Raw genomic sequence first — 72,089 nt, forward strand, 5'->3', positions numbered from 1 at the left:
CCCCCTCTAATAAGCCGCTAGGCAAAGTGAGTGTTACACCAAGAAAGATGGAATGAGATCCAGTATGCACCGCAGGCTGAGAGATATAGTATAAATCTGTAACAACCATCTGTGAGGGAAAAAAAATGTTCAGTATCACAGTTGCCTTCACAGCTCAGATTGCATAGCGAATAGTGCACTGCTTGATAGTATTAGTGATCACCCACCAAGGTTCAACTCCCACCACTGTCTGTAAGGAACATATATGTTCTCCCCGGGACAGCGTGGGTTTCCTCTGAGTGATCCAGTTTCCTCCCACAGTTCAAAGATGTACAATTCAGGTTAATGTGTTGTGGGCCTGCTACATTGGTGCCAGAAGTGTGGCAACACTTATGAGACTGCCCCCTACATCATCCGGCCTCCGTAGGTCATTGATGGCAAGACAGGTTTCACTGTATGTTTTGATGTTACGCTGTACCTGTGACAAATAAAGCTATTTTTTCTCTCAATGCAGATCTCTCAGCATGCATTCCAAGGTTGCCCTGTTAATCTAAACTTCAGCATTCCTTACTCTTTGAGACCAAAAATATTCCAAATATTCAAGATTGTTTAATGTCATTTCCTGTACACAAGTTTAAAGAAGAACAAAATAATTATTACTCTAGATCTCATGCAGCACAAAAAAACACTAAAGGTAAAGAACCCAATAATAATAAGAAAAACACAATAAACATAGATAGTTCATATACATAGACTGATTGTGCGTCCATAAAGTGATGCTAGACTGTACATAGAAATTTACAGCACATTTCAGGCCCTTCAGCCCACAATGTTGTGCCCAGAATTTCCCTACCGCATAGCCCTCTATTTTCTCAGCTCCATGTCTCTTAAAAAACCCTATTGTATCCGCCTCTACCACCTTCGCTAGCAGTGCATTCCATGCACCCACCACTCTCTGTGTGAAAAAGATACCTCTGACAAACTATGCCCTCTCACGTTAGCCATTTCAGCCCTGGAAAAAAGCCTCTGGCTATCCACATGATCAATGCCTCTTATCATCTTATGCACCTCTATCAGGTCCCCCCTCATCCTCCGTCGATCCAAGGAGAAAAGGCCAAGTTCACTCAATCTATTCTCATAAGGTACACTCTCTAGTCCAGGCAGCATCTTTGTATATCTCCTCTGCACTCTCTCTATGCTATCCACATTCTTCCTGTAGTGAGCTGACCTGAACTGAACACAGTACTCCAAGTGGCGTCTAACTAAGGTCTTATGCAGCTGTAACATTACTCCATGACAGGATTGATGAAGGTCAGCAGACCATATGCCTTCTTAACAACACTGTCAACCTGTGCATCAGCTTTGAGAGTCCTTTGCACCCTTGCTGATCTTCCACACTGCCCAGAGTCTTACCATTAATATTATATTCTGTCTTCAAATTTGACCTACTGAAATGAACCACTTCACACTTTGAACTCCATCTGACATTTCTCAGCCCAGTTCTGCATCCTATTGATGTCACACTGTAACCTCTGACAATCATCCAGACAGTCCACAACACCCCCAACTTTTGAGTCATCAGCAAACTTACTACCCTCTCTTCGACTTCCTCATCCACAACCACCCTTTGCCTTCACACATCAAAGTTGCTGGGGAATGCAGCAGGCCAGGCAGCATCTCTAGGAAGAGGTACAGTCGACGTTTCAGGCCGAGACCCTTCGTCAGTTTCAGGTCAAGACCCTTTGCCTTCTGTGGGCAAGCCTGTTCTGGATCCACAAAGCAAGGTCTCCTTAAATCAAGATGCCTCCTTACCTTGATCCTCGCATGGGGAGCTTATCAAATGCCTTACCGAAATCCATATACACTAGATCCACAGATAAGACAACTGACAGAAAATCATAAAGCAGTGGTGGAGCTAGTGGGTGGAGGTATTGATCAGCCTTACTGCTTGAGGAAAGTAACTGTTATTGAGTCTGGTTGTTCTGGTGTGGGTGCTTTGTAGCCTTCTCCCTGATGGGAATGGGACAGAGACACAATGAGCAGGGTGGGTGGGGTCCTTCATAATGTTACTGCTCTTTTCTGGGACCTTTCAATATATTATGTCCTTAATAGAGGGTAGTCTGGTGCTGGTGATGTGTTGAGCAGGATTGACTAAATGTTGTAGAGACCTTCTGGTCGCTGCAGTGCAGTTTCCATACCAAGCAATGTTGCAGATTCTCAGGGTGCTCTCTACTGCACATCTGGAGAATGATGTGAGTATGGATGTGCAAAGTCCTGCTCTCTTCAGCCTCCTCAGAAAGTAGGGGTGTTGGTGAGCTTTCTTGACTGTGTAGGATGCACTCTGGGACCATGAGAAATTGCGTGTGATGTGCACTCCCAGGATTTAGAAACTGCTTCCAGTTTCCACTGCTGTGCAGCCAATTCAAACAGGAGGTCTGAGTGGTGAAAGTTCTCCTGAAGTCGATAACCATCTCATTGACATTAAGGAAGAGATTATTTGCCTGTTACCAGACCTCACACTCTTCCACCTCCTCTCTTTACGCTGTCTCATCGTTGATGGTGATGAACCCCACTACAGTTGAGTCTTTGGCGAGCTTGATGACATGATTGCTCGGGTGCTTGGCCCTGCAGTGTTGCATGAGCATTTGTAGAGGAATGGGCTCAGCACACAGTTCTGGGGCACTCGTGTTGAGAATGATGGAGAGGGAAGAGGGATTGTGCATGTTCCAAGGTCTGTGAGACAATAGTGTTGAGTGCCAAACTGAAATCCAGAAACAGCATTCTGACATAGCGTCCTTGTTTTGTAGGTGTGTCAGGACCAGGTGAATGACAAATGCTATGTCATCTGCCACAGAGCGGTTCTGTTGATAAGCATGTTGGTGAATGGATAGAAGTAGGATAGAATGGAGACAGAGCATGAAGGTTATATGCTTAATCAGATGAAGGTCTAGAAATTCTTTAGATTTTGTGTTGCATGCAAAGGATTTAGTTATAAAACACAATTGCTAAATCAGATGTCTGGCTTGTACAGTGACACAAAAAATTATGTGTCCCAAGACAAGTGAAAACTAATCCTGTACTACATCCAGGGGAGCAGCCCAAACTTTGGTTTGTTGCTGTGATGCTCAGCCTGTGAATTCACGAACAGGTCGGTCTTTCTTTAGGGTTCTTATTTCCCCCTTGAATCCTACTTTACTGCTTCCTTGTAAATAACTTTCATGTCCTCCAACCGTCCTAAATCAGTTTCATCACTGGGATATTCCAAATGTTTGCATCTCCGGCCACCGATGCCTCTGGCCAGAGCCTTAATTTATGATTAAGCCCTGTCCCCACATACTCTGATGGAGATCCCACACTGGAAGCAGTGATCCCTTCAATCTTACCCATCGTCCTTCAATGACCCCTGAAGGTTTGAACCCCTCTTTCCAATACCTGGCTGATACTCAGCATTTCACAGTATATTTCTTTAATGGCAGAGCATTCAGTGAGCAATAGAATGTTACTGTGCAGTATCAACAAACAGAACATATCTTGTCCCCTTCTGAATACCAATTTAATGTACCTTTTTAAAATTCAGAGAGCAAATTTTAGAGCCATACTTTTTTTTCTCCCTTTTAACTTTATACTCCTGATGGATAGCTTTGTGCTTTTGCAGCTCATCGGAAAGATAAACGCCCAGTGATATATGAATTTTCAATTTGATGTACAGCACATGCTCAAATGTTTGTTATCGACTGCTAGTGAGTAAGACTCCATGCTGGGCACACAGATTTGAAAATTCATACCTAATATGCTTTCTAGCCATTTAATTTTCTTATAATACAAAATGGGATTGCAAATTGAGCTAAACCAATCTTCCCTGTCAGCTGGAGATATTTTATTAATACGACTTTTTTTGAAGGTTCATTATATGCTTTCACTTTGTGGAGACATCACTCTTTAACACACACAACTTTTTCTTCTAATTTATTTGTTGCAATATTAAACAATGTCATCATATTTCCTTATAAATTAGATTTCTAGCTCCAGTACCACTCTATTTTAAAAGTGAGACAGTATACTGAGAAACTGGTCATACGAGTCATAAAAATAATGTGTGTCTCTGTAAAGTAAAAGTGGCCTGACATTTGGCTCAGACCCCTGGCAGCTGCATAGACTGGCAATTACTCATCTTTGCCAGGAACATGGAGCAGGAAAGAACAGGTTGAAAAGAAGAACAAGAGGGTAGAAAATGAAGACAAGGAGAAAGGAAAAATAAGAAGATAAAGGGAGGATGAAAAAATATGGTGTCCATTTCTGATCTGACAGCAGGTAATAGCAGATTAGTTTGCATTTCAAATAAATACCACTCCAGTTCCCCTATACATGCTTTCTGTTCCTTCTGTCCTTGACCACAATTATGGAATACAAATCTAATCAAATCAACATCCCAGACTATATTTATACTTTTAACCATGCCAGCAATCAGTATAACATCAACAAAATACCCTTCTACCTTCCTTTGGTGCCTGCCCTCCATGTGACTTTGCTTATCTTGGTGTTTCTACACAAGTTAATGGTCCAGTATGGACTAGACGTACTGAATGTCCTGTTTCTGTGCTGTCGGGTTCTATGACTCTATGACTCTCGAACTCCACGTGATCTTTAGAAGTTTCCAGGCTTTCATTGGGGAAAACTGCTGCAACCGGCAGCTGTGGCCCTAGAAAGTCTGTCCTCAGTACATACCACTCCCTGTAACCAGCAGCTGAATTGCACACAACCAGCTGTGATATCATTGCAAGAATGACCATGGTGAGCCTTAACAAGGACAGCGGATGTTATTCTGCAGCATTACTGACATTCCCCCAAGGCAGAACTGCAGCAATGCAGGGGTTTCCAATCTGAGGTCCACAGAACCCTTGGTTAATGGCAAGGCATTATGCATAATAAGTGGTTGGAAGCTCCTGAATCACAGCTGAAATGCCTTTAACTATTAAGATCCCTTTGATATTTGTATTCACTATATGAGAGCAGCTGTCTGAATTTGCATTAGGGTTAGAATGTGATTACAGAGGCAGTGGGAAAATCATCCATCTTGTGCTTCTTAATCTTGTCACTTGAGATTCAGTGTCATGCAACCCTGCCACTTTGATCTGGCCCAGAGTAAGGGTTAGGATTAGGGTTTCAGACCGGGCTTCTGCCATAATGCTTAGGAATGAGGTAGGAGATACAGAAGCCTGAAGGCACACACTCTGCAATTCAAGAACAGCTTCTTCCCCTCTGCCATCCAGTTCTGAAATGGACATTGAAACCTTGAACACTACCTCACTTTTTTAATACATATTATTTCTGTTTTTTATACAATTTTAAATCTGTTCAATATATATATACTGTAGTTGATTTAATAACTTATTATTTTTTCTTCAATATTATGTATTACATTGAACTGGGGCTTCTAAGTTAACAAATTCCACAACACATGCTGGTGATAATAAACCTGATTCTGACTCTGCTGCATTGCGATGAATATTGGCATACAGCTATATTTAAAAGAATATCCTTAACATATTCCATTCTTCACCATGATAAGGTAATACATTATCAATATAAAATGAAAATTAAACAAGTTCAGCTGCATGATGGCCCACAAGCATTGGAATGGAAATGGCCAACATTTCCATGTGGGGAAGGGTGAAAACCCAGCTCTATAAAAAGTCATGTGCATGGACTGAGTTGCTCTGTAATGCCTCATTTAACACATTCTTTTCTGGCAGAGTTATCTTTGCACTGAGGGTTTCATTAAGCAACTTATCAACCCCCTTTTTTAAGCTGCCTTATCATAATGATGGAGATGCTGTGAAGACGTTAATAACTGGCTTAGTATTGTCCAACCTCAAAAATCAGGAGCATGAGCAAACAAGAGGAGCTGTGTGTGCTGGAAGCACCAAGATAGAATGGACATACTGACCTCTAAACACATGCTCCAGGGGACTGTGTTTCATTGTATCTATGTATTTTACTTGCATGGTCATGTTATATAACAATTTATTTTATAAGGAAGTGACTACCTTAAAGATACTGGAGCCCATCCATTGATTCCCTTCAGAACTTTAAAATGCAATGACTCAATGAAATAATTTAGTATAGATCCAAATGACAACATAAGGATAGGATTTGAGCGTAGCTTGCTATCTAGTCTGATAAAATTTTCTGCAGAAGTATGCTACTGAAGCTAATATAACAACCAGAAAGCAATAGGTCATGATGCTTTGTCAAAAATGAGTCATTAGGCAACATGTGTCATGATAGAACTTTTTGATTAGATATGATGAAAATTGTGCAATATTATGGGTAATTTTGCACTATTAGCGAAATATGCAGGTGCTGGCTTTGATTTCCATGCATTTCCTGAATAATTTTTTTTTCACTTAACATTTCAAACTCAACACATATAAGCTTTTGGACAAATACTCCAGTGAGAAAAAGAAATGTGCAGAGCACACTGGAGCAGCTGGGGAATAATTCTGACCGGATAGGCTGCCCCGAAAGCCAACATTGAGCAAATTTGTAGAGAGATTGCAGACTGTTGCAAAAAAACACGAGGTTGTCATAGCAGGCGATTTTAACTTTGCACATATCCGACTTCCATACTGTAAAAGGTCTGGATGGGAAAGAGTTTGTTAAATGTGTTCAGGAAAGTTTCATTAATCAGTACATAGAAGTCCCAACCAGAGAGTGTGCAATACTAGATCTCTTAATAGGGAATGAGACAGGGCAGTGACAGAAGTTTGTGCAGAGGAACACTTTGCATCTAGAGATCATAATGTCATTAGTTTCAAGGTAGTTATGGAAAAGGATAGGTCTGGTCCTTGGGTTGAGATTCTAAATTGGAGAAGGGTATCAGAAAGGATCTGGCAAGTGTGAATCGGAACAGGTGGTTTTCTGGCAAAGGTGTACTTAGTAAGTAGGAGGCATTCAAAAGCAAAATTTTGAGAGTACAAAGCTTGTATGCTCCTGTTGGAATAAAAGTCAAGGATAACAGGTTAAGGGAATCTCGGCTTTTGAGTGATATTGAGGCCCTGGTTAAGAAAAAGAAGGAGGTGCATAGCAGGCATAGGCAGGCAAGAGCAAATGAGGAACTTAAGGAGCGTAAGGAATGCAAAGGAACACTTAAGAAGAAAATTATAGGCCAATGAGGCTGACATCAATAGTGGGAAAGTTACTGGAAATTATTCTAAGGGACCAGATATATAAATATTTGGATAAACAGGAACTGATTAGGGACAGTCAAAGATGGCTTTGTGCATGTAAGTCATGTCTAACCAATCTTATAGGTTTTTCAAGGAAGTTACCAGGAAGGTTGATGAAGGCAAGGCTGTGGATGTTGTCTACATGGACTTTGACAAGGTCCCACATGGGAGGTTGGTCAGGAAGGTTTAGTTGCTTGGCATTCAAGATGAGGTAGTAAATGGATTAGACATTGACTTTGTGGGAGAAGCTAGAGAGAGGTAGTAAGTGGTGACTGGAGGCCTGTGACTACTGGAGTGCCACAGGTATTGGTGCTGGTCCATTGTTTGTCATTTACAGTTGAAGTCAGAAGTTTGCATACACTTTGTTAGTATTTGGCAGCATTGCCTTTAAATTGTTTAACTTGGGTCAAAAGTTTTGGGTAGCCTTCCACAAGCTTCTCACAGTAAGTTGCTGGAATTTTGTTCCATTCCTCCAGACAGAACTGGTGTAACTGAGTCAGGTTTGTAGGCCTCCTTGCTCGCACACGCTTTTTCAGTTCTGCCCACAAATTTTTGATCGGATTGAGGTCAGGGCTTTGTGATGGCCACTCCAATACCTTGACTTTGTTGTCCTTAAGCAATTTTACCACAATTTCGGAGGTATGCTTGGGTTCATTGTCCATTTGGAAGACCCATTTGCGACCGAACTTTAACTTCCTGGCTGACGTCTTGAGATGTTGCTTCAATATATCCACATAGTTTTCCTTCCTCATGATGCCATCTATTTTGTGAAGTGCACCAGTCCCTCCTGCAGCAAAGCACCCCCATAACATGATGCTGCCACCCCCATGCTTCACGGTTAGGATGGTGTTCTTCGGCTTGCAAGCCTCACCCTTTTTTCTCCAAATATAACAATGGTCATTATGGCCAAACAGTTCAATTTGTGTTTCATCAGACCAGGGGACATTTCTCCAGAAAGTAAGATCTTTGTCCCCATGTGCACTTGCAAACTGTAGTCTGGCTTTTTTATGGCGGTTTTGGAGCAGTGGCTTCTTCCTTGCTGAGCAGCCTTTCAGATTATGTCGATATAGGACTTGTTTTACTGTGGATATAGATACTTGTCTACCTGTTTCCTCCAGTATCTTCACAAGGTCCTTTGCTGTTGTTCTAGGATTGATCTGCACTTTTCACACCAAAGTACGTTCATCTCTAGGAGACAGAATGCGTCTCCTTCCTGAGCAGTATGACGACTGCGTGGTCCCATGGTGTTTATATTTGCGTACTATTGTTTGTACAGATGAACATGGTACCTTCAGGCATTTGGAAATTGCTCCCAAGGATAAACCAGACTTGACATCATTTTCTGACCTCAATTCGATAGAAAATTTGTGGGCAGAACTGAAAAAGCATGTGCGAGCAAGAAGGCCTACAACCTGACTCAGTTACACCAGTTCTGTCTGGAGGAATGGAACAAAATTCCAGCAACTTACTGTGAGAAGCTTGTGGAAGGCTACCCAAAATATTTGACCCAACTTAAACAATTTAAAGGCAATGTTACCAAATACTAACAAAGCATATGTAAACTTCTGACCCACCAGCAAAGTGATGAAAGAAATAAATGCTGAAATAAGTCATTCTCTCTACTATTATTCTGACATTTCATATTCATATTCTTAAAATAAAGTAGTGATCCTAACTGACCTAAGACAGGGAATGTTTTCCAGGATTAAATGTCAGGAATTGTGAAAACCTGAGTTTAAATGTATTTGGCTAACTTCTGACTTCAACTGTATGTCAACAATCTGGATGATAATGTCATTAACTGGATCAGCAAATTTGGGGATAATACCAAGATTCAGGATGTAGTGGACAGCAAGAAAGACAATCTTAGCTTGCAACAGGATTTGGACCTGCTAGTGAAATGAGCTAGAAAAATTGCAGATAGAATTGAATGCAGATAAATGTGAGGTGTTGTACTTTGGGAGGACCACCCATAGTAGTTCTTACATAGTGAGTGGTGGGGCATTGAGGACTGCAGTAGAACAGAGGGATCTGGAAAAACAAATCTGTAATTCCTTGAAACTGGTGCCATAGATACCTAGGGTTGTAAAGAAAGATTTTTGCATACTGCTCTTCATAAATCAATGTATTGAGTGCGGGAGTTGGGATATTATTTTGGAATTATTTAAGACATCAGTCAGGCCTAATTTGGAATATTGTGTGCAGTTTTGGTCACGTACCTACAGGAAAGTTGTCAGTCAGATTGGAAAAGTGCAGCAAAAATTTGCAAGGATGTTGTTGGGACTTGATACCTGAGAAAGGGTAAACAGGTTATCAATTTATTTCCTGGAACTCTGAAGATTGAGGAGAGATTTGATGGAGGTATACACAATTATGAGAGTAAAGATATTGTAAATGTAAGCAGCCTTTTTCCACTGAGGTCGGGTGAGACTAGAGCTGGAGGTCATGTGTTAAGTGAGAAATGTGAAATACTTAAGGGGAACATGAGGGAAAATTTCTTCACTCAGAGTGTGGTGAGAGTATGGAACAAGCTGCCAAAGCACATGGTGGGAGCAGGTTTTATTTCAACATTTAAGAGGAATTTAGATAGGTACATGGATGGGAGGGTTATGGAGGGCCATGGTTTGGGTGCAAGTCAACAGGACTAGGCAAGATAATGATATGACAGAAATGGGCCAAAAGCCTGTTCTTGTGTTGCCGTTTTCCACGACTCAAAAGGCTCCAGGCTGTAATGATTCTTTTTCTGATTGCACAGAGGTAACATGATACAAAAGCATAACTACATTGAGCAAATAATTTTAATACATTTATTTCTTCATCATGACAGTGGATATAGAGAAGTGTTATCGATATAATTTATTAAAGCTATTTCTATATAATGGAAATAAGAAAATAATTTTACTCAGATGATGTTTAACTAATAGAAATTAATGCAAAGTAGAACTCAGTACTACATTTGCAAAAATATTTTATACTTTTTCAAACAAGACTTGGAGTGAGTACAAAGTAACCTTACAGTATGTCACTTGAGAGCGGCCAAGACTGTTTAATTAAAGCTTGCATGGTTCCAATCATCACCAACTGTTCATGCTTAAAAAAAGATCTGCAAAACACAATCAGGAGAAAAATGTTAACTTTTTACTACCTGTTAAAAACCTAGTGAATCATGCAATGTTAGAAGAAAATTTTAAAGTTAGGAGGTTGTTCTTTGCTTTTCCACTAAGTGTAATATAGTTTAGGTAATTTGTGGTTTAATATGTAGCTTTCATAATCATTTACATTAGGCAGAATTTGAAATGGTGTTTGATAATTGATAAAAATGAAGAGCATGGTTCAGTTTTCTGTGCCAATGCAAGGTTGTGAGGGTCACAGGAAGAAGAGAAAGGAGGCAAAATAATAAGTGTGGCCAGGTTTAGAGAGAGAATTGGATTCATCTGGGAAAATTAGTTTGTATTCTAGTATATGAATAAAGAGGAGGAAAAATGATTGACTAGGATTTTAAAAACCTTCCAACTGTGATAAGCCATTCTGTCCCAGAGGACCTATGAAGACATTTGCATGTGATGTAATGAGTATCTAGGAAATTTATTTCAATGATCCATTCTAATACCACTTTCTAATATTCTAATACATTCTAATACATGGCCTTGGATCACTTGGATAATGCAAACACCTATGTCAGGATACTGTTCATTGACTATAGCTCAGCATTTAACACCATCGTTCCTGTAGTCCTGATTGAAAAGATCCGGAACCTAGGCTTCTGTACCTCCCTCTGCAACTGGATCCTCAACTTCCAAACCGGCAGACCCCGATCTGTGTGGATTGGAGACAACGTCTCTACCTCACTGACAATCAACACTGGCACACCTCAGGGATGTGTGCTTAGCCCACTGCTCTACTCCCTCTACATCCATGACTGAGTGGCAAGGCACAGCTCAAATGCCATTTTTAAAATTTGCTGATGATACAACCATCATTGGCAGAATTTCATATGGTGACGAAAGGGAGTACAGGAATGAGATAGACCAGTTAGTTGAGTGGTGTCATAGCAACAACCTTGCACTCAACATCAGCAAGACCAAGCAGCTGATTGTGGACTTCAGAAAGGAAAAGGGGGAACACAAACCAATCCTCATAGGGGGATTAGAATCCGAGAGGGTGAGCAATTTCAAGTTCCTGGGTGTCAATATCTCTGAAGATTTAACCTGGACCCAATATATTGATGCAGCTATAAAGAAGGCAAGACAGTAGCTATGTTTCATGAGGAACTTGAGGAGATTTGGTTTGTCAACCAAAACACTCGAAAGCTTCTACAAATGTACCGTGGAAATCAGTCTCACTGCATCAGCATCTGGTAAGAGGGGAGGAGGGGGGGGGGGCAACTGCACAAGATCGAAGTAAATTGCAGAAGCTTGTAAGATTAGTCAGCTCCATCATGGGTACCAGCCACCATAGTGTCCAAGGGATCTTCAAGAAAGGCAGCGTCCATCATTACCTATTGAGCGTCCTCACCACCTCGGACATGCTGTCTTCTCTTTGTTACCATCAGGAATGAAGGTACAGAAGCCTGAAGGCACTCACTCAACGATTCAGCAACAGCTTCTTCCCCTCTGCCAGCTGATTTCAAATTGGACATTGAACCCATGAACACTACCTCACTACTTTTTATTTGTTTTTTTTTTTGCAACATTTATTTCAACTTAACAATTTCATAGACATATACAGTATATACAGAGTAATTCTGCTTTTTTTCCTCTGTATGTATTTATCATGAATTTCATTGTACTGCTACCATAAAGTTAACAAACTTCATGCCATAAGCCAGTGATACTAAACCAGATTCTGATTCTGAAAAATCTTGCTGTGCTTGGTGCCAAGATTATTTAGTCCAACTTTAAATGATACAGAAATCATATAAGTTCAAATATATTCAAAATGATTCCCTTCCAATCTATATAGGGTGTTATTGAAGATATCCTGCACAGAACCATATATCTCCACCATCAATCTCAAAATAATGTTATACAGCAAAAGATACAATTCTATGCAAATTGTGTTCCACATCCATGATAACACAATGAGTAATATGCATTGTGTACCCAATAAAGACAATATTTCTCATATCGGATATCCTAATCTACCGTCTTGCTTCAAATGGGTGTTTGTCAAATCTGGGAATTTGGATCACTGAAGGTATTTAAAGGGGAGCAGAACAAATTTTGAAAGATCGGGGAAGTCAGGGCTATGGAATATTGACAGAGAAGTGACAGTGAGGCCTAGAGAAAATATACGGTCACAATCAGAATCAAGTTTAGTGTCACTGGCAATGGTCAGGCTGGCATCTCAGCACACGTAGCCTTCTACTTCCTAACTGCCTGGTTTCTGCTGTATTTCTCAATGATTCCATGACAGGGGACCAGACACTGTTCTCTGCAACAAAGACGGAAAATGCTGAAGGCTCTGTTGCCAGCCTAGTGCTAGGGTTGAGGACTGGAGAAAAACTTAAAGTGGCATTTGTTGTCGTCCTTCTATGTGCTAACAACACTGGAAGGGAGATGAGGGATTATGAAGAGCTCAGGGCACAATTGAAAAGGATGATAATCTCTGGATTATTATCTGAACCACCTGCAAACTGGCAAAAGTTTAAGAGGATTTGAGAAGTGACTGCATGGCTCAGTGTGCAGTGTGGTAAAAATGAATTATAATTCATAGGACATTGGCATCAATATTGCAGAAGGAGAGATGATGGACTTCACTTGATTCATGCTGGGATGATTATCCTTGTGAATTGTACAAAGAGGTTTGTAGACAGGGCTCTAAACAAATAGGAAGGAGTAGAGCTACTAGGACTTAGTGTTTCAATCCCTATGGTAAGTCGGCACTCTCGATGTTGGCAGTGGGTTTAGAGTGGTGACAAGGAGGGAGGGTAGGTACGTCATCGGGGTCATCAGGTGGGCACCCTCCTTCTTTGACATTTCGTTGATAAGCCCACAACATCTCCAGAGGGCTCAATGGTGCTACCTGGCATCCCAGATACACCCCCCTCAGTTCCATACCCTCCTGTCTTCATCTTGCAGCCCAGTTGTTGTCTTTCCTTTTAATCCAAATCCAGTTGCTGCTTTCTTCTGCTGAATGGATGTTAAACAAGTCAAGAGGAAAAGGAGGAGAAATAGCAAACAATAGTGAGGGGGAAATGAACAAAGTGTGATGACTTGAGCAGAAAATGTTAGCAAAAGTAACTTTAAATTGTTGGGATGAAAGTTTAGGACAGATATAAGAGGTAAATTTTTACATAGAGAATGGGAGGTGCGTGGAATGTGCTTACAGGGGTGATGGTGGAATAGAATTTTATGTGCTTAACAAAAGCTACAGACCTTTACTTCCATTATGAACAAACCAAAAGCAGTAGCCTTACACTGACGTTATGGCATCAGACACCATCTCACAAAGTGAACAGAACAACTCAATGATGGTTTGTGAATTATGCAGAATAGTTTCTATTATGAATATGTTTCATCTGTCACCTATTACATCACCCTAATACATTAAGGATATTTAAGGGAGTCTGAAATGCACATGGATGAAAGAAAGATGGAGAGCTACATGGGATGGAAGAGTTAGATTGATCTGGGATTAGGTTAAATGGTTGGCACAGCATTTTAAGTCAAAGGGCCTAGACTGTGCTGTACTGTTCTATTTATATGTCCTCTATTGTCATGGCTTCTAAAACACCAGCTCCCAAGTACTTGACCTGGTCGGATAAAGGCAGCTGTGTCATAGGAACCCTACAACCTTTAGCTTTGCCTACCAAGTGTACACTATCATGACTTGGAAATTTATTTATTTTCCTCAGTCTAACTAAAAGCACATAGGGCGTACTTTCACCACAAAGACTTTGGCAATTCAAAGCAGTAGCTCACCACAAATTTCTCAAGGGTGTTAGGAATGGATGATAAACGTCAGCAATCCCCCACGTCCTGAAAATAAGCCAAAGAATGAGCAAAGCAAAGCTGCAGAAGGACAGTATAAAAATGTTTATCCAACAGGTTGCAAGCAAAAGTAAGGAGAGATAGGGAAGAGTCTTAAAATCTATGTAACCCTCTCATCAGGCTCGCATACAACTTGGGTTATTAGCTACCTCTGCTAAGAACCATGTGATTTAGCAGTGAGAAGGTCTCCATTCATAAACAATATCTGTCTAGGGTCAGTACGATTTGGGATTCAACCAAACATTAACACTGTGATGTTCTCGTTAACGAAACCTTGATTTGAGTGCTGTGTAAATACTGCTTATACACGGTCAGTAAGAAATATCAGATCGTACCCCATAAAATTATAAAGAAAATGTATTTACTATTTTCAGCTTTACCAAACAGTTATTAAAAGAAAGAAAGAAGAAAATAAAAGAGCCTATTTTAAATGAACATAAAAAATAGGAGTAGAAGTAGGCCATCTGGCCCATTGAGCCTGCTGTGCCATTCAATAAGACCATGGCTGATCTGGCCATGGACGCATCTCCACCTACCTGCCTTTTCCCATAACCCTTAATTCCCCTGCTATGCAAATATCTATTCAACCTTGTCTTAAATAGTCTTAAATATATTTACTGAGGTAGCCTCCACTGCTTCACTAAGCAGAGAATTCCTCAGATTCACCATTCTTTGGGAAAAGCAGTTCCTCCTCATCTCTGTCCTAAATCTACTCCCCCGAATCTTGAAGCTATGCCCCCTGGTTATAGTCTTACCTACCAATGGAAACGACTTTCTTGCCTCTATTTTATATATCCATTTTATAATTTTATATGTTTCTATAAGAATGCTCATTCTTCCAAATTCCAGCGAATACAGTCCTAGGCGACTCAGTCTCTCCTCATAGTCTAACCCCCTCATCTCTGGAATCAAACTGGTGAACCTCCTCTGCACCGCCTCCGAAGCCAGTACATCCTTCCTCAAGTAAGGAGAAGAGAACTGCACGCAATACAGAAAGTATAACAAACGTCTACAGTTGTAGCAGTACCAAATCATAATAATAGGCCCGTCACTGCATTGTCAGAGAGGAGTCACAAATCTGAGAATCTTTCCTGCAGCCTGTTCTCTCTCCCTCTCTTTCTAACCTGACGTACTGTAACTCTTTCGACGTACTTGTCCCTATCTTCTCCAACTCTTAGCTCTAGCACTGGTTGTGACCTAGCCAAGACAAAGCTCTCCATATTCACTAAAACAAAGAAAGTGCCCCTTTTTGTACCCTTTAAGACTCCTTCAAAACACTTTAGTACTATTTCATCCCTTGGTGGTACCAGCTGCACCCCTTTATCACTTCCAACCTTCAGCCTAGACACATTATTTAGGAAAAGGAGACAACAGTTCTCCAAGGTGGAAAACGTAGTTCACCAGCATCTCATCTTAATGATAGAGACAAAACATTCATAAATAAGTGGGAAAACAGGCCATTACCACATTCCAACCGGCCACCATTTTGTCTCTGAATTTCCATTTTATTTTGACATGTCCCAAAGAGGAATCATAATTAACTCTTTCCTTACACATACTCAACAGCCCTGCCAATAAAGGTAAGCATTCCATATACAATTTTTACCATCTTATCCATATTCATAGACACTTCCAGTGAGGTACAGACATGAACCCCAAAATCTCTCTTTGCCTTAATACTATTAAGGGGCTTTCCATTAACTGTATTTACTTTCTCCTTTCATTTGACCTCCCAAAGTACAACCTCTTATACTAGCCCATATTAACTGACACTTTCCTGCCTATATCTGTAACTGATAGAGATTTAGCGATAAATCTTGCTCAGTTCTTTGATAGTCATAGAAACCATAGAAACCATAGAAACAACAGCACAGAAACAGGCCTTTTGGCCCTTCTTGGCTGTGCCGAAACCATTTTCTGCCTAGTCCCGCTGACCTGCACACGGACCATATCCCTCCATACACCTCCCATCCATGTATCTGTCCAATTTATTCTTAAATGTTAAAAAAGAACCCGCATTTACCACCTTGTCTGGCAGCTCATTCCATACTCCCACCACTCTCTGTGTGAAGAAGCCCCCCCTAATGTTCCCTTTGAACTTTCCCCCCTCACCCTAAACCCATGTCCTCTGGGTTTTTTTCTCCCTTTGCCTCAGTGGAAAAAGCCTGCTTGCATTCACTCTATCTATACCCATCATAATTTTATATACCTCTATCAAATCTCCCCTCATTCTTCTACGCTCCAGGGAATAAAGTCCCAACCTATTCAACCTTTCTCTGTAACTGAGTTTCTCAAGTCCCGGCAACATCCTTGTAAACCTTCTCTGCACTCTTTCAACCTTATTTATAACCTTCCTGTAATTTGGTGACCAAAACTGAACACAATACTCCAGATTCGGCCTCACCAATGCCTTATACAATCTCATCATAACATTCCAGCTCTTATACTCATTAACTTGATTAATAAAGGCCAATGTACCAAAAGCTCTCTTTACGACCCTATCTACCTGTGACACCACTTTTAGGGAATTTTGTATCTGTATTCCCAGATTCCTCTGTTCCACTGCACTCCTCAGTGCCTTACCATTAACCCTGTATGTTCTACCTTGGTTTGTCCTTCCAACGTGCAATACCTCACACTTGTCAGTATTAAACTCCATCTGCCATTTTTTAGCCCATTTTTCCAGCTGGTCCAAGTCCTTCTGCCGGCTCTGAAAACCTTCCTCACTGTCTACTACACCTACAATCTTTGTATCATCAGCAAACTTGCTGATCCAATTTACCACATTATCATCCAGATCATTGATATAGATGACAAATAACAATGGACCCATCACTGATCCCTGTGGCACACCAGTAGTCACAGGCCTCCACTCAGAGAAGCAATTCTCTACCACCACTCTCTGGCTTCTTCCATCGAGCCAATGTCTAATCCTTATTTACCACCTCTCCATGTATACCTAGCGACTGAATTTTCCTAACTAACCTCCCATGCGGGACCTTGTCAAAGGCCTTACTGAAGTCCATGTAGACAATACCCACCACCTTCCCTTCATCCACTTTCCTGGTAACCTCCTCGAAAAACTGCAATAGATTGGTCAAACATGACCTACCACGCACAAAGCCATGTTGACTCTCCCTAATAAGTCCCAGTCTATCCAAATGCTTGTAGATTCTGTCTCTTAGTACTCTCTCCAATAACTTACCTACTACTGACGTTAAACTTACTAGCCTATAATTTCCCAGATTACTTTTCGATCCTTTTTTAAACAACGGAACAACATGAGCCACTCTCCAATCCTCCGGCACTTCACCCGTAGACAGCGACATTTAAAATATTTCTGCCAGGGCCCCTGCAATTTCAACACTAGTCTCCTTCAAGGTCCGAGGGAACACCCTGTCAGGTCCCGGGGATTTATCCACTTTAATTTTCCTCAAGACAGCAAGGACCTCCTCCTTTTCGATCTGTACAGTTTCCATGATCTCACTACTTGTTTCCCTTAATTCCATAGACTTCATGCCAGTTTCCTTAGTAAACACAGACGCAAAAAACCTATTTAAGATCTCCCCCATTTCCTTTGGTTCCGCACATAGCCGACCACTCTGATCTTCAAGAGGACCAATTTTAGCCCTTACAATCCTTTTGCTCTTAATATACCTGTAAAAGCTCTTTGGATTATCCTTCACTTTGACTGCCAAGGCAACCTCATGTCTTATTTTAGCCTTCCTGATTTCTTTCTTAAGTATTTTCTTGCACTTCTTATACTCCTCAAGCACCTTATTTACTCCCTGCTTCCTATACACGTCATACAACTCCCTCTTCTCCTTTATCAGAGTTGCAATATCCCTTGAGAACCAAGGTTCTTTATTCCTCTTCACCTTGCCTTTAATCCTGACAGGAACATACAAATTCTGCATTCTCAAAATTTCTGCTTTGAAGGCTTCCCACCTACCAATCACATCCATGCCAGAGAACAACCTGTCCCAATCCACGCTTTTTAGATCCTTTCTCATTTCGTCAAATTTGGCCTTCTTCCAGTTAAGAACCTCAACCCTAGGACCAGATCTATCCTTGTCCATGATCAAGTTGAAACTAATGGTGTTATGATCACTGGAACCAAAGTGCTTCCCTACACAGGCTTCCGTCACTTGCCCTAACTCGTTTCCTAACAGGAGATCCAATATTGCATCCCCTCTAGTTGGTCCCTCTATATATTGATTTAGAAAACTTTCCTGAACACATTTTACAAACTCTAAACCATCTAGACCCCTAACAGTATGGGAGACCCAATCAATATATGGAAAATTAAAATCCCCTACCACCACAACTTTATGTTTCCTGCAGTTGCCTGCTATCTCTCTGCAGATTTGCTCTTCCAAGTCTCGTTGACTATTGGGTGGTCTGTAATACAATCCCACTATTGACAGTCCCAACTGACAGTCCACTCACCCATACTTACCTCCCTACAAGGTTGGGCTCTACAAGTTCCTGATACTCATATTGTTAATTTCCCAGTCTTGATTGGTTGAAGAATGTTGTTTTTATTTGAACTGTCCAATAAAGAGGAAGCTCCAAATCTGTGAAATACAGTGCCCAGAACATAGCCTGCATTTGCAGTTCAGAAGTTGCTACTGAGAATTGATTTTTGAGTGAACAAATCAAGGATAAACTTTTTTTTTCACTAAATATAAGGAAGATTGAGTATGTTTAAAAACATTGTTGGCAAGGCAATTAACCAACTTTGCACTGATGGTCTGGAACTGTGCTTGGTGATCAGAATGTGATCTAGGCTCACCACCGATTCTGGAAGCGCAGCAAGTTATGTGGGTGTCCTTACAAAGTGATCCAGTGCTTCAACCCCAGTGGAATCATCAGGGCCGCATGCTTTTCAGGAACCCTAACCTCCATTTAATAAGGAAGTCTCCATTTGAGTCTGAGAGGGTATTCGCAACCATCATCAAATCCAGGGAACAAAACTAGGGAAATCTGTTGATGAGAAGATTAATTTTTAACTTCAGCCTGCTAATTTTCCACTAATAACATTCCTTTAATTTCCCAATCAGCATACCTAGTTCTCTTTCTGAACCTCATTGTTTCTCACTAACTTTTTAAATTTCTATCCAATTTTGTATAAATTGGAACCAAACAATATAATGATAGTAAACAAATTTGTGCATTTGCTCCATCATTCCGTGAAGAAAATCAGGCAAATTCTAAACAGAATTTAACCCGCAAGAGCCAGTGGCTCTGTGATTTTAGCAGTTCAGATTTATCAGTAAAAGAAACGGAAATACGATACCTATGGAAACCAGAAGCAATGTGACTGTTGGAAATCACCTATTACTCTGCAAATGTCCAAAGGTTCTTAATTAAAATCCACAGAATTTGAAACAAAGGATGGTAGAAGAAAGAGATAACCAATCTAATATGTCTATTTGATCATACATGACTTGGGTCCCAATTAAGTGTTAATGACATTCTGAACAAAAGACTTACAGTTTATATAATTGAAAATGTTGTTGACTTAAACTTAACAATTGGAATGAAGTTTTGAGATCCAGAATGACAGATTTCACAGAGATGATGAACAGACAAATGTATCCCATCACAGATTCTACCATGTTCACTAACCTTTAATCTCATTCTTATTTTTGGTCCCTTTCTAAGTCTCAAGAACAGACCCACTCATCTAATTCCATGCATGTCTCAATGTTCCAGGTGCTACTGCTTCAGGAGGAATTTAGTCTGCCTCTTTATCTCAGACATTTCATTTGTTAAGCTTTAATCTAATGCCTGCAACACCAAAGCTGCAGTCTACAGGGCCTGCGTCCTCAGCACACTGCTTTACGGCAGTGAGACCGGGAGCCTCTACTACAGACAAGAGCAGCATCTCATCGCCTTCCACCTTCGCAGCCTGAGACACATCCGGAACATCACATGGACTGACCGAGTCACCAACAATGAGGTCCTGGCCCGCGCCCAGATACCCAGCCTCTTCACCCTGCTCCAACAACGCCGTCTCCGCTGGCTGGGCCACATACACCGCATGTCAGACGGGAGGATCCCGAAAGACCTGCTGTACGGGGAACTGACCTCCAGCAAGAGAGCACAAGGACAGCCTCATCTTCGTTTCAAAGACGTTTGCAAGAGAGACATGAAGTCACTGAAAATGAATGTCGAGAGGTGAGAGAACATCGCAAGTGATCGCTCTCACTGGAGGCTGGAACTACGCAGAGGTCTAAAAAGAGGAGAAGAGAAGCTGAGGCTTGCTACTGAAGAAAAGCACACTCATCGGAAAAACAGCACCAAGACAACACTGGAGGACAGTGCCTTCAAGTGCAGTCGCTGCAGCCGAGACTGTCACTCCCGTGTGGGAATCTACAGCCACAACAGACGCTGCTCTAACACAGTCTGAAGCAAGACTTTCCAGGTGTAGATCCATGGTCTCACGAGAATAATGGATGCCACCACCAATCTAATGCCACTTTATTCCCGCATTAGTTTACAATTCAGCTCTGTGCCTCATACCTATGCATTGCTCCCTATCTCACCAACTGCCTATGTCTCTCTCCCAAATCTACGCTCCTTAGGACAACACTCTCCAGCATCTATGTTCTGAATTATTCACAGAATGTCAAAAAGCTGCACCAGCTGTCACAAGCTTGCTCACTGTCTTGCAAATTGGTGATCCATGGAATATAACATCTCACAACCAGTGCTGTCAGGAGTGCCTGATATTGCCTTCTCTCAGTAGAAAAATTCAAGGAGGAAAATATATTGTGGCGGGGGGGGGGGGAATTAATCTTAAAATATATCTTTCCGTAAAATAAGTGAATAATTACAGAGCAGCACACACAAAAAGCTATACTCCTTCACTCCCCCCCCACCCACACTTTTTTGTTCCGGCTTCTTTCCCCTTCCTTTCCATTCTTGATGTCTTGGTGAAGGACCTTGGATCAAAGCTTCAACTCCATAGTTGCTGCCTGACTCGTTGAGTGCACGTTGCTCTGAATTTTTTTGTGCTAGTGAATAATTACATCATGCAACTTTTCTTACTACTTTCTCAGAATTGTGTTTGTCTTTAACAATGTTCCCATCAGGACAGTAAATGATCAATGTCAAAATCAGAATCAGAGTCAGGTTTCACATCATGAAATGTGATGTTTTGTAGCAGCAGGCATCAGTACATTGCAATACATTTTTTTTTAAAGTATTAATTAAATCCTCGATGCTGTGGAGGTTATTGCTCATGATGAGAGTTGGCTGAGTTTGCAATGGTTGTGAGAATAATTCTAAATGCAAAAGTGAATGCTGAGTATGTAGCTAGGACAAAGGAGTGAAAGAATATAATGATAATTTGAGATAAAGTAAAACATGAAGAGGGACATATAGTGCATTTTGAGTGGCATGAATTAGGCCGAATAACTTCCAGTAGCTAGCTCAGAGCAATTGGAGGAGACCCAAAAATTATTTCCTGCCTACACTTCTAGTTACATGAGAAATATCACAGTAATTTAGCCTTTTTTAGTTATTATAGTAGTATCAGTCATTTTCCTCGTAATAACCTTTACTGAATCAGCTGCTGCCCTTGATAATAGACAATATAGCAGTAAATTTATCTCCCATTTTTCATCAAAAGTTCATCACAACATACCAAGCCTGTGAAGAGGATTCCACAGTTTATACTATCACACGTTCATGTTGTCACATCTTTAAATTAGAACATATTCATGCATTCTGGATGGGGACAATGCTCCTGATACTATTACGCCGTTTTAATTTACACTGCAAGAAAGAGCAGATCTATATACTGAAAGAAAGAACAATCATAGGAATTAATACAGTGCCTATAAAAAGTATTCTCCACACCTCCCCCAAGAAGTTTTCGTGTTTTATTGTTTTACTACATTGCATCAGAGTGGATTTAATTCGGCATTTTTGGACACGATCTGTGTCAACAGAAATAGGCTCTTTTGTGTCAAAGTAAAAACAGATCTCTACAATGTGATCTAAATTAATTACAAACATAAAGCACAAAATAATTGATTGCATATTCATTCCCTTAAGTCAGTGAGTCCTTTTTGTAGGCACTATATATAATTGAAACTGGCACAGTTTTATTTTTGTTAACAAATGCAAGCAGAGATATTATTAAAAATAATTAGACAGAAATGCAGTTTAGGATTTCAATATATCCTGGATATCTTATTAATTGGAGGGCAGTGGCTGTGTGCACGAGTTAGGAATGGAGTCATCTGAATTGCTGGTGGTGGGAATATGTGCCAACCCAACAGTATGTTTTGCTTGTATTAACCAATTAAATGGATCCTGGTTGAATGGATTATATTGGAACAGTAAAGAGAGGGCATATAAGGTAGCAAAAACTAGTGGGAAGTTAGAGGAAGATTTTAAAGCCCAACAGAAGGCAACTAAAAAATTCATGAGGAGGAAAACATTGAAAGATGAATACTGTCAAAGAGGACACCAAAGGTTTTTTCGGATATATAAAGAGTAAAAAAGAGGGAAGAGTAAATATCAGACCATAGAAAAATGACACTGGAGAGGTAGTAATAGGGGAAAAGGAAATTGCAGATGAACTGAATAAGTATTCTGCATCACCCTTCACTGTGGAAGATACTAGCAGTATGCTGGATGTTCAAGATTATCAGGGGGCAGAAGTGAGTGCATTTGCTTTTACTAGGGAGAAGGTGTTGGATAACGTAAGCTCTGAAGTTAGATAAGTTACCTGAACCAGATGGACTATGCCCCAAAGTTCTGAAAGAGATTACTGAGGGGATTGTGGAGGCATTAGTAATGAACTTTCAAGAATCACTTGTTTCTGGCATGATTCCAAAGGACTGGAAAATTGCAAATGTCTTTCCTGGTCTACTGGCTTTACACTTATGACTGTGTGGCTAAGCACAGCTCCAATACCGTATTCAAGTTTGCTGACAGCACTGTCATACACTGAATCAAAGGTGGTGATGAATCAGCATATAGGAGGGAGATTGAAAATCTGGCTCAGTGGTGCCATAACAACAACCTCTTACTCAATGTTAGCAAGACCAAAGAGCTGATTTTTGCCTTTAGGAGCAGGAACTCAGAGGTTCACGAGCCAGTTCTCATCGGAGCATCAAAGCTGGAGAGGGCCTTCAACTACAAACATATAAATTCCTCAGTATAAATTCCTCAGTGTTATTATTTCAGAGATCCTGTCCTGAGCCCAACACATAAGTGTAATTATGAAGAAAGCATGGCAACACCTCTACTTTCTTAGGAGTTTGCGAAAATTCAACATGACTTGTAAAACTGTAACAAACTTCTATGAGGTGCAAAATATATTGACTGGTGCATCACAGGCTGAGAAGGAAACACCAATGCCTTTGAATGGAAAATCCTACAAAAAGTAATGCATGGGGCCCACTCCATCATGGGTAAAGCCCTCCACACCATTGAGCACATCAACACGATGTGTTCTCGCAGGAAAGCAGCATCCATCTTCAGGGACCCCCACCATCCAGAACATGCTCTCATCTTGCTGCTGTCATTAGGAAGAAGGTACAGAAGCCTCAGGACCACATCACCAGGTTCAGGAACAACAATTACTCTCAACCATCAGGCTCCTGAACCAAAGGGTATAATAGCACTCAACTTAACATGCTCCATTATTGAAAAGTTCCCATAACCTATGGATTCATGTTATTGATATTTCTTGCATATTTATTATTATTTATTATTATTTCTTCTTTATGTATTTGCTCAGTTTGTTGACTTTTGCACACTGGCTAAATGCTCAAGTTGGTGTGGTCATTCAATCATTCTCCTCTATTTATTATTCTATGGATTTATTGAGTATGCCCGCAAGAAAATGAATCTCAGGAGTGTATCTGGTGGCATGTGTACTTTGATAATAAATTTACTTTCAATTTTCACCTTTGAATGGAGGTAGACAAAAGAAAGTGAATTATAGGCTAGTTAGCCTGATCTCACTGGTCAGAGGAGATTGGAGTCAATTGTTAAGGATGTGGTTTCAGGGTATATGGAATCACATGGCAAAATAGTCCGATCTAAGCATGGTTTCCTTAAGAGAAAATCTTGCTTGACAAATCTGTTGAAATTCTTTGAAGCAGGATAGACTGAGTAGAATTGGTGGATGTTGTGTACTTGAATTTTCAGACGTCCTTTGACAAGGTGCCACACATGAAGCTGCTTAACAACAAAAATTTTACGAGCATAGATACAGAATGAGCTGATTGGCAGCAGGAATAAATGAAGCCTTTTCTGATTGACTGTTGGTGTTCCACAGGGGTCAATATTACAACATCTTTTTACATCGTACGTGAATGATTTGGAAGATGGAATTGATGGTTTTGTGGCCAAGTTTGCAGATGATATTAAGATAGGTAGAGGGGCTAGTAATTTTGAGGCAACAGGGTAGCTGCAGAAGGACTTAGACAGATTAGGAGAGTGGACAAAGAAATGGAAGCTGGAATACAGTGTTGAGAACTGCATGGTCATGCACTTCGGAAGAAGGAACAAAAGCATAGATTATTTTCTAAATGGAGGTGAAATTCAAAAATCCAAGGTGCAAAACGACTTGGGAATTCTTGTGCAGGATTCCTTAAAGGTTAACTTGCAGGTTGCGTCAGTGGTGAGGAAGGAAAATGCAATGTTAGCATTCATCTCGAAAGGACTAGAATATAAAAACAAGAATGTAATACTGAAGCTTTATAAGGCATTTGTGAGGCCTCACTTGGATTATTGTGAGCATTTCTGTGCCCTTTATCAAAGAAAGGTTGTGCTGATATTGGAGAGAGTTCAAAGGAGATTCACCGAAATGATTCCCAGAATAAAAAGCTTATCATATGAGGAGAGTTTGATGGCTCTGGGCCTGTACGCACTGGAATGAGGGACGATCTCATTGAAACCTATTGAATATTGAAAGGCCTAGAAATAGTGGCTGTGGAGAAGATGTTTCCAATAGTGGGAGAGTCTAGGACTAGAGAGCACAACCTCAGAATAGAGGGATGTCCATTTAGACATGAGATGTAGAGCAATTTCTTTAGCCAGGAGGTGGTGAACCTTGGGAATTCATTGCCATATGCAGCTGCGGAGGCCAGGTCACTGTGTATATTTAAGGCAGAGGTTGACAGATTCTTAATAAGTCAGAGCATGAAAGGTTATGGGGAGAAGGCAGAAGAATGGTGTTGACGGGGAAATGGATTTGCTGGAGCAGACTCAATGAGCTGAATGGCAGAATTCTGCTCCTATGTCTAATGGTCTTATGGTCTGAATATGTGGTTACACTAATTAACTGATGGCCCAACCAACCGGAAACCACTTTACATGCAACTGAAAACCATGAATGTGATCTTTCTGGTCTGTGGAATCAGATAGTGAGTGTTGAAAGATAAACAGAAGTGTACACTGTGTTGTCCTATGACTGGAAGCTTTCAGAAGCTGCCCTACAGGTGACCTCTGCCCATTTTTGATCCTATGAAGTAGAACGTAATCACTATATTAATCTCTCCAATTTTAAATACAGTCCAAAATGACAACACTATTGAAGTGCAAATTCCAATACAGTTAAGTTTCAAATCATTAGCATAGAGAGTTTTAATCCATGATTAACACACAATAGCACATTATTGAAACCACTAACATAATTACAGCACAATGATTTGAGTGAAATCTTTCTGAAGGAATTAAATCAAACAAAATACTTCAGAATATAATGTCCTTACGCCTGTACATCCAAACTACCACAATAAAAGGGATTTAAAGCTTTCTAAACTTTCAATGCACTTACGCAAGAAATTTAATATTGAAGAGGCAAAGGTAAAAACTTAAAATAATAAGCTAAATGAATAAAAATAAATGTAACTCTCACTTCCTTGCCAAATTAATTAGATAATTAAATCAACTGTGTACTCCATTATGGCTATTAATATTTTACTGACCAGATATTTGGGGAAAAACACAATATGATGTTATAGGCAAACAACAGGAATTCTGCAGATGCTGGAAATTCAAGCAACACACATCAAAGTTGCTGGTGAACGCAGCAGGCCAGGCAGCATCTATAGGAAGAGGCGCAGTCGACGTTTCAGGCCGAGACTCTTCGTCAGGACTAACTGAAGGAAGAGTGAGTAAGGGATTTGAAAGCTGGAGGGGGAGGGGGAGATGCAAAATGATAGGAGAAGACAGGAGGGGGAGGGATAGAGCCGAGAGCTGCACAGGTGATAGGCAAAAGGGGATACGAGAGGATCATGGGACAGGAGGTCTGGGAAGAAAGACGGGGGGGGGGGGGGTGACCCAGAGGATGGGCAAGACGTATATTCAGAGGGACAGAGGGAGAAAAAGGAGAGTGAGAGAAAGAATGTGTGCATAAAAATGAGTAACAGCTGGGGTACGAGGGGGAGGTGGGGCCTAGCGGAAGTTAGAGAAGTCAATGTTCATGCCATCAGGTTGGAGGCTACCCAGACGGAATATAAGGTGTTGTTCCTCCAACCTGAGTGTGGCTTCATCTTTACAGTAGAGGAGGCCGTGGATAGACATGTCAGAATGGGAATGGGATGTGGAATTAAAATGTGTGGCCACTGGGAGATCCTGCTTTCTCTGGCGGACAGAGCGTAGATGTTCAGCAAAGCGGTCTCCCAGTCTGCGTCGGGTCTCACCAATATATAAAAGGCCACATCGGGAGCACCGGACACAGTATATCACCCCAGTCGACTCACAGGTGAAGTGATGCCTCACCTGGAAGGACTGTTTGGGGCCCTGAATGGTGGTAAGGGAGGAAGTGTAAGGGCATGTGTAGCACTTGTTCCGCTTACACGGATAAGTGCCAGGAGGGAGATCAGTGGGGAGGGATGGGGGGGACGAATGGACAAGGGAGTTGTGTAGGGAGCGATCCCTGCGGAATGCAGAGAGAGGGGGGGAGGGAAAGATGTGCTTAGTGGTGGGATCCCGTTGGAGGTGGCGGAAGTTACGGAGAATAATATGTTGGACCCGGAGGCTGGTGGGGTAGTAGGTGAGGACCAGGGGAACCCCCCCCCCCCGTCTTTCTTCCCGGACCTCCTGTCCCATGATTCTCTCGTATCCCCTTTTGCCTATCACCTGTCCAGCTCTCAGCTCTATCCCTCCCCCTCCTGTCTTCTCCTATCATTTTGCATCTCCCCCTCCCCCTCCAGCTTTCAAATCCCTTACTCACTCTTCCTTCAGTTAGTCCTGACGAAGGGTCTCGGCCTGAAACGTCGACTGCATCTCTTCCTATAGATGCTGCCTGGCCTGCTGCGTTCACCAGCAACTTTGATGTGTGTTGCTTCCCTAACACAAGCAGGTTTATCTATGCAGATGACCTATGCATAGCAACAAAAGCCAACTCCTTACAAGAAGTTGAAGTATGACTTACAGCAGTCCTTGAAACAATGAAGCAGTATTATGAAAAATGGTCTCTGAACACAAATCCATCAAAAACTCAAGTGTGTGCATTCCACCTGAGGAATTGAGAAGCAGCTTGGAAACTCAAGATCTTCTGGTGTGGGAAGGAACTCGAACACAATCCAACTCCAATTTACCTTGGCATGACACTGGATAGGATGTTCTCATTTGCCACCCACATCCAAAAATTCAGAGGGAAAGTTGGTTCTCGCAATTCTCTCTTGACAAAATTGGCAGGCATGAAACGAGGAGCTAATGCTCACACACTTAGATCAACTGCCCTAGGACTCTGCTATGCACCTGCAGAATACTGTGCACCTGTGTGGGGCAGATCAGCCCATGCGAAGAAAATAGACTCGTTGCTTAACGAAGCCTGCCGAATAATCACGGGCACACTGCACCCCACACCCACTAACATAATTTACAGACTTGCAGGTATTGCTCCCCCAGAGAGCCAAAGACACACTACAACAACAATTGAAAAAGGTAAACAGAACTCAGATCCACCCACCCACGACATCATCATGTGCCAGTTTCCAACCGCCTAAAATTGAGGAAAAACTTTGCTACAGTGGAGGACCTACTGCATGGAACATCCCCCCAAACATACAGGATTGACCTCTGGGAACAAACAGAAGCCAGAACCCCATCAAACAATACAGTGCAAGACCCCACAGAAATGTTGCCAGACGGGGCACTGCTTGACAGATGGAAGTGGTGCACTCTCAACAGAGCGAGAGCGGGAGTTTGTAGGATGGGAGACAATATGGTGAAGTGGGGTTAAAGACCAGCGAATCCTGTGAGTGTGGCGAAAGGGTGCAGAACATTGAACACGTTCTGCGCAACTGCCCACTCTCACCTGATTTAGCTGACACTGAACTGCTCAACATCAACCAAACAACACTAGAGTGGCTGGCTGTCTGGTGTGACAAGCTACAATGATGATGTTCTTTGGTTGGATATAACTTGCAGGTTTTTGACTGTTGGAGTCAATATCTGCTTTGCATGAATCAAACTCATTGCTGATTGAGAATAAAGAGCCATGAATTACCCATTGTCACTTGCTGGGAAGAGGGCATTAATGGATGCCGGCCTGGAGCAGAGCCAGTAAAAAGGTGTTAAAGGTTCAGATACATGATATGGACTGCATTTGAATTAATAAGCAATGAATATAAAAGTAGGCACTTCGATTGTGCTCTCAGTAATAATTCCGGAGAATCACCATCGCGAAGAAGGACCCCCCAGGCCAGGGGCTGGGAGAAGAAAGAGATCCCCTATTTTGGTGTTATGAATTGGACAAGTTGTCTGAGGGAGTATTGGTACCGAGTAAACACTATAATTCATGGTTTAAATTGTTGGCCCGGGGTCAACATAGTTCCATTGTTGTTTGTGCAGAGACAATAATGTGTGAGCTTCAATAAATTACTAGTTGCCTAGTGAATTTCCCAACCTAGTTCCATTGACGAATGGTCAACAGTAGAATTCATCCTGCAATTTGAGAAGGAGAAGCTAAAGTCAATTGTAACAGTATTACAGTGGATTAAAGGGAATTATATAGGCGTGAGAGAGGAGCAGGGCAAAATTGATTAGAAAAGAACACCTGCAAGGATGACGGCAGGGCAGCAAATGGCTAGAATTTCTGGGAGCAATTTGGAAGGTGCAGAATATATACATCCCAGACAGGAAGAAATATTGTAAAGGCAGGATGATGCAACTGTGACTGACAAGAGAAATCAAAGCCAACATCAGACCCAAAGAGAGAGCATATAATAGAGCAAAAGGTAAAGAATTGAGAAGCTTCTAAAAACCAACAGAAGGCAACTAGAAAAGTCATAAAGAAGGAAAAGATAAAATGCAAAGGTAAGATAGCCAATAATATTAAAGTGGATACCAAAAGTTTCTTCAGATACATAAATTACAAAAGAGAGGCGAGAGTAGATATCAGACCATTGAAAAATGATGCTGGAGAGGTAGTAATGGGGGACAAAGAAATGGCAGATGAACTCAGGGGGCAGAAATGTGTAAAGTTGCAATTACAAGTGTAACGCTCAGCTATATTTGTTCGTATTTATCTCGGGGAAACCCCATCCGCTGCCCACATTGTCTCCTGGTTATGTCAGTTGCTGTACAACTGCCACCTGATTCAGCTTCAAATATCAATCATCAGCCAGCACACAATGTATGTTTTACCAGTTACACCTTATAGATATTACTGCATATTAATAGAAATTCAATACAAAAAGGAATGGAAAAGGCGCCAGACTTACCAAAGTTCAATTTCTTTGTGCATATGTTGGAGCTCGGGGACCTCTTCGGGACCACTGTGACCCCGTCAACTCGCAGCTCGCGACCACCCAGAATGATCAACCTGAGCTTTCCCGCACGTCCGCCATTCTCACCGTCTCTCCTCCGACTCCCCACCAAAAGCCCCTGGTTCCCAGCCATATGAGACAGCATATCACCCCAAGAAAGAATAACATGGACACCCACTGGTTCATAATACTCTGCTATCTGTTATAACCTAAGCAAAGTGCTAGCTAGAGACTTTACCAGCATTTAACATAACAAAGAAGCCATTTTAATTACCATACACAGTAACATAAAAGAATAAACCCCTTACACAAGGGAGAAGGTGCTTGGTAAACTGAAAGGTCTGAAGGTAGATAAGTCACCTGGACCAGATAGTATACTGCCCAGGGTCTGAAAGAGGTGGCTAAAGATATTATGCAGGCATTAGTAATGATTTTTCTAGAATCCACTAGATTCTGGTATGGTTCAGGAGGAATGGAAAATTGGCACTACACACTTCAAGAAGGGAGAGAGGCAGAAGAAAGGAAATTACAAGCCAGTTAGTATGACTCAGTGATTGGGAAGATGTTGGAGTTGATTGTTAAGAATGTGGTTTTAGGGTACTTGATCGAATAGGCCATATTCGGACTGGTTTTATTAAGGAAAAATCATGCCTGGCAAATTTGTTGGAATTCTTTGAAGAAATAACAAACAGGATAGACAAAAGAGAATCGGTAAATGTAAAGTACTTGGATTTTCAGAAGACCTTTGACAAGGAGCCACACGAGGCTGCTTAATAAGTTAGGGGCTCATGATATTACAGGTAAGATACCAGCACAGATAAAGCAGTGGCTGATTGGCTTGTGGCAGAGTGGGAATAAAGGGAGCCTTTTCTGGTTGGCTGCCGGTGACAAGTGATGTTGAGACTACTTCCTTTTACATTATATGTCAATTACTTGGATGGTGGGATTAATGGCTTTGTGGCCAAGTTTGCAGACAATATGAAGATAGGTAGAGGGGCTGATAGTGTTGAGGAAGCAGGATGTGTGCAGAAGGATTTAGACAGATTAGGAGAATGGGCAAAGGAATGGCAAAGAATTGGAATATAGTGTCTGGACTGTTGCTCCCGTGACTTACCCACAATGCCACCAGAAAGAGGTCAAAAGATTTGAAGTCATAAATGTATTTTAAAACCCAGATTAGAACTTATCATAGAAGTCAGTTAAGTTCAGTGAGTGTGCAGATATGGGGATCCAAGATTTGGATGTTCACAAGTCTATAGTGATAAATAAAATTTGCATGCAGGATAAAAAAAAGTTGAATTAAGTAATAAAGAAAACAAAGTAAAGTTTCTCGACAATAGATGTAGTGAGGTAGTGGACTATGTCAAGCAATATAACAGAATGAAAGAATGTATATGCAGTGCAAATTTCAACCAGGGGTTGAACATTAAATTGTAATGCTGAGCAGTCATGTTCAGCCAAACAAGGATGATAATGGCAAGTGTTAATGAGGTTGCCAGAGAAGATCTGTGCTTGTGAGAGCTTTATATAATGATTTCAGTTCTGATATTTAGGAAAGGATTGCTCTTCATCTGATACAGAATGTCCAACAACTAATCCGATAATTTATAGAAAGTAAAGTACTGCTCACTTCAGTACATCTATACAAACAGATGATGTCAGACGTCAGACTCAAATCTACTGAAGCTAATAAATTATTTGGATAACAGTTTAAGGTGAGAACACTTTGTCCCTGCATTCCCCTATGAATGTTTAAACTGTTCACTGGAATATTTAAAATTCTGTGCTTGTCTTCTGTTTCAAATTTGCAGCATCTATGATTTTCATCTCTTCACTGATCAAATGCTCCTCAAGTCAATGAAGGTAATTCTGTACATACACTCAGTGGCCACTTTATTAGGTACAGAAGTGGAAGCCAGTGTAGTCTTCTATTGCTGTAGCCCATCCACTTCAAGGTTTAACATGTCTGCATTAAAGGATTGACAAGAAGCTGAGGGACCTCGGACTTGACCCTGCCTTGTGCAGCTGGATCCTGGGCTTTCTGTCAGATCACCGGCAGGTGGTAAGAGTGGGCTCCCTCACTTCCACCCCTCTGACTCTCAATATAGGAGCCTCTCAGGGCTGTGTACTGAGTCCCCTCCTTTACTCTCTGTATATCCATGTCTGCGTTGCCACCCGCCGCTCTAATCTGCTAATTAAATTTGCCGATGACACTACATTGATTGGCCTTACCTAAAACAATAACAAGGTGGCCTTCAGGGAAGAAGTCATCTCTGTGACACAGTGGTGTCAAGAAAACAACCTCTCCCTCAATGTTGCAAAAACAAAGGAGCTGTTTGTGGAATATAGGAGGATTGGAGATGGGCTAACTCCTATTGACATCAATGGAGCTGGGGTTGAGAGAGTAAAGAGCTTCAATTTCGTCAGCATTCACATCATCAAGGATCTCATGTGGTCTGTACACACAGCTGTGTGGTGAAAAAGGCACAACAGCGCCTCTTTCACCTCAGACGGTTGAGGAAGTTTGGTATAGGCCCCCAAATCCTAAGAACTTTCTACAGGGGCACAATTAAGAGCATCCTGACTGGCTGCATCACTGTCTGGTTCCTCTCTCAATCGCAGGACTCTGCAGAGAGTGGTGCAGACAACCCACTGCATCTGTAGTTGTGAACTTCCCATGATTCGGGTGTGATGGGATCCTGAATTATCCTTATGAACTGTGCTTTTAAGAGAGAGAGAGAGTTGTTCAACACAAGCACCTTGTTATTAAGAGAGAGAGAGAGGCGAAGACTGCTCACAGTTTGTTTGAAATTCCTGCAAGGACACTGGCAGCTTCTCAGTTCCTACAGAAAGGGAAGGGAGGAGCTACTTGATGGACAGCTGGTGTTCAGCACAACAGTATCTAAACCAGCGTAATTGCTTGTTTCACAGGACATGCAGATGCACAAGGGTGTGGTGAAGTCACTACTATCCTGTTCAGGTGCCCACAAGTGTGGGACTGTGGATCGATTATGAGGTACCGATCTGTGATTATTAGTGCGTGAAAGAGCAACCTTGTGGAGTCTACTAGTGTATCTAACACTCACCTGGGTTGGTAGACTATCACTCAAAGATGGTGCTCTTAAATTGGTCAAGTTTAGCTAACTTGGAAGTTTCAGAGGACAATGGGAAGATCAATGGCCTCAGCTCACCTGAAGAGCTAAGCACCTCTCTCTCTCTCCATCACTGCTCAACTCAATACCACGAACTGAGCTGAAATTTACCCATCATCGTAAGACTGTATCCATTTACCCCTAGGCTTGAAGAAGCTTGGTTTATTTTCTATTTGTATATATTTATATAAAATCATTGCTAACCTGTTTGATTTATCTGATTTTATGTTACTGTATTGCTTAGTTACTAATGAATAATATAAGTTAATAGCAATACCAGACTCCAAAGTGTTTTCCATGTCTGCTGGTTCTTTGTTCTTTAACCTGTCACAGGGTACGTGACACAGGACATTTACAAAGGTGTGTAAAAAGGGCCCACAGGATCATTGGGGACCTAAGTCACGCAACCACAATCTATTCCAGCTGCTGCCATCCGGGAAAGGGTACTGCAGCATAAAAGCTAGGACCAACAGGCTACAGGACATCTTCTTCCACCAGGCCATCAGACTGATTAACTCATGCTGATTTGAGTGTATCTCTATGTTATATTGACTGCTCTATTTATTATGAATGATTATAAATTACTATGATTGCACATTGCACATTTAGACAGATGTAAAACTCCTCATGTATGTGAAGGATGTAAAAAATAAAGCCAATTCAATTTAGTTCTGCACAGCTCTGTTGTAATGCTTGGTTATCTCAGTTATTTTCAACTTCCTGTCTCCTTGAACCAGTCTGGCCGTTCTCCTCTCATTATCAAGTTGTTTTTGCCCACCGAACAGCCGCTCACTGGATGCTTTCTACCTCTCTGTAAACTTTAGAGACTGTAATGTGTGAAAGTCCCAGGAGATCAGCAGTTTCTGAAATGCTCAAACCACCCCAATTGGCACCAACAGTCATTCCATGGTTGCTGTCACATGATTGGCTGATAAGATGTTTGTATTAATGAGCGAATAGATAGGTGTTCCTATTCAAGTGGTATTTTAAACTGAATGCAATGGACAAGATTTATGTGGATTTATATGACTGTTTGCTTAATAATATATTTTTTTTCAAAATAATTACAACCTTGTAATTTTAATGTCTGTTCCTGCTTCAAAAGGCCTTTGTTTTCAAAAAGGAATTTAAAATTAATAAGTCAGTACCTCCACAATTTTTATTCAAGATTCAACGATTACAAGGGGACACCAGCAGGGGTGATGGCAGATCAGCAGAGGCTAGAGTTCCTGTGAGCAATTTGGAAGGTGTAGGATAGATAGATCTCAAATATGAATTAGGATTCTAAAAGGAGGATGAAGCAACCTTGGGTGACAAGGGAAATCAAAGACAGCATAAAAGTAAAATGAGAGCATAAAATATTACAAAAATTAATGGAAAGTTAGAGGATTGGGAAGCTTTTAAAAGTTTTTAACCAGTTTTTTTCAGATATATAAACAGTAAACAAAAAGTGAGAGGCGATATTGGACTACTGAGAAATGATGCTGGAGAGGTAGTAATGGGGCATAAAGAAATGAAGGACAATCTTAATATGTGTTTTGCACCAGTCTTTAAGACACCAGCTGTGTGCCAAAAATTTAAGAGTGTCAGGGAGCAGAAGTGAGTATAATTGCTATTACACAGGAGAAGGTGCTTGGGAAACTGAAAAGTCTGTAGGTAGATAAGTCAACTGGACCAGATGAGCTACACCTGGGGGTTCTGAAAGAGGTAGCCGAAGAGAATGTGGAGGCTTTAGTAATGAGCTTTCAAGAATCACTGGATTCTGGATTGGTTCCAGAGGACTGGAAAATTGCAAATGTCTCTCTACACTTTAAGAAAGAAGGGAGGCAAGACATAGGAAATTATAGGCCAGTTGGCATGACTTAAATGGCTGGTAAGATGTTGGAATCTGTTATTAAGGGTGAAATTTCAAGGTACAAAATAAAATAGACCAAAGTCAGCAGGGTTTCCTCAAGGTAAAATTTTGTTCGTCATACACCCCTACTACCACCAATTTGGTATTCTACAATATTCCTACATCATCCACTACAAAACTCCTACCTTCATTTGCATTTTGTGTGCCACAGTATCCTAGGAAACATTGAGGTGAGGTGAGGGCCTTCATCGGTCAGCGTTGGCCATGGATATTGTGTCCTAGCTGTCTAGATATGCAAGCCTGGGCAGAACGTTAGGGCGAGCAAGCTGCTTCCCGTGTAGCAAGCCTCCCCACCACCCCACCACCCACGCATCTGGTGTACCCAAAGGAATGGCAGAGACTGATACAGTTTGGTACAAACAGCATCACATGAGTTGCCAGTCAACATTGAACTGAATATAGGACTCCAGCTCCTGATCTTTCCCTCAGAGTTTACTCCTGAAGCCTTCCCCATGAGTGGGTATAGCTGCAAGGCAGTGGAGGTTTGAGATCAGTGTTTTTCTTCTCTTAGATGAGCTGCCAACCACAGCTGATAAGCCCCAAAGCGACTGGTTTTAATGTGCCAGTAACCTGCCTTTGCCTGCCAGTAGAAATGGTTCTGTTGGGCTTAGTAGCTAAGCCTCACGTGAAGGCGAGAAGTTGGAATTGGTTGTCAGAGGCTTTTTGAGGCGCGTGACATTTCGAGCATTGAATGGGTAGTGGGAACTTAACCCCATTACAACCTTAAGGAACCAAGGAGACATTGGATTACACATAATCAGGCACTTGAAGGATCCAATAAAAAGAAGGTAGGTTTAAGCGGAGCAGCTCTTTGGGGAGTGACCATTGTGTGCATGGGCCAATATTTGAGTGGGGAGTTTAGGCTTTGGCTCATTGAGACTCCAACGAGGAGTGGCATAGACTGTAGGTAGATATTTTTCATTATATATTATTTATTTCTTTCTTATTGACCATTTTGAGCAGTGGGATGCCAGGCAGGATTGTGGAATGCTCCATTTGTGGGATGTGGGAATGCAGGGAGACTTACTGTGTTCTTGATGATTATACCTGCAAGAAATGCATCCAACAGAACTTCTAACAGAGTGTGTTAAGAAACTGGATGAACTCCTGATAATTCAGGTGGGCTGAGATGGGCAGGGTGTATAGGGGGGTAGTTACATGCAAGGTACAGGTCACAGGTAACTGAGTCACCATCAGGAGCAGGAATGGTGGTAGGCAGTCAGTGCAGAGTACCCCTGTGGCTGTTCCCTCAACAACAAGTATACTGGTTTGGATACTGTTGGAGGGATATCACTTAGAGAAAAGTCACAGCAGGTCAGCTCTCTGGCACTGAAGCTGGCTCTGTGACTCAGTCACTGGAAAGGAGTGAAAAGAGGTGAACTGTAGTGACTAGGGATTTGTTGGTTAGGTGAACAGAAAGGAGATTCTGTGGATGAGAATGAGAATCGTGGATCGTATGCTGCTTCCTGGCTGCTTGGGTCAGGGACATCTTAGATTGAGTCCACAGAATTCTTAAGTGGGGGATGAGCAGCCAGAAGACATGGCCCATGTTGGTACCAATGACATGGGTAGCAGGGGTGATGAGGTCCTGCAAAGTGAGTTCAAAGAGTTTCGTGCTAAACTAAAGGATAGGACCTCCAGGTTTATAATCTCAGGATTGCTACCCATGCCACGTGCTAGTGAGGCCAGAAATCAGAAGATCATACAGTTTAACACATGCAAAGGAGGTGGTGCAGGAGTGATGGATTCAAATGTTTGGATTACTAGGCTCTCTTCCAACAAAGGTGGGACCTGTACACAAGGGTCTGTTTGCACCTGAACAGGAAGGGGACTAATACCCTACCGGGAAGTTTTACTAGTGTTGTCAAGGGGGTTTAAGTGAGAGTTGCAGGGTGATGGCAACCAGAGCTCTGGAACAGATAGTGGAGTGAGAGTGGAGAAAGATGTTGTTAAGCCTACATACAAAATGAGGAATCATAAGGTCGAGCATGGTGGGAACTAATGTTCTGATCTGCATATATTTCAAAGCAAGGAGTATTGTAGGAAAGGCACATGAGTTTAGGGCATGGATCAGCATGTGGAATTATGTGGAAGGAAGTCTGAGAATCGGAGCGGGAGTGCGGAGGAAGCCATTTTTGAATTTTTCAGTTTTTTTCCCCCATCGGTATTCAGAGAGGCAGGACTGCTCAGGCGCGTGACATCGGGCAGTGAAGCGCGAAAGATTTAAAAGGACAAAAATCCTGCTTCGGGTTTAATTCGAAGAAGGAAGTCTGAGAATCAGAGCGGGAGTGCAGAGAAAGCCATTTCTGAATTTTTCAGTTTTTTTTCCCCATCGGTGTGCAGAGAGGCGGGCCTGCGCAGCCGTGTGACATCGGGCAGTGAAGCGTGGAAGATTTAAAAGGAACAGAGCCTTATACATCGGGCAGCGGAGTGAGCCGGGAGCAGAGTGAAGGCTTAAGGGCTTCGGCTCAACGGGCTTAGGCGGAAATGCACGAGGCGAGAAAGGTTTGGTATTCATTTTTTGTTGTTATTTGAGGAGAGAGGCAGTATGAGTGTGAGGGAAGTTTGTTGTTTGCAGTGCCGGATGTGGGAGGTCCTGGAGTCTCCAAGCCTCCCGGACGTCTACATCTGCACCAGGTGCGCCGAGATGCAGCTCCTAAGGGATCGCGTTAGGGAACTGGAGCTGCAGCTCGATGACCTTCGTCTGGTCAGGGAGAGTGAGGAGTTGATAGAGAGGAGTTACAGGCAGGTGGTCACACCGGGGTCACGGGAGGCAGACAAGTGGGTCACGGTTAGGAGGGGGAAGGGGAAGAGTCAGGTAATAGCGAGTACCCTGGTGGCTGTGCCCCTTGACAATAGGAACTCCTGCTTAAGTACTGTTGGGGGGGACAGCTTACCTGGGGGAAGCGACAGTGGCCATGCCTCCAGCACAGAGTCCGGCCCTGTAGCTCAGAAGGGTAGGGAAAGGAAGAGGAGGGCAGTTGTAATAGGGGACTCGATAGTAAGGGGGTCAGATAGGCGATTCTGTGGACGCAGTCCAGAGACCCAGATGGTAGTTTGCCTCCCTGGTGCCAGGGTCCGGGATATTTCTGATTGTGCCCAAGATATCCTGAAGTGGGAGGGTGAGGAGCCAGAGGTCGTGGTACATATAGGTACCAATGACATAGGTAGGAAAAGGGAAAAGGTCCTGAAAGGAGAATATAGGGAGTTAGGAAGGGAGTTTAGAAAAAGGACTGCAAATGTAGTAATCTCGGGATAACTGCCTGTGCCACACGACAGTGAGAGTAGGAATGCAATGAGGTGGAGGATAAATGCATGGCTGAGGGATTGGAGCAGGGGCAGGGATTCAAGTTTTTGGGTCATTGGGACCTCTTTTGGTGCAGGTGTGACCTGTACAAAAAGGACGGGTTACATTTGAATCCTAGGGGACCAATATCCTGGCGGGGAGATTTGTGAGGGCTACTGAGGCGACTTTAAACTGGAATGGTTGGGGGTGGGAATCAAATCAAAGAGACTAGGAGAGAGGAGGTTAGTTCACAACAGGGGAATGGGAACAAGTGCAGAGAGACAGAGGAGTGTAAAATGAGGGTAGAAGCAAAAAGTAGTAAGGTGAAAAGTAAAAATGGCAGGCCGGCAAATCCAGGCCAAAAATCAAAAAGGACCACTTTTCAACATAATTGTATAAGGGCTAAGAGTGTTGTAAGAGCGAGTCTAAAGGCTTTGTGTGTCAATGCAAAGAGCATTCGTAACAAGGTGGATGAATTAAAAGTGCAGATTGTTATTAATGAATATAATATAGTTGGGATCACAGAGACATAGCTCCAGGGTGACCAGGGATGGGAGCTCAACATTCAGGAATATTCAATATTCAGGAGGGATAGACACGAAAGAAAAGGAAGTGGGGCAGCATTGCTGGTTAGAGAAGAGATTAACGCAATAGAAAGGAAGGACATTAGCCGGGAGGATGTGGAATCGATATGGGTAGAGCTGCATAACACTAATGGGCAGAAAACGCTGGTGGGAGTTGTGTACAGGCCACCTAACAGTAGTAGTGAGGTTGGGGATGGCATTAAACAGGAAATTAGAAATGTGCGCAATAAAGGAACAGCAGTTATAATGGGTGACTTCAATCTGCATATAGATTGGGTGAACCAAATTGGTAAGGGTGCTGAGGAAGAGGATTAGTTGGAATGTATGTGGGATGGTTTTTTGAACCAACATGTCGAGGAAACAACTAGAGAGCAGGGTATTCTAGACTGGGTATTGAGCAATGAGGAATGGTTAATTAGCAATCTTGTCGTGAGAGGCCCCTTGGGTAAGAGTGACCATAATATCGTGGAATTCTTCATTAAGATGGAGAGTGACATAGTTAATTCAGAAACAAAGGTTCTGAACTTAAAGAAGGGTAACTTTGAAGGTATGAGACGTGAATTAGCTAAGATAGACTGGCAAATGACACTTAAAGGATTGACGGTGGATATGCAATGGCAAGCATTTAAAGATCGCATGGATGAACTACAACAAATGTTCACCCAGTTTGGCAAAAGAATAAATCAAGGAAGGTAGTGCACCCGTGGCTGACAAGGGAAATTAGGGATAGTATCAATTCCAAAGAAAAGCATACAAATTAGCCAGAAAAAGCGGCTCACCTGAGGACGAGGAGAAATTCAGAGTCCAGCAGAGAAGGACAAAGGGCTTAATTAGGAAAGGGAAAAACAGTTATGAGAAAAAACTGGCAGGGAACATAAAAACTGACTGTAAAAGCTTTCATAGATATGTGAAAAGAAAAAGATTGGTTAAGATAAATGTAGGTCCCCTACAGACAGAAACAGGTGAATTGATTAAGGGGGACAAGGACATGGCAGACCAATTGAATAACTACTTTGGTTCTGTCCTCACTAAGGAGGACATAAATAATCTTCCAGAAATAGTAGGGGACAGAGGGTCCAGTGAGATGGAGGAACTGAGGGAAATACATGTTAATAGGGAAGTGATGTTAGGTAAATTGAAGGGATTAAAGGCAGATAAATCCCCAGGGTCAGATGGTCTGCATCCCAGAGTGCTTAAGGATGTAGCCCAGGAAATAGTGGATGCATTAGTAATAATTATTCAAAACTCTTTAGATTCTGGACTAGTTCCTGATGATTGGAGGGTGGCTAATGTAACCCCACTTTTTAAAAAAGGAGGGAGAGAGAAACCGGGGAATTATAGACCGGTTAGCCTGACATCGGTGGTGGGGAAAATGCTAAAGTCAGTTATCGAAGATGTGATAACAGCACATTTGGAAAGTGGCGAAATCATCGGACAAAGTCAGCATGGATTTGTGAAAGGAAAATCATGACTGGCGAATCTCATAGAATTTTTTGAGGATGTAACTAGTAGAGTGGATAGGGGAGAACCAGTGGATGTGGTATATTTGGATTTTCAAAAGGCTTTTGACAAGGTCCCACACAGGAGATTAGTGTGCAAACTTAAAGCACACAGTATTGGGGGTAAGGTATTGATGTGGATAGAGAATTGGTTGGCAGACAGGAAGCAAAGAGTGGGAATAAACGGGACCTTTTCAGAATGGCAGGCAGTGACTAGTGGGGTACTGCAAGGCTCAGTGCTGGGACCCCAGTTGTTTACAATATATGTTAGTAACTTTGATGAGGGAATTAAATGCAGCATCTCCAAGTTTGCAGATGACACAAAGCTGGGCGGCAGTGTTAGCTGTGAGGAGGATGCTAAGAGGATGCAGGGTGACTTGGATAGGTTAGATGAGTGGGCAAATTCATAGCAGATGCAATTTAATGTGGATAAATGTGAGGTTATCCACTTTGGTGGCAAAAACAGGAAAACAGATTGTTATCTGAATGGTGGCCGATTAGGAAAAAGGGAGGTGCAACGAGACCTGGGTGTCATTATACACCAGTCATTGAAAGTAGGCATGCAGGTACAGCAGGCGGTGAAAAAGGCAAATGGTATGCTGGCATTCATAGCAAGAGGATTCAAGTACAGGAGCAGGGAGGTACTACTGCAGTTGTACAAGGCCTTGGTGAGACCACACCTGGAGTATTGTGTACAGTTTTGGTCGCCTAATCTGAGGAAAGACATTCTTGCCATAGAGGAAGTACAACGAATGTTCACCAGATTGATTCCTGGGATGGCAGGACTTTCATATGATGAAAGACTGGATTGACTAGGCTTATACTCGTTGGAATTTAGAAAATTGAGGGGGGATCTTATTGAAAGATATAAAATCCTAAAGAGATTGGACAGGCTAGATGCAGGAAGATTGTTCCCAATGACGCGAATGTCCAGAACGAGGGGTCACAGTTTGAGGATAAAGGGGAAGCCTTTTAGGACCGAGATGAGGAAAAACTTCTTCACACAGAGAGTGGTGAATCTGTGGAATTCTCTGCCACAGGAAACAGTTGAGGCCAGTTCATTGGCTATATTTAAGAGGGAGTTAGATATGGCCCTTGTGGCTAAAGGAATCAGGGGGTATGGGGGGAAGGCTGGTAGAGGGTTCTGAGTTGGATGATCAGCCATGATCATACTGAATGGTGGTGCAGGCTCGAAGGGCCGAATGGCCTACTCCTGCACCTATCTTCTATGTTTCTATGACACTGTAGCTATTACAAAGAATTGGTTGCAGGAGGAGCAGGACTGGCCTCTCAGTGATTCAAGGTTTCATTATTTTAGATGTGATAGAGCAGGAGGGATTAAACGGGAGATGTGGCATTAACTTTAAAGTGATATTCACTTTCCACATATTGACTGGGACTCAATTATTGTAAAAACATCTAGATGGAAAGTGTTTGTCAAATATGTTTGGAAAGTTTCCTTGATTAGTAAATAGAAGTCCCTCCTAGAAAGAGAACAAAACCAAATCTCCAACTACGGAATGAGACAGGACAGATGACGGAATTTTGTGCAGGGAAACAGCTTGTATCTGGTGATCATAACGCCATTATAGTTTCAAGGTAAATAGGGAAAAAGATAGGTCTGGTCCTTGGGTTGAGTTTCTAAATTGGAGAAAGGCCAATTTTTATGGCACCAGGAAGGATCTGACAAGTGTGGATTACAAAATGTTGTTTTTTGGCAAAGGGGTACATTGTAAATGAGAAGCCTTCAGAAGTGAAATTTTGAGTGTACAAAGTTTGTATGTTCCCATCAGAATAAAAGGCAAGGATAACAGGTTAAGGGAACTTTGGTCTAAATGTGAAAAAGGAGGTGCATAGCAGGTTTAGGTAGCTATGAACAAATGAGGTACTTGAGGAATATAAGAAATGCAAGAGAAAACTTAAGAAGGAAATGAAGAGGGCTAATAGAAGGCATAAAGTTCCTCTAGCAGACAAGATCAAGGAGAATCATTAAGGGCCTCTATGACAATTTAAGCACTGGGCCAGATTGAAAAGGTCAGGATTTCAGGGCCTGAGGTGAGGGACGGGCCAGTTCAGCTGCTCTGCTCTGCGTTGAACTAAGGGTCTATGGCCAGACTTTCTTTGTGGACTTCAGTTCTGAATGTTATTTGCTTACTTTTATTGGTTGCATAATTTGTTTTTTTTTCCTTCTGCACATTGGCTGTTTGAGGATCTTCTTATTTTTTTAAGTGTATTCTTTTGGGTTTCTTTATTTCATGGCAGTCAGGAACCGAATCTTAACGTTGTATAATGTATTTTGAACTTTGAACTTTGAGATACTGTTTATTAAGAGCAAAAAAATAGCAAGGGACAAAATTGGCCTTCTGGAGGATCAGAGTAATAATCTATGCTGGGACCCTAAAAAGAATGGGGATATCTAACTGGATTTTTTAGATTCTTACTTACACAGTAGATGGACACAGAGTCTATAGGTGTGAAGCAATGCATCAGTGAGGTCATGGATCCTATACAGTTTACAGCAGAGGTGGTGTTTGCTACCTTGAGGCAAATTAAGGCAAGGACAAAGTGTTCCTTTGGACCCTGTGGGAGGCAAGTGCGGAAATAGCAGGAGTCCTAGCAGAGATATTTAAAACCTCCTTAGCCGGGGGGAGGTGCCAGAATATTGAAGGACGGCTAATGTTGTTCCATTGTTCAAGAAAAGCTCTATAAATAAGCCAGTATATTATAGGTCGGTGAGCTTGACATCAGTAGTGGGAACGTTATTAGGAAGTGTTCTAAGGGACCAGATATACAAGTACTTGAATAGACAGGCACTGATTAGTAATAGTCAACATGGCTTCATGCATGGTAGGTCATGCCTAACCAATCTTCTAGAGGTTTTCGAGGAGGTTACCAAGAAGGTTGATGAATGCAAGGCACTGGATATTGTCTATATGGACTTCAGCAAGGCTTTTGACAAGGTCCTATATGGGAGGTTGGCAAAGAATGTTCAGTCACTTGGCTTTGTTGGAGAAGCCAGAGAGTGGTTGCCTCTCTTACAGGAGGACTGTGACGAGTGGAGTGCTGCAGGGATTGGTGCTCGTTCGATTTATGTTTATTATCTTTACAATGATTTGGATGATATTGTGGTAAACTGGATCAGCAAACTTGTGGGTGACACCAAGATTGAGGGTGTAGTGGTGAGCAAGGAAGACTATCAAAGCCTACAGCGGGATCTGGACTAGCTGGAAAAATGTCAGATGGAATTTAATGCAGACAAGTGTGAGTGTTGTACATTGGGAGGACCCAGCAAGGTAGGTCTTACACGGTCAGTGGGAGGGCTCTTAGAAGTGTGGTAGAGCAAAGGGATCTGGGAATGCAGATCCATAATTCCTTGAAAATGATCATAAAGAAAGCTTTTGGCACATTGGCTTTCATAAATCTAAGTACTGAGTACAGGAGTTGGGATGTTATGTTGAAATTTTATAAGATGTTGGTGAGGCCTAATTTGGAGTGTTGTGTCCGTTTATGGTCACCTACCTGTAGGAAAGATGTAAATAAGATTGAACGAGTGCAGAGAAAATTTACAAGAATGCAAATGGACAGGGATTGATTAGGGATAGTCAGCAGGGCTTTATGCTCTCCACTCCCTCCGCACTAATCCTAACCTTATTGTTAAACCCGCTGATAAGGGGGTTGCTGTTGTAGTCTGGCGTACTGACCTCTACCTTGCCGAGGCGCAGCGACAACTCGCGGATACCTCCTCTTATTTACCCCTCGATCGTGACCCCACTAAGGAGCACCAGGCCATTGTCTCCCACACCATCACCGACTTTATCCACTCAGGGGATCTCCCATCCACTGCTACCAACCTTATAGTTCCCACACCCTGCACTTCCCGTTTCTACCTCCTACCCAAGATCCACAAACCTGCCTGTCCTGGCCGACCTATTGTCTCAGCTTGCTCCTGCCCCACCGAACTCGTTTCTGCATACCTCGACACTGTTTTATCACCCCTTGTTCAATCCCTTCCGACCTATGTTCGTGACACTTCTCACGCTCTTAAACTTTTCGATGATTTTAAGTTCCCTGGCCCCCACCGCTTTATTTTCACCATGGACGTCCAGTCCTTATATACTTCCATCCCCCATCAGGAAGGTCTCAAAGCTCTACGCTTCTTTTTGGATTCCAGACCTAATCAGTTCCCCTCTATCACCACTCTCTTCCGTCTAGCGGAATTAGTCCTTACTCTTAATAATTTCTCCTTTTGCTCCTCCCATTTCCTCCAAACTAAAGGTGTAGCTATGGGCACCCGTATGGGTCCTAGCTATGCCTGCCTTTTTGTTGGGTTTGTGGAACAATCTATGTTCCGTGCCTATTCTGGTATCTGTCCCCCACTTTTCCTTCGCTACATCGACGACTGCATTGGCGCTGCTTCCTGCACGCATGCAGAACTCGTTGACTTTATTAACTTTGCCTCCAACTTTCACCCTGCCCTCAAGTTTAGCTGGTCCATTTCCGACACCTCCCTCCCCTTTCTAGATCTTTCTGTCTCTGTCTCTGGAGACAGCTTATCCACTGATGTCTACTATAAGCCTACTGACTCTCACAGCTATCTGGACTATTCCTCTTCTCACCCTGTCTCTTGCAAAAACGCCATCCCCTTCTGGCAATTCCTCCGCCTCCGCCGCATCTGCTCTCAGGATGAGGCTTTTCATTCTAGGACGAGGGAGATGTCTTCATTTTTTAAAGAAAGGGGCTTCCCTTCCTCCACTATCAACTCTGCTCTTAAACGCATCTCCCCCATTTCACGTACATCTGCTCTCACTCCATCCTCCCACCACCCCACTAGGAATAGGGTTCTCCTGGTCCTCACCTACCACCCCACCAGCCTCCGGGTCCAACATATTATTCTCCGTAACTTCCGCCACCTCCAACGGAATCCCACCACTAAGCACATCTTTCCCTCCCCCCCCCTCTGCATTCCGCAGGGATCGCTCCCTACACAACTCCCTTGTCCATTCGTCCCCCCCATCCCTCCCCACTGATCTTCCTCCTGGCACTTATCCGTGTAAGCGGAACAAGTGCTACAAATGCCCTTACACTTCCTCCCTTACCACCATTCAGGGCCCCAAACAGTCCTTCCAGGTGAGGCATCACTTCACCTGTGAGTCGACTGGGGTGATATACTGCGTCCGGTGCTCCCGATGTGGCCTTTTATATATTGGTGAGACCCGACGCAGACTGGGAGACCGCTTTGCTGAACATCTACGCTCTGTCCGCCAGAGAAAGCAGGATCTCCCAGTGGCCACACATTTTAATTCCACATCCCATTCCCATTCTGACATGTCTATCCACGGCCTCCTCTACTGTAAAGATGAAGCCACACTCAGGTTGGAGGAACACCTTATATTCCGTCTGGGTAGCCTCCAACCTGATGGCATGAACATTGACTTCTCTAACTTCCGCTAAGGCCCCACCTCCCCCTTGTACCCCATCTGTTACTCATTTTTATGCACATATTCTTTCTCTCACTCTCCTTTTACTCCCTCTGTCCCTCTGAATATACCTCTTGCCCATCCTCTGGGTCACCCCCCCCCCTTGTCTTTCTTCCCGGACCTCCTGTCCCATGATCCTCTCGTATCCCCTTTTGCCTATCACCTGTCCAGCTCTCGGCTCTATCCCTCCCCCTCCTGTCTTCTCCTATCATTTTGCATCTCCCCCTCCCCCTCCAGCTTTCAAATCCCTTACTCACTCTTCCTTCAGTTAGTTCTGACGAAGGATCTCGGCCTGAAACGTCGACTGCGCCTCTTCCTATAGATGCTGCTTGGCCTGCTGCGTTCACCAGCAACTTTTATGTATGTTGCTTGAATTTCCAGCATCTGCAGAATTCCTGTTGTTAGGGCTTTATGTGTGGAAGGTTGAGTCTTAGAGTTTTTCAAAGATATTTCCAGGAAAGAATGAAAGGCAGGTAGTGATGTTGTCTACACGGACTTCAGCAAAGCATTTGACAAGTTTGCAAATGGGAGGCTGGTCAGAAAGGTTCAGTCGCTTGGAATTCAAGATTATTTGGATTAGATATTGGCTTTGTGGGAGAAGATAGAGAGTGACAGTAGATGGTTGCCTCTCTGACTGGAGACCTGTCAGCAAATTTGCAGATGACGTCAAGATTGGGAATGTAGTGGACAGTGAGGAAGTCTATTGAAGCTTGCAGTGGGATCTGGACTAGCTGGAAAAATGGGCTGAAAAATGTCAACTGGAATTTAAAGCAGACAAGTGTGAGGTGTTGTACATTGGGAGGACCAACCAGAGTAGGTCTTACATGGTAAGTAGGGTAAGTAGGGCACTCAGGTGTGTGGTAGAACAGAAGGTTCTGCGAATACATAACCATAATTTCTTGAAAGTCATGCCACAGGTAGATAGGATCGTAAAGAAAACTTTTGGCACACTGGCCTTAATAAATCAATGTATTGAGTACAAGGGTTGAGGGGTTATGTTGAAATTGTATAAGACATTGGTGAGTTACTAATTTGGAGTATTGTGTCCAGTTTTGGTCACCTACCTACAGGAAAGATGCAAATAAGGTTGAAAGAGTACAAAGAAAGTTCACAAAGATGTCACTGGGACTAGGACCTGAGTTATAGGGAAAGGTGGAATAGATTAGGACTTTGTTCTGTAGAGCTTAGAAGACTGAGGGAGATTTGATGGAGGTATACCAAATTGTGAGGGGTATAGATAGATTAAATGCAAGCAGGCTTTTTTCCACTGAGGTTGGGTGAAAATACAACTAGAGGCCATGGGTTAGGGATGAATGGTGAAATGTTTAAAGGGAACCTGAGGGGGATCTTTACACAGAGGAAGATCAGAGTGTGGAATGAGCTGCCAGCACAAGTGGTGGATGCGGGTTTGATTTCAACTTTTAAGAGAAATTTGAATAGGTACTGTGCCTGGATGGGAGCAGTATGGTGGGCTGTGGTCTGGGTGCAGGTCAAAGGATCTAGGCAGATTAATGGTTTGGCATGGACTAGATGGGCCAACTGGCCTATTCCTGTGATGTAGTGTCTATGACTCTGAGTGTTTCTCTCAGTGCATCCATGAACTACCAATCACTTTTGAAAAGTTCCCCTAATTAAGGCACAAAAAAATTGCTAAAATCTATTGGCAGGTGCGACAAAGACCTATTAAGAAAACACAATGCATATGATTAACTGTATGGTGAATATCTTGGAGGGCTTGCAAGTGCAAGGAGCTGTGACCACTCATCCTGCCCCACTTATATTCCTCCCAGTACTTTACCCTGGAAAGTGCTACACCTGCCCATTCACTTCCTCCCTCACCTCCATTCATGGCCACAAATGACCTCCATTCATGGTCCTTCCAGATGAGGCTTCACTTCACCACCTGTGATGTACTGTCCAGTATTTTGCATTGTGGGTTTGTAACTGGGGGTACATTACACATCCACACAAACGTGATTACCCAGTTTGGCAGGGCCGCAGGCTGACTCCCCTAGATGAACGCGAGCTGGGCGAGCCTGAGGGTTACAATGGTGGGGGCTACATCCGGGATTGATTCCGTTGGATGCTGTGTGATTGCTCTGTTTAAATCAGTGCTGGTATGGATGCTGCTGGGGTACAGCAGTGGTGTGCCTCTGTGGGGTTGCCGGTAATTAATACGTGCGTGTTGAGTGGGGTGGATATTCGTTCCCCGGAAAAATTGTTTATTCGATTTTTGAGTATGGTTAAAGCTGTTGGCAAAGTTGAAATCGTAATGTGAAAATGGCGGGCTCAGACCTTGTTTTAGTTCAGACTAGCGCTGACGTAACAGTAGTGGGACTGCCAGTGTCTATCAGTGCCCCAGGTGAGGCGGGGCCATGGCCTGTCCATACTGTCAGGGAGAGGGAGAATGGAGCCCAGCAGTTAAGAATGCACCAGATGGCCAAGGGCGCCCAGCCCCAAGACATGATTGCTTGGGGTCTCCTGCAGTCCAGTAAAATGCCCCCCCCACCCATTTGTTCAGCTGATCAGAGAGGTGCGGAAGGAGGAGAACATGTTGGGGCCGCGAGAGGACTCTGTCGGCAGGGTACAGTCCTCAGTAGCAGCCCCTGGTGGTGAAGTTACAGGGCCAGCCCAACCTAGGAAATGGCAAAGGAGATGGTGGCAGAGCTGAGAACTGAGATGTTCCGGGTATTAACAGAGGGTGTGGACCCTCCGTATGATAGGACTGGTAGAGAGGGACGCTGCCCCCTAAGGGGACGGACCACGCAGAGGGCTGCAGGTGGCTGGGGTTCCGCGAGAAGAGGGGCGGCCGGTAGTGTCTTCTATAACTGTGGGAAAGAGGGACACTTCCGGCAGGAATGTGAGAGGCAGGAAGCCCCTCGGAGAGAGAGCCCATGGGTACCTAAGCAGGGAAAAGTGTTGGGGAAGTTAGAGGAGACTCAGTGAGGGAACGGCCTGGTGTCTCTGGTGGGAACATGTTCCCAGCAATGTACCAAGGAGCTCACCAAAGCAAAAGACACTATTCCTGAAGGCTTAGTGGGACCACGCTCCAGTGTGTTGCTACGGATAGAGGGAATATACGCTAAAGCCATACTCAACACTGAGTCGCAGGTCACGTTACTGTACCGTTCGTTTTACAACCGGTATCAAGCATTTACCCTTGACTCCATTCAGTGCACTGGAGATTTGGGGTATCAGGATGGAGTGGACTGGGATCTGAGGGTCCAAAGGTCGGTAACGTTCAGAGGAGACCGATGGTGAATGACTATTGAGTGAGCTCCAACGTGACTTTGACTTGACTTTGGGCTCTTTTTTTGTTTATTTTCATTACTAATGCGGAGGCATTAGCGATGATCTTTCAAAAGTCGATAGATTCTGGCATGGTTCCGGAGTACTGGAAGATTGCAAGTGTCACTTCGCTATCTAAGAAGGGGGCAAGGAAGCAAAAAGGAAATTATAGACCGGTTAGCTTGACATCAGTGGTTGGGAAGTTGTTGGAGTCGATTGTCAAGGATGAGGTTACAGAGTACCTGGAGGCATATGACAAGATAGGCAGAAGTCCCCATGGATTCCTTAAAGGAAAATCCTGCCTGACAAACCTATTACAATTTTTTGAGGAAATTACAAGTAGGCTAGACAAGGGAAATGCAGTGGATGTTGTATATTTGGATTTTCAGAAGGCCTTTGACAAGGTGCCACACATGAGGCTACTTAACCAGATAACAGCCCATGGAATTATGGAAAAGTTACATATGTGGATACAGCGTTGACTGATTGGCAGGAAAAAGAGAGTGGGAATAAAGGGATCCTATTCTGGTTGGCTGCCGGTTACCAGTGGTGTTCCACAAAGGTCCGTGTTGGGGCTGGTTCTTTTTACATTGTACATCAACGATTTGGATTATGGAATAGATGGCTTTGTGGCTAAGTTTGCTGATGATACAAAGATAGGTGGAGGGGCCAGTAGTGCTGAGGAAACAGAGTCTGCAGAGAGACTTGAATAGATTGGGAGAATGGGCAAAGAAGTGGCAAATGAAATACAATGTTGGAAAGTGTATGGTTATGCACTTTGGCAGACTATTATTTAAATGGGGAAAGAATTCATAGTTCTGAGATGCAACGGGACTTGGGAGTCCTCATACAGGATACCCTTAAGGTTAAACTCCAGGTTGAGTCATTGGTGAAGAAGGCGAATGCAATGTTGGCATTCATTTTTAGAGGAATAGAGTATAGGAGCAGGGATGTGATGTTGAGGCTCTATAAGGCGCTGGTGAGACCTCACTTGGAGTACTGTGGACAGTTTTGGTCTCCTTATTTAAGAAAGGATGTGCTGACGTTGGAAAGGGTACAGAGAAGATTCACTAGAATGATTCCAGGAATGAGAGGGTTAACATATGAGGAACATTTGTCCACTCTTGGACTGTATTCCTTGGAGTTTAGAAGAATGAGGGGAGACCTCATAGAAACATTTTGAATGTTGAAAGGCATGGACAGAGTGGATGTGGTAAAGTTGTTTCCCATGATGGGGGAGTCTAGTACGAGAGGGCATGACTTAAGGATTGAAGGGTGCCCATTCGGAAAAGAAATGCGAAGAAATTTTTTTAGTCAGAGGGTGGTGAATCTATGGAATTTGTTGCCACGGTCAGTAGTGGAGGTCAAGTCATTGGGTGTATTTAAGGCAGAGATTGATAGGTATCTGAGTAGCCAGGGCATCAAAGGTTATGGTGAGAAGGCAGGGGAGTGGGACTAAATGGGAGAATGGATCAGCTCATGATAAAATGGCAGAGCAAACTCGATGGGCCGAATGGCCAACTTCTGCTCCTTTGTCTTATGGTCTAATCCTATATTCAGATTAAGATTCATAAAGTCTATCATTTAATTGCATATGGTGTACAGTCTGATATTTTGCGTTGTGGGTTTGTAACTGGGGGTACATTACACAGCATCCACACAAACGTGATTACCCAGTCTGGCAGGGCCACAGGCTGAATCCCCTAGACAAACGTGAGCTGGTGATCCTGAGGATCACATATTTATTTCGGAAAGGAAACAGGGACATGACTAGCAATTGCTGGTCAGCTCAACTGCAGATATAAAGATTTCATTTGCAATAACCATGAACAAGTGAACAAGCATTTGGAAACATGCACTCTAATATAAAAGAGAAAGCACAGATTTATTACACGGAGATTATATTTGTAAACCCCGTTACACAAACTTAATTGAATACTTTAGAGGTTACAGACATTTGACAAAGTCCTATTTAATTGCCTATAGCAAACCTATGCTTCCTCTTAGAGATATTCATTATGTTTGAAACTATTGGCAATGATATTGGAATATTTCTGGTTCTGTACCTATCACCTTTTTTCATGCTAATAGTTGCAAGCTGAAATCTGTGAAACATTATGTAGTGAAGAGGATGGTGTAGACCAGGAAAAGCAATTAACCCTGAATCATGGTGAGTCATTCACTGGAGAATACTTGAGACTCAAGTACAAGTCAGGAGCTTATAGAATGCTCTAACATTATTCAACAAGCTTAAATCATTTTGTACCAAGCAACCCAATTAATAAGCAGTCAATCTTGAACATTCACTTTCTCCAACACTGGGATATCACTATGCCTGTGCCCTCTACAGGATCCATTGCATCAGTATGCAAAGGCCTCTGTAACTACATATTCCAAACTCCTGATGTGCGCGCTGCTTGGGTGTAGGGAAGCAAACGTATGGGAACTCCAGTTCCCAAGAACACCTCCAATGCATACACCATCATAGGTTGTGTATATTAATATTAGCATAAGACCATAAGACATAGGAGCAGAATGAGGGCATTCAGCTCATTGAGTCTGCGCGCCATTTCATCATGGCAGATTTGTTATCCCTCTCAACCCCATTCTGCTGCCTTCTCCCATAACCTTTGTTGCCCTAACTAACTAAGAACCTATCAAACTCCACTGTAATATATGCAATCACTTGTCCTTCACAGCTGTGGCAATAAATTCTACAGATTTTCCACCCTTAACTAAAGAAGTTCTTCTTCATCTCCGTTCTAAAAGAATTTCCCTCTGTTCTGAGGCTGTGCTCGCTGGTCATGCACTCCCCCACTATAGGCAACATCCTCTTCACATCCACATGATCTAGGCATTTCAGTAGTCGACAGGTTTTGTGCAATTCCAACCCCCACCCATCACAATTCTTCAAAATTCCAATGTGTACAGGCTCAAAGCCCTCAAACACTTCTCATATGTTAACATTCTCTAGACACTAGAACCAGACACTAGAATACTACAGCACAGTACAGGCTGTTCAGCCCTCGATGTTGTGCTGACCCATATATTTCTTAAAAAAGAGTACTAAACCCACACTACCCCATAACCCTCTATTTTTCTTTCATCTGTGTGCCTGTCCAAGAGACTCTTAAATACCCCTAATGTTTTAGCCTCCACCACCATCCCTGGCAAGTCATCTCAGGCACCCACAAGCCTCTGTGTAAAAAACTTACCCCTGATGTCTCCCCTAAACTTCCCTCCCTTAACTTTGTACAATGCCATCTGGTGTTTGCTATTCATGCCCTAGGAAACAGGTAGTGGCTATCCACCCTATCTATGCCTCTCAAAATCTTGTAGACCTCTATCAAGTCCCTTCTCATCCTTCTACGCTCCAAAAAGAAAAGTCCCAACTCAGCTAACCTTGCCTCATAAGACTTGTTTTCCAATCCAGGCAACATCCTGGTAAATCTCCTCTGTACCCTCTCCATAGCTTCCACACCATTCCTATAATGAGGTGACCAGTACTGAACACAATATTCTAAGTGTGGTCTCACCAGAGATTTGTTGATTCTCATTCCCATAATCATTCTCATGAACCTCATCTGAACCCTTCAAATGCCAGCATATATTTTTGTAGATAAGGGGCCCAAAACAGCTCACAATACTCAGAGTGTTGTCTGACCAATGCCTTATAAAGCCTCAGCATTACATCCATGCTTGTATATTCTAATCCTCTTGAAATAAATGGTAGCTATGCATTAGCCTTCCTTAACACACTGAACTTAACCTTCAGGGAATCCTGCATGAGGACTCAAACATCCCTTGGCACCAGTGTTAATTAAATTCTGTACAGTATTGGATGAATGTCTAAACAGCTCAAAATGACAATTTATCCCTTCCTGAGCTTGCACCATATCTGTACAAGGTAAATACTACAGGCCAGGGGTCCCCAACCGTTTTTGCACTGCGGAACGGTTTCATATTGACAACATTCTTGCAGAGCGGCTGACCCGCGGGGTGGGGGGGGGGTAGGGTTGTCAACAGACAAGAGAAGCAGTCAAATACGTTGTGTTTACCCGAAGAAAGACTACATGAAGCCTTGCGCGGGCACCAGGGCGCATGCGTGACTTGCGCATGTGTTTACCTGTTGATTTTTTTCTACAAACCGTTTTTGGCGATTCTGTTCGGGGGAGGGGGGGCAGGGGGGTTAATCACGACCAGAATATAGGTGATAAGTGGCTAATACAGTCAATTTTGTTTCTAAAAGGGTTTATCTAACGAATTTAATATTAAACACACAGCGCATATTTTCCTTGCATGAATATAGTGATAAGTCAATTTTCAGGGGAGGACAGGGGAGCTTGAAGTAAGTGTTGAACGAACATCCAGTAGAAGTGTTAGAGGCAGGTTCGTTATTATCATTTAAAGAAAAATTAGATAGGTATATGCACAGGAAAGGAATGGAGGGTTATGGGCTGAGTGCAGGTCGGTGGGACTAGGTGAGAGTAGCGTTCAGCATGGACTAGAAGGGCAGAGATCACCTGTTTCCGTGCTGTAATTGTTATATGGTTATATAAGTCAATAGCATCATAACATTTTAAGTAACGTTTGGATATTAAACACACAGAACATATTTTCCCCGTATGAACATATAAAATCATTGTAACGCACCAATATCACTGAATCATTGGGAGCCCTGGGATGAATACTTGTTTTCCTGCAACAAGACGGTCCTATCAAAGGGTGATGGGAGACAGCGATACTCGAAGGGGGTTCCTTATGTCCAGTCTATTCCGCAATTTAGTTTTCGTTGCATTCATTGCAGAGATATGTTGGAAATGGAGGCAACGTTTTCAGTGCTTTCGTGGCTATCTCGGGATATTTAGCCTTGACTTTGATCCAGAATGCTGGCAGAGATGTTATGTCAAACATACTTTTCAGCCTGCTGTCATTTGCAAGCTCGAGGAATTGATCTCCTTCCCGTGCTGACACGGATGATGCGCGGGTAATGACCTCGCATGAGTTCAAGCTCAACAATGCATGACAGGAAATGAGGAAAGGTGCAGCTGACTCATATCGCCAAATCATATCATTTTCTCGTGGCCCAGTAGCACATGCTTTGCAGCCCGGTGGTTGGGGACTGCTGCTATAGGCCTGTTAATGTTTAATGTTTGTTGGTAGCAGCTGGATTCTTTCTTAGTCTCATGCACCATTAGCATAAAAATGTCTGTTAATGTCTAAATATCTGTTGGTCAAGTTGAAAACTAGGTTGATGGATTATTTCTTAGTGTCTGTCAAATTAGCTTGAAGGATTCTTTTAAGGATTTGGGCTTATCACTTATATGTAATATTAATGTTCTTTTATCACTAAAGGAATGTTAAGTCCAAAACATTGGTGGACTAATGGATAAGAAGTGACTATTAAAGTCTCTAATTGATTTATAAGGATATGCTAAACATCGTGTTAATAAATACATGTGTTGTTTGAATTTAAAAAATCACGTTGAGTTAATGACATGAGAACAACTGATCAAAGGGTTTGTCTGCCCCTGTATGTCTCTCTATGCTTGTGGAACTCTTATTTATTGTGGTACCTTCCCTGGGCTCCTTGGACTTTAGTCATGGACCAGCTATTGTGATCGGTGCCTGGGACTGAGGGGCAGTTTCGTGAAAGAGTCAGAATTCAGAAATCCCCCAACAACAGCGACAATCAAGTGCTGACAAAGAATCCTGAGCAAGAGATCTTTGTAACATCCTCCAAGACGGAGGGAGAATGATGGACCCAATCAAATAGATACAGTTAATTATAGGGAATGACTACGACCAAGAGCTAGGATAAAAGGCTCTTAATGTCCAATGTGTTGGTGCGGGAGAGCGTTTTCCAGCATTAAAACTTTATGAGTCCACCAAGCAAAGTTGAAGTGCTATTCCATCCTAGTGGATGAAGATGAGATTACTTCACCAAGCACAAATGATGTCTTTTCAACCACTGATTCACAAGCCACAGCGATTTGCTCTGGAGAGAGTCATCGTACTCCAGGTCAGACGAGAGATAACCCAGGTCAGGTTTCAGACCACAGTACCCAGGTAGATCCATCGCATAATGGTGACGGTGAGGAGGTAGAGAAGAAGAGGAAGGTCGAGTGGCCAGCAATGGCAGATGAGAAGGCTTGGAGTGGGTTTGATGAGGATATTAGTATGATGTTGGAGAACACTCTCATGGGAAAGAGAAAGTTGGAGGTGATGGGCGATACGATTTACAATGTTGGAAAGTACCAGTTTGGTTTGGCTGAGTTGAAGAAAACAAAGCCTACACAGACACCAAGCAGGCGCCAGAAGGAGATTAGTAGGTAGAGGAGAGAGCTTAGATCGTTGAGACAGAGATGGAAGGAAGCAAGTGTGGGTGACAAGCCAGGGCTTGCTGATCTCCAGGAGCATTTTCAATTAAAGTTAGCATCACTCCGTTGTGCAGAGTCACAACATAAAAAGGGAAAGAAGAGAGAGAAGGCAAGATAGTCGTTCTTTGGGAATCCTCACCAGTTCACAAAGAAACTGTTTGAACAAAGTAAGAGCGGGCAGCTTAACATCTCTCAACAAGAACTTGAGGATCACCTGGCAAGCACTTACTCTAACGAACAGTGGGAAGCTCCTTTGATTGACCTTTCAGGGCTTGTGAAGCCTACCGAGCCAGGAGTGAAGTTCGATCTGTCAGAACCCAAGCTGGCAGAAGTCGAACGGCTCATCAGAAAGGCAAGATCAGGTTTAATGCCAAGACCTAATGGAGTGCCGTATAAGGTGTCCAATAAGTGTGAAGAGCTGAGGAAATACTTGTGGAGATTGTTAAAGGTGGTGTGGAGACAAGGTGTTGTTCCTTTGTCATGGAGTGAGGCTGAAGGAGTATACATCCCGAAGGAAGAGAATTCTACTACATTGAATTGGTAAAACAACATTGTGTGCTGGTTGATGATTGATGTTTGAAGCCAAATCAGGTGGCTTTGGTACAGCAACCGACATAGCCAGGAGACAAGGTGGGCAGCGAACGGGGTTTCCCCTGGATAAATACAAGCCAATATAGCTGAGCATTACATATCATTTGTGAAAGAAGGCTCCAGGTAAAGGGTGTACAGCGCAGGCCCACGATCAAGCATACTTTCTTCAGCCAGTGATTGGTGTGTCAAGGCCGACCTGGATGGGAAAGGCAGTTTCCCAGAGCAAATAGCTTTCACAACATTGTGTCCAGATATAATCGTATGGTCTGACACCAGTAGAGAAGTGGTTATTGGTGAACTCACAGTCCCTTGGGAAGACATCGATGAAGCCCATGAGCGCAAGTTAACCAAGTATGCAGAGTTGAGATCAGAGTGCAGAGAGACAGAGGGTGGAAGGTGTCATGCTATCCATTCAAAGTAGGCTGCCGTGGGTTTATTGCGTTCACTTTCCAGAAGTGGCTGCGTGACCCTGGCTTCACTAGAAGAGAGATCAAGTCAACCAGCAGGGCTGCAGCTGAGGCAGCAGAGAGAGGATCAGCATGGGTGTGGACCAAGTATGTCCAGAGGGGCAGATAGTCAGACAGTCATCTTTTGCAAACCCTTCAGTAGTTGCATAGACACTTGAAGAGCAGACTATCTGTTGGATGGAAGCGATAGAGGCAGATGCCAAGTTTTTAAGCTCACCAGTGGGAGGTGATGCTTAGCACCGCTGGCCCACCATCTCGAGGGAGTCTTGATCATAAGGGGGCCGAAACTCCTGAAGACAGGTGGCAGATCAACTGATGATCCCACTGGTGATAGCACAGGACAGTTAACATCTTAGTCCACGTGTATTTTCAATTTTTGTATGCTTTATTTGTGCTTTCTATTGTTATGATAATAAATTAGGATTAAGTTACTTCGTTATGTGCGTAATTTTATTACCGGGACACTTGAATTGAATTGAATTGAATTGACTTTATTTCTTACATCCTTCACGTTCATGAGGAGTAAAAATCTTTATGTTACGTCTCCGTCTAAATATGCAATGTGCAATCAAAGTAATTGATAATAATTAATAATAAATAGAATAGTCAATATAATATAGAGTACACTCAGATCAGTGTGAGTTAATCAGTCTGATGGCCTGGTGGAAGAAGCTATCCCGGAGCCTGTTGTTCCTGGCTTTCATACTGTGATACCGTTTCTCAGATGGTAGCAGCTAGAATAGATTGTGGTTGGGGTGACTCGGGTCCCCAATAATCCTACGGGCTCTTTTTACACACCTGTACTTGTAAATGTCCTGGATCATGGGAAATTCACAACTACAGATGTGCTGAGCTGTCCGCACCACTCTCTGCAGAGTCCTGCGATTAAGGGAGGTACAGTTCTCGGAGCAGGCAGTGATACAGCCAGTCAGGATGCTCTCAATTATGCCCCTGTAGAAAGTTCTTAGGATATGGGGGCCCATACCAAACCTCCTCAACTGTCTGAGGTGAAAAAGGTGCTGTTGTGCCTTTTTCACCACACAGCTAGTGTGCACAGACCAGGTGAGGCCCTCGGTGATGTGAATGCTGCGGAACTTAAAGCTGTTTACCCTCTCAATCCCAGATCCATCAATGTCAATAGTTGGGTCTGATCGACCCAGCCCATCATAGCATTTCTCATGTCTGAATTTTCTCCAAGATTTAGATAACTGCTTACACCTTTACTCTTTCTACCAAAGTACAGGACTGTAAAATTCCCTGCTCTATATTCCACCTGCTGTTTCTTTGCCCATTCTCCTAATCAGTCTAACTCCTTCTGCAGACTCCCTGTTTCCTCAACATTACCTTTCACCTATCTAATAACTTTCACAAACTTGGGCACAATTCTGTCATCCATATAACATGAGAAGAAGCCCTCCCAATACCGACCCCTGCAACACATCACTCATCACCGCCAGCCAAGCGGAAAAGGCCACCTTTATTTCCACACTTTGCCTCCTGCCAGTCACCCAATCTCCTATCCATATTAGTATCTATCCTGTAAAACAATGTGTTGTTTAGCAGCCTTATGTGTGGCACCATGTCAAAGGGCTTTTGAAAATCCAAGTAAACAACATCAACTGACTCTTCTTTGTCTATCCTGTCAGTTATTTCCTGAAAGAATTCCAAGATCTTTTTCAGGCAAGCACTCCCTTAATGAAACACAACACCCAGTCCAGAATTGCTGTTTCCCCAGCGGGCTCAACCACAAACTGCCGAAAAAAATACCTCATGCGTTTTCTATATTTTACCATTTCAGTTTCTTAAGATGGATAGATAGATATACTTTATTGATCCTGAGGGAAATTGGGTTTCGTTACAGCCGCACCAACAAAGAATAGAGCATAAATATAGCAATACAAAAACCACAAACAATCAAACAACAAAATGTAAACTATGCCAGATGGAAAATAAGTCCAGGGCCAGCCTATTGGCTCAGGGTGTCTGACCCTCCACAGGAGGAGCTGCAAAGATTCCACATCTTCTGATAATATCTCACCTCATTTTAAGGAATTTTACCAACAGAACCACGCCACCCGCTGTACCCACATATCTGAACTTTAAATACAATAAATATTCTTGGATATTAAGCTCCTAAGTATGACTTTTTTCAGCCATGACTCAGTGATGCCCATTACATCATACCTACCAATTTCTAGCTGTGCTACAATTTCATCTGCCTTATTCCATACTGAGTGCATTCAAATGTAGTCTCACTGCATACTATATCTACTTGTATACCATCCTCAGCCCTGCCAAATTAGTTTAGGACTAACTAGTTGAAAGGCTCCCCAAAAGCTCTAGCAATTCTGCCTACAAGGATATTGGTCCCCCTCAGGTTCAGGTGTAACTTGTTCTTTTGTTACATGTCATGCATCCCTCAGAAGAGATCGCAACAATCCAGAAATCTGAAACCCAGCCTCCTCCACTAATTCCTCAGCCGAAATTCATCTGCCACATTATCCTTTTCTTACCCACAGACAACAATCCAGAGATTTCTACTCTTCAGATCCTGTCTTTCAGCTTTGTCCTTGATGCCTTATATTCTCTCTTCAAGACCTCCTCCCTTTTCCTACCCTTATCATTGATACCAATATGTACCATGACTTCCAGGTGTTTACCCTCCCCCTTGTAAATGTTCTGGACATAGTCCAAAACATTTGTGACCCTGGCATCTGGGAGGCAACATACCATCCGGGTGTCTCTTTCACATGCAGAGAATCTGCAGTCTGTCCCTTTAACTCTGGAATCCCCTAACACTGCTTCATCCTTTTCTCACCCCTTCCTTTGATGGAATGAAGGGATAGGTAAATAGGGGGAAAAACAGAGGACAATGATTAACTTATAATCAATCACCTTGTAAGTGCCTTAGCTTACTGCTGTGGACAAGTTTGGACAAGTCAGAAAGAAGCTTTCACGCTGCAGCCGGTGACGTACTAGTCATTGTTCTCGAAAGACAGGCAAAGGATCAAATAAGGAATTATCTGATCTTGCAGAAGCAGCTCAGGGTATAGCTAAACATGGGAGGGATGAGGTAACGGATAGAATGTTCTGGAGAAAAGGTGAAGGGTCTGAATGAGGAACTGATGGGCTAGCTTTGGCTTAAAATAATTATAACTAACTGACCAATGATTATCTTACATCTAATTGTATCTTAGCTTGTAACTGAAATGATTCTAATATTGTCTAAACTTGTACTCGTAAGATTTCCTACTACCTGATCAATGTTATAAATTGTGGAGAACTGTGTAACTCGGGGGCAGTCTCCGGACTAGCTCCTTTGGGAGATCAGTCTGTGACTTCCCCCACAGCATGCTATGAGTAGAGAATAAAGGTTTGAAAAGAATTACGTTTGTCAGTGTATTTGTGGTACAATTGCTATTGTATCGGGCCCAATCGAGTACGACACATTTCTAAGCCACGGAGCCAAAGTCAGTGCCAGAGACCCATTCGCTGTAATTTCCTCTGGTAACCTCCACCCCCTCCCAACAGTACCCGGTGGTATACTTATTGTTGAGGGAAATAGTCACAGGTGTACTCTGCACAGGCTGCCTATTCCTTTTTCCTCTCCTGACAGTCACCCAGATTCATGTTTCCTTCAGCTAAGGAGGTACTACTTCCTCTACTGTGTATTTTCATGATTTTCTGTTTTGACATTGGAAGGCTGACCATTACTTTCTCAAGAGCAATCAGAGACCAGAGTGATTAAAATACCCAGCATGTTTGTACACTTCACCAATGGTAGAGTAAGCCATACCACATGAATATTTATATACAATTATATTTCAATTATAATTGCTTAGAGGCGAAAGAGTAATAAGATTATTATTAGTCGTATTTTTATTCAGCTAAATTGAACTTACACTAAACACAAACTTTTTTTTTCCTGAGACAATGTTCTTTGAAGTACATTCCATGAAGGTAGATGTTATGTACCCCTAGGGTTCATATTTTCTGTGGACTGTCAATTTACAACACCAGAAGAATGAGACTAACTTTTGGACACTGTTTGAGGGGGAGAGGGGGAGGGGGAGGGGGAGGGTTATTGGTCATTTGATGGACAATCAATGTTATGGTTTCTCTGCAGTTTGCTTCGAATATACAAGGACACGCAGACACACACAGTTAGAGTCAAGATGGATTCGGTCAATGGAAGACACCAGTGAGCTGGTCATTGGTTTAAACTTTCAGTAGCCCAAAAGGGGTGAGTTGAGATAGATCCAGGGTAGTGATAAATGACTCTCACAAGTTTTCTGCAAGTAGAACAAGTTTGTAGGAAGAGAAGAGAGGAGAGATAGGTTTGAAACAGAAGAAACCTAGTAACAAAGAGATCACTGTTTGGACTCTCTCTCTAAGTAGCCTGTGAGAGTGAGTTTGTTTCCATTCGACTATGAAAGTGTGATTGTCACTTACCACAGGAGTGGGTTCTCTGGTGAAGGGGAAACCTTTGTGAATACGATGTGTGTATTTACCCTTTATCTGGGTGTGGTAGTTCACTGAAGAAAGGTACCCCGTGGCAAATCACTGTTGGAGTTATTTCGTATGTTGTGGAACTGGATAAGTGGCTATCACGTTGTATGTTTGGGGTAACCTTGTGGAACCTACCGGTGTGTCAACCCTTGCCTATGTGGTGGTTCCCTTGAAGAGGGGCCCCTTTGTGATAAGCTACTGTTGGTGATAATCCATACGTGGATTCTGACTGAGTATCCTGTGGCCACCACTTTGAGATGTCCCGTAGCTGAATTCGGATGTGGTACCACTTGTGTTGAAATGATATTAGTTGAAGATCACTATTGATGATATTTCGTGTGTGGAGTGGAACTACTTCGGAGATAAAACCTGCTACTATTGTTATCTTGTATTGCTGTCATGGAATCTGTGGAATATCGACTTAATTGCCTTCACACAACATTCACCTTTGGATTACAAACATCTCACATTAATTAACCCGTGCATCTGAATTGAAATTTTCTTACCTACCATCGTAAGACTGTATCACTTACCACTCAAGTTTGAAGAAGTTTGGGTTTTACACTTACACACCTAAACTCTGCTAACCTGACTTACCTAGTTTTATATTACTGTATTGCATATTTACTAATAAAGTAGTGTTAGTTAACAGCAAAACAGATTCCAAGTGTGTTCCATTTCTGCTGGTTCTTTAACCCGTTACAGGGTACGTAACATAGACATATAAGCTTAAGTCTGAAGCATATTGCTAATTTCCCATGCAATCAAGAGGAAAATGAAGACTATAAGCTAGTCTCCATACTGTTGGAAGTAATTTCCATTTATGTCCAAACAATTTCTTTATAGCAGCTAGGTGTTTAAACATTCTTAGCATCTTAGTCAACAATGGAAGGGTAAGAAGGATCTACAGTATCTCTCAAGAACTCATGCTCAGCAACTTAATTGATTTACAAATACCCAAAAAAGAAAACTGTTTTTAGATTAGCATTATTATGATGAATTCATGCAAAGTCTTCTATCAGATGGTGTCATGGAAACAAATGATGGGTTGTATAAAACAATGAGACAAACCTACAAAAAAATTATTACATTGAATAGGGGGTTATTCACTGCAGCTATATATTTTCAGAATCATACACTCAATAATTCTGTGAATTCTTTTGGTAATTATAGAGACGCAGCTGCCTACAGAAAATTCTGTTACCAATTTATAAGATAAAAGTAATATAGAAATTCCTCTATCAGCGACTCCCTCCAACTCCCATCCACCTTATTGTGGAGCCTTTGTCATAGTCATAGTCGTAATCATACTTTATTGATCCCGAGGGAAATTGGGTTTCGTTACAGTTGAACCAACCAAGAATAGAGTATAGATATAGCAATATAAAACCATAAATAATTAAATAATAATATGTAAATTATGCCAGGAAATAACTCCAGGACCAGCCTATTGGCTCAGGGTGTCTGACCCTCCAAGGGAGGAGTTGTAAAGTTTGATGGCCACAGGCAGGAATGACTTCCTATGACGCTCGGTGTTGCATCTCGGTGGAATGAGTCTCTGGCTGAATGTACTCCTGTGCCCAACCAGTACATTATGTAGTGGATGGGAGACATTATCCAAGATAGCATGCAACTTGGACAGCATCCTCTTTTCAGACACCACCGTCAGAGAGTCCAGTTCCATCCCCACAATATCACTGGCCTTACGAATGAGTTTGTTGATTCTGTTGGTGTCTGCTACCCTCAGCCTGCTGCCCCAGCACACAACAGCAAACATGATAGCATTGGCCACCACAGACTCGTAGAACATCCTCAGCATCGTCCGGCAGATGTTAAAGGACCTCATTCTCCTCAGGAAATAGAGACGGCTCTGACCCTGTCACAATGGGTGCTGGGAACGGACCCAAATGCGAGACACAGACACTGAAGTACAAGGAACAGGACTTGACTAGAGTAGGGACGTGACAGGTTTCAGACCAGGAGCAGGAGCAAGAATGCACACTTGGGCTAGGGAAAGCGGGACCAGAACTTGGAACCATGGACTAGGAGACAAGGCTTGGACTCCGAGCCCAAGACTGGACAAGGACCCAGAACCTGGGTCTTGCCTCAGGCTCGGACCCCAGAACAAGGCAAGGACATGACATGGTTTCAGGACAGAACATGACTGGGGTCTAGAGGCCTGAGCTTGGCTCGAGGCTGGGGTCTAGGGTCTTGAGCTTGGCTTGGGACTTGAGCTTGGCTTCGGATCCTCGAGGCTTAGGGTCTTGGGTCTTGAGCTTGGCTTGGGATCCTCGAGGCTTGGGGTCTTGGGTCTTGAGCTTGGCTTGGGATCCTCGAGGCTTGGGGTCTTGGGTCTTGAGCTTGGCTTGGCATCCTCGAGGCTTGGGGTCTTGGGTCTTGAGCTTGGCTTGGGATCCTCGAAGCTTGGGTTCTTGGAGCTTGGCTTGGGATCCTCGAGGCTGGGGTCTTGGGTCTTGATCTTGGCTTGGGATCTTCGTGGCTTGGGGTCTTGGATCTTGAGCTTGGCTTGGGATCCTCGAGGCTTGGGGTCTTGGATCTTGAGCTTGGTTTGAGATCCTCGAGGCTTGGGGTCTTGGATCTTGAGCTTGGCTGAGGGATCTTTGAGGTTTGGGTTCTTGGAGCTTGGCTGCGGGATCTTCGAGGCTTGGGTTCTTGGAGCTTGGCTGTGGGATCCTCGAGGCTTGGGCTCTTGGAGCTTGGCTGCCGGATCTTCGAGGCTTGGGCTCTTGGAGCTTAGCTGCAGGATCCTCGAGGCTTGGGTTCTTGGAGCTTGGCTGCGGGATCTTCGAGGCTTGGGCTCTTGGAGCTTGGCTGCGGGATCCTCGAGGCTTGGGCTCTTGGAGCTTGGCTGCGGGATCTTCGAGGCTTGGGCTCTTGGAGCTTGGCTGCGGGATCTTCGAGGCTTGGACTCTTGGAGCTTGGCTGCGGGATCTTCGAGGCTTGGGCTCTTGGAGCTTGGCTGCGGGATCTTCGAGGCTTGGGCTCTTGGAGCTTGGCTGCGGGATCCTCGAGGCTTGGGCTCTTGGAGCTTGGCTGCGGGATCCTCGAGGCTTGGGCTCTTGGAGCTTGGCTGCGGGATCTTCGAGGCTTGGGCTCTTGGAGCTTGGCTGCGGGATCTTTAAGGCTTGGGCTCTTGGAGCTTGGCTGCGGGATCTTCGAGGCTTGGGCTCTTGGAGCTTGGCTGCGGGACCTTTGAGGCTTGGGCTCTTGGAGCTTGGCTGCGGGATCTTCGTCTTGAAATGCGGAGGCTGATAACTCAGAGGCTGGAGCTGAGAGACAGACTGGGAACTGAACATCAACATAGAGCCGGGACTTATCCTTCGACAAGCCAGGACTCAACTTCATCTCCACAACCAAGGTGGGACAGGTCTCTCCATCAGGTAATGGCAGAACAGCCAGACTTACCCAACAGAGGCAAGAACACGAGAAGACAGGTCTCCTCGCGGGGCAATGGCAAGACGGCCTGACTTACCCCACAGAGGCGAGGACAAGACAAGACAAGACATGACCCCCGGCAGGGCAACGGCAAGACGGCTTGCCTTACCCCACGGAGGCGAAGACAAGAGACAAACACCAAAGAACAACAGACAGTTCTATCTCTGCTCCGGGGTAGCCCCAAGTCTCAGTTCAGCCAGCAACCTCAGCTGGCTACAGAAACATCCGGATCCCTACCTAGCTCGGAGTGGCTGGCAGCCACTAAGCTGGCCCAGGAAACAGCCGAATCCATACCGCAAAGACTACTCTAACAAGTGGCAACAAGGGTCCATGAAGCAGTGGTCCTCCAACCAGACCTAGAGATCACAAATGGTTTCATCAGCAGGTTGCTCCAAGGCGGGACTGACAAGGCAAAACCAGCAGCCCACACTCAATCCCAAGGCTACTTATATTGCAAGCCCAAAGATGGGAATCAGGTGCCAATGATTAACTGAAACAAGGGACAGCTGGAAGACCCCGAGTCCTGAGTCCACGGACCAGACCATGAACCGGAATGTGGACTTCACGGATCGGACCATGACAGACCCTTCTTGCAGACAGCCTCAGTGTTCTTTGACCAGTCCAGTTTATTGTCAATTCGTATCCCCAGGTATTTGTAATCCTCCACCATGTCCACAGTGACCCCCTGGATGGAAACAGGGGTCACCGGTACCTTAGCTCTCCTCAGGTCCACCACCAGCTCCTTAGTCTTTTTCACATTAAGCTGCAGATAATTCTACTCACACCATGTGACAAAGTTTCCTACCGTAGCCCTGTACTCAGCCTCATCTCCCTTGCTGATGCATCCAACTAAGGCAGAGTCATCAGAAAACTGCTGAAGATGGCAAGACTCTGTGCAGTAGTTGAAGTCCGAGGTGTAAATGGTGAAGAGAAAGGGAGATGAGACAGTCCCCTGTGGAGCCCCAGTGCTGCTGATCACTCTGTCTGACACATAGTGTTGCAAGCACTGTTCTACATGCTTAGACACTGAAATGGCATTACAATACAGTGGATTCTGATTAATTGGGACACATTGGGACTTATATATTTTGGCCCAATGAAGCAGCTGTCCTATTTGCTAAAATTTCATGCAAATAGTTAAAATTTATATTAAAAAAACTACCATTTAACTAAGTAACAAGTATTTAAATGAAATATAGATCAAATTAGAACACTCTTAATACTACTACAGTACCTTAAACTGTGTATTAATTCCTAATAGTTATTGACAGAGAAATTCCTCCAGTGTACGCTGTTGTGCACTTTTTATTGACTTTAAATGGGACAATATCAGTGCAGACACTTAATGTAGATAATGGATTGCATTTTTATCTCCAAATCTTCTTTTTCATTGTAACATTCAAGATAATTGTTGATACCTTTGGATTCCTTACAGTTCCTAACTTGTTGAAGGAGTGAAATCATTTCAATTTCACTCCCAGCCATTTCTTGCATCTGTAAACCTGAATGCTTGAAACCACAGTGAACAAAACGGTTCTGAATTGTCTTACTGCTTACTTGCCAACTATCAGTGACCAAAATCCTTGTCTTTGAGCACAAACACATGCAACTGGTGCTATTTAAAATCTGCTCGTTCTAAATACTTGTGTCTATTGGGACACAAGTGCCTGTGACTGACACTAGTTAGAAACTATTCAGCAACTTACTCCAGGCATAGTGTCCCAAATAAACAAAGGGAATCACAGCTATTTTCTCAATTTGTTTTTTGCTCTCTCAGAGTTGTTCCAAATAAGTGGCTGCCCAATTAACCGGAATCCATTGCATTTCAAATTGTATATGTTACACCAAAATTTGCAAATGAGCCTTTTCTACACACTGATGTAATTATAAGTCTTAAAATTTTTCAATGTATTACCTCGAGATACATCACTTTCCAACACTGGCTTCTCATTATTCATATGCTTGCTTATTCATTAACTATAAAGTCTTTTATTTCAGTAACACAAAGAATTCAACCCAATGTAAAATACAAAGTTGATTTTCTGGTAAGAAACAAACCCCTATTGCAATAAAATAATAAAGTGCAGAAAATACACATGCGTAAATATTTTTTAAAATGAGTTAATGGTCCTGAGGTGATCTTCTGCCACAATTGCTTCTGTGAATCTCATTTTTTAATTTTTGTCAGTTTACTGATGATATTTTAGTGACATAACATAAATATAGCGAACTATAAATGACAGTAGATTTGTGTTAGACAAGCATCTGATAAACGCTAATTTCTTGTAATATGTTTTCATAAACGTATGAAAATTTCAACATAGAAGGCGGGCACTCAGCCAATGTCTCCACCCAGTTATTTTGGTTCTTTCTTATTTCTTATCATTGAATATTTTATTCCATTTAAACCAAAGCCAGAAAAAAAGTATGTGAGGTAGAAAAGAAATAGAGTGTAATACTGACAAAGTGGGATGATATAAGAAGTGAAGATTATCATGTGGAGTTGGACCAAAGCAATAAATTGGTTATATTCAGTATATAAGGTAATGGACATACTACAAAAGGAAAAATAAAACAATACCAGATATAATATTATAGTTACAGAAAGAGTGCTGAGTGCAGGAAGAATTTAAAAATTTTATAAGATATTTGTATAAAAACCATTGTAAGGAATGTAATGATGTTAACAGTTCTAGATAATTTCATCTGTTAGGTGACAATTCAGTATATTTTTGTGTTCAGTATACAAGAGAATTTGATGAATAATTCCCATAAAATATTGAAAAGTGCTTCCACAGCATCACCATCCCAGATGCTCAGAACTTCCAGCACAATCAGAGCCATTTGGTTACTAGGCTGGGGATTTAAAGCATGCTGCTAATCTAGCCTGACAGAAGCAGCATAGGTCTGGGTTCATTTTTTGTTTTGCATCACACTTGATGGCACTCAAGTCAAATTTTGAGGGATTTGAAAGGCTATCTGATTTGAACCTGTCAGTTGCCCACTATGTCAGATCAAATAAAATCAAACCTGAGCTGGTACAAGTTCATTTTGCAAGTAGTTGACCCTATTGTGACAGAGTCATGGCTCTAGGCAATTGGACCCAATTGTTCATATTTGAAAAATAATCCCATTGAAGAGTGGGGTAACAATGGCAAATTGAACCCTTCTAAATTATGGAAGGATTTACAAAAATTTGAAAAAAACTACTACTCTAATTGCTCTGCCAATTAGTTTTACACTTCATACAAGTTATAAGGATGAAAACAAGAAGTTTTTTTTTCGTTTACATAACCACTACAGCTGAGTGGAGAACTTGAATCTGTCACAAGAATGAAGAAGTAACTTCTCCCCTCCCCTCAGCACCAGACGTGACATTGTTCATTCCAGACATATAGGTAGCTTTGAAATGCAGAAACAATGTGAAGGTCCTCACTCTCTCTCACAACCATCATGTTAACACCATGTGATTTAGAGGACAGTGATGAGGCAGGAGATGTGACAAAATTGGACTGGAGTGTGCTGTAGCCATCTCTATCAAGTTTGCACTTTCCCTTTCTCTTTCCTTCCACCTGGTGTGTCCTCACTTCTTGACAGGCAAAAGACGGTGGGGGTGATTCTCATAATGGAAAAGTACACCATGAAAGATATTGCAGCCATTCAGCTGGATATTCCAAAATAAACAGTACAATTAACAGTGCTTTACAGTATCAGTGGACTGTTTCTTTTGATTTCTCAAAGCAGCTGAAACTCACTTTATGTCATAGCCACGTACAAACTCTTTCATCAGTGGATAGCCTTTCACAATTAAATCCATTACTTTACGGTGTCATTGAATACAACAGGCACGCTGGATTCCAGCATTGTGGTTGCTTCCTTAGTGCTAGACACTCTCCTCCATCGGATTCCTTCTTCAGCCCTTAACCTTTTCCATGTATTACCTCCCAGCTTCCTACTTCATCCCCCATCCTCCACCCACCTAGCTTCACTATCACCTTCTAGTTTGTACTCCTTTCCCTTCTCCAACTTCTTAATCCGGCCTCTTCCCCCTTTCCTTCCAATCCCGATTAAGGGACTCGGCCCGAAACGCCAACTGTTTATTAATTGATGTGGATGCTGCCTGACCTGCCGAGTTTCTCCAGCACTTTGCAACATGTTCCCCTTGATGTAGCAGCTGGATATGAGCGAGTGCAGTTAATTTCACCAGGTTAAGGTGAAGTTGACATCATAATGCTCACACAACACAATCCACATGCCTGCAGCATGAGCAACCCTTTGAATCAGAGAAATACTCCAGTCTTGTTCCAACCACATCTCTCTTAGAGAGAGAAAATGAAAGATTCTCTGCTTTTCAACAGGCTGAGAAACTCCCAAGTTGAAACTGAAGCTACACTTCCCTGAAAGTGACATCATAACATGGCAGAGTGGTGAAGGAAATATTTGACGTGCAGGCCTTCATCAGTCAGAGCATTGAGAATCAATGACTGGATGTCATGTTGCTGTTTCACAAAATGATGCTGAGGCCATATTTGGAATATTGTGTTCAGTTTTTATCACCCTGCTGTAGGATTGATGTCATTAAGATCATAAGACATAGAAACAGAAATAGGCCATTTGGCCTACCAAGTTTGCTCCACCATTTGATCCTGGCTGATCCATTTCCCTCTCAACCCCATTCCCCTACTTTCTCCCTTTAACCTTTCATGCTCTGACTTATCAAGAGTCTATCAACTTCTGCCTTAACTATACCCAACGATCTGGCCTCCACAGCCAATTGTGGCAACAAATTCCACAGACTCACCACCCTCTGTCTAAAGAAATTCCTCCTCATCTGTGTTCTAAATGATCATCCCCGTTCCGAGTCAGCGTCCTCTGTTCCCAGATTCCCCCACTGTAGCAAACATTCCCTCTACATTCACTCTATCTAGGTCTTTCAACATTCAATAAGTTTCAATGAGATCCCTCCTCATTCTTCTGAATTCTATTGATTATAGGCCCAGAGCCATCAAACACTCCATGTATGATAAGCCTTCCATTCCTAGAATCATTTTCATGAACCTCCTCAGAACCCAGTCCAATGTACATAAATGCTTTTATGATAAGGGGCCCAAAACTTCTCACAATTCTCCAAGTGAGACCTCACTAATGTCTTATGAAACCTCAACATAACATCCTTGCTCATAGATTTTGGTCCTCGGAAATGAATACAAACATCGCATTTGCCTTCCTCACCACTGACTCAACCCGCAAGTTAACCTTTAGGAAACCCAGGTCTCCCAAGTCCCTTCACACCACAGATTTTTGAATTTTCTCCCGATTTAGAAAATAGTCTGTGCTTTTATTCCTTCTACCAAAGTGCATGACTGTACATGTCCCAACGCTGTCTTCCATCTGTCGCTTCTTCACCCATTCTCCTAATCTGTCTAAGTCCTGCAGCGTCCCCGCTTCCTCAACACCACCTATTTTCCTACTGTCTTCAAACTTGGCAACAAAGCCATCAATTCTGTTATACAAGTCATTGACATACAACATAAAAAGAAGTGGTCTCAACACCAACCCCTGCAGAATACCACTAGTCACCAGCAGCCAATCATAAGAGACTCCCTTTATTCCCACACTTTGCCTCCTTCCAAACAGCTAATGCTCCATCCATTCTAGTATCTTTCCTGTAATACCATGGGCTCTTATCTTGATAAGCAGCCTCATGTCTGGCACCTTGTCAAAGGCCTTCCAAAAATCCAAGTGCACAATATCCACCAATTCTCCTTTGTCTATCCTGCTTGTTATTTCCTCAAAGAAATCCAACAGATTTGTCAGACAAGATTTTCCCTTAAAAACACCATGCTGACTTTGGCCTATTTTACCACGTGACTCCAAGTATCTCAAAACCACATCCTTAGCAATTGACTTCAACATCTTCCCAAACACTAAGGTCAGGCTAACAGATCTATAATTTCCTTTTTTCTGCCTCCCTCCCTTCTTGAAGAGTGGAGTGGCATTTGCAATTTTGCAGTCCTTTAGAACCATGCCATTATCTAGTGATTCTTATAAGATCTTAACCAATGCTCGCACAATTTTTCAGCTACTTCTTTCAGAACCTTCGGGTACAGTTTATCTGGTTCTGGTGATTTATCCAACTTCAGTCCTTTCAGCTTTTCAGGCATCTTCTCCTTAGTTATTGCACTCACTTCTGCCCTCGACACTTTCGAACTTTTTGCATACTACTAGTGACTTCCACAGTGATGAATAATGCAAAACACATATTCAGTTCATCCACCATTTCCTTGTCCCTCCATTACTCCTTCTCCAGCATCATTTTCCAGTGGTCCCATATCAACTCTCCCCTCTCTTTTATATATCTAAATAAACTTCTGGTATCCTCTTTGACATTATTGGCTATCTTACCTTCATATTTCATCTTTTTCTTCCTTATGACTTTTTTTAGTTGGTTCTGTTGGTTTAGATTAGATAGATTATGAGGACACACAGTCCCCTTTTATTGTCATTTAGTAATGCATGCATTAAGAAATGATACAATGTTCCTCCAGAATGATATCACAGAAACACAAGACAAACCATGACTAAAAAAACTGACAAAAACCACATAATTATAACATATAGTTTCAACAGTGCAAAGCAATACCGTAATTTGATAAAGAACAGACCATAGGCACAGTAAAAAAAAGTCTCGAAGTCTCTCAAAAGTCCCATCATCTCACGCAGAAGGGTGAAACTTTCCCTGCCATGAGCTTCCAGCGCCACAAACTTGCCAATGCAACACCGTGGAAGCACCCGACCACAGCCGATTCTTGAGTCCATCCAAAAACTTTGAGCCTCCAACCAGCCCTCCGACAGTGAGCACCCTCTCTGCCATGCACTTCGATCCCGGCCCCGGCAACAGGCAATAGGCAAAGCTGAGGATTTTGGGCCTTCCCCTCCAGAGATTCTCAATCGCACAGTAGCAGTGGCAGCAAAGCAGGCATTTCAGAAGTTTCTCTAGATGTTCCTCCGTGCTTCTCACATCTGTCTCCATCAAATCAGGATTGTGCATGGCCCCTACTTAACAAATACGATATCATTTTGGAGCGCCCGCGTGTGCTGTGTCGGGCCGCCATCTTCTCCTCCCCTCCACTTAAAGGCTTCCCAATCCTCTATAATCCCACTAATTTTTGCTACATTATATGCCCTCACTTTTGCTTTTATCCTGTCTTTAATTTCCCTTGTCAGCCTCCTTTGTCTCCTCCTCTCTTTAGAATATTTCTACATCTTGGGATATATCTATACTGTACCTTCCAAATTTCTCCCAGAAACAGCAGCTGTTCTGCCATTATCCTTGCAAGTGTCCTCTTCCAGTCAATTTTAGCCATTTCCTCTTTCATGCCTTTGTAAATCCCTATACTCCATTGAAATATTGATACATCGGATTTTAGTTCTCACTCTGAAATTGCAGGGTGAATTCTATCATATTATGATCACCGACTCCTCAGAGTTCTTTTACCTTAAGCTCCTTAATCAGATCTGGTTCATTACACT

This window comes from Mobula hypostoma, chromosome 1 (assembly GCF_963921235.1).
Source record: "Mobula hypostoma chromosome 1, sMobHyp1.1, whole genome shotgun sequence".
NCBI classification, from domain to species: domain Eukaryota; kingdom Metazoa; phylum Chordata; class Chondrichthyes; order Myliobatiformes; family Myliobatidae; genus Mobula; species Mobula hypostoma.